Raw genomic sequence first — 71,268 nt, 5'->3', positions numbered from 1 at the left:
AGTACATTTCCAGAGCATGCCAGCTAACCCTGTATTGGCTGCAGTCTATTCAGACAGGAAACACAGAACAGTGGTCAGAAAAGGAGTTTGAAATTACCCAGGTTCCTAGCAGAAGATGGCTTGAAGACAGATTGTGCAAAAGGAAGGGTTGTTCTTGCCCCATTTTCTCCACAGTTTGGGGGGGCAGGGCTCCTATAGGTAAAGATCACAGTAGCTGTGCTGCTGTCAGGGTTCATTCCCCACACCTGGATTAGGAACACATCTCCACCTAGGCACAGCAAGAGGTGCAACAGCCATGCCCTCCCAAGCCTTTTGGAGTTTCCTGCCAAGTAGGATAGGCCCAGCCATGTCCCAAAGGAATATATGTATGGGATCCCAGAGATATTAATTTATTAATTCAGCTTTATAAGTCTCTTAACTCTGTCCCTAGTAAAAAAAAATAGCATTCTTCATACTCTTCACAATGTGTCTTTTGGGACCAAACATAGTCATAATTTCTATCATCATGCACCTTCTCCTCGTTTGCTCTAGGAAATTCAGCTACTTCTCTAGGGCTAAGTGCAGGAGGATTTTTTTTTTTCTGGTTTCTGAACTTAAACAGGGACAGAGAAATAAGTACAGGAAGTTTCCCTTGATGCTTACTAATTTTTTTCCTAGCCCTTGATTGCTGTGTGCATAACCAGGAGCTGGAGCATGTATATTTTGAGATGATGGTGGGAGATTAAATGCCCCTAGCTAGAACAGCTGTGTTATTGCACGTGGTTTGGTTTTCACAGTTTCAATAATGTGGATAATGATGTGAAGATTATGTGTTTCCACTTTCAGTTCTACAAGGAAAACTTTCTAGGAACTTTGTCAATCCTCTCTTTAACGTGCATGTGTGCTTGAAGCCTTCAACACTTTTTTCATGTCCTCTTACACACAGCCAAAGTCTCTTTAAAACTTCCCACTTTAGAGCAGTGACATACTCTCTGAATAGATGTTGTGCAAATGTTTTTCCTGTCCAGCCCAACCCCAAGAAATAAACCCAAACACCAAGAAATTATCTTTAAATTATAAAATGTGGGTGTCAGTACATGAGAGGAGGTGGGGGAGAGCAGCCCTTGCTGCCAAAGGCCAGGGTGAGGGGCAAGGCTGGAGACAGGCAGCTCCTCTTGTGGTGCCTTGTGCCAAGTGGCCTGCTGGTGCTTCAGCCTCTTTCCAAGAGGAATCAGACCTGGCTGGCAAGTCTGTGCTCCAAGATTAGCCAGGATTTAAAGATGTAGAGAGGAGGAGCCACTCCAGACTGCAGGTGAGGAGGTGCTCCTGGTGGGGAGCACCTTCAGGGCTGGAGACCTGACTGTCCCCATAATGTGTCCTGCAGCAGAGCCCAGGGTGCCAGCTCCACCTCTGCTCTGGCTCCCAGTTCCTCACAGACAGCATTACAGTACCCATGGTGAGCCTGAGGCAGAGACTGCACCCAGAGCAGCACTGACCCCACACACGGGTGTGCAACATACAGGAAAAGTGATGGAGAGGCAGCATGTGATTTTAGGCTTTGGTAAAAGTGTCATAAAATACAAAATGGAACTGTTTAAACTAAAGACAGGGTAAGGGGGAAAAAAAGCTGAGAACAGTCTTACTTGCTGTTTTGTAAATCTGTTTGTTGTGTGCTCTTATTACAGCTCATAATATTTTTTTTTAATTTTTGCTTTTTGCAACTTTAAAGTTTATGTTCAAATAACATAAAATAAATTATGAATTATATATATAATAAATAACATATATAATAAATACAATAACATATAATACAAATATGTCTGTGCACTATCAAACTTGATAGCCCTGTCACCTTATGGAACTGTTTATGGATACAGGGACAAGCTTTAGGAGTGATACCAAGACTTGAGTAGAAAGGAGCTCAGAAGAAAAAATCATTTTACCCAAATAAAATTATGTTACATCAGTAGCTCTGAAAACATTTGAATGTTACATCATTTTGCATTTTATGCCACTGCTAATGCATAAAGCAGGATACTGAGAATCTGGGTGAAAATGGGGATGAAGCTTGCTGTCTGAGAGCAATGATTGTAAATACAGTGCCTTTTCCTTGCAGAGGGAGCATGGGTTAATATGTTAACATTATGTGAGCATAATATGTTAGGGTTATCCCAGCAGACATCTTGCTGGAATTACAGATGCCAGGCATTTTTCAGGGACTTGTCAAAAGCACAGCTCACAGCCAGTTGCTAATTTAAAGATGTATATACCTTGTGACAAGTCTTTTTTTTCCTAAAATGAATAAGAGCCTAACCTAAGGAAGGGTGCAGGACCTTTATAACTAATATTTTGTGGACCCTAATTGGTCTAATGGGTGTTCAGTGCACTGCAAATGCCTGGTATGGATGGTTGCTGCTCCTACCAGTACATGGCATCAATGATCATTTGCAAGCCAGCAACAGCTTCATCTTCCATTCCATCCCATTCCATTCCATTCCATTCCATTCCATTCCATTCCATTCCATTCCATTCCATTCATGTTCAGGCACTTCAGTGACTTTAAAAACCAGCACTCTGTCACATTAACACCTAAGAGCAGTCTCCTGGCAGGGTCCAGGTTTTAGATAGAGATCCTCTCCAGAAGCCTGGTCTCTTACCTGAGATGTCTGGCCATGCTTGCAGGCATGATCTCTGCATGCCCATTTTGGGGTGATTGCAGTGGATCTCTCCTGCAGTAGTGGGAGAGGCTGTGCACATTGCTGTGCCCAGCACATTCTCCCTGCTCAAGGGGACAAGAGCATGTCCTCTGCTGGTTTTGGTGAGGGGAAAGCTGAGCTGGGGTCATCTATGGAGGATTGTGCAAAAAAGAGGAGAGAGCAGTAGATGCAGGCAACCATGCCATGCTTTCCTGCTGAGGAAAAGCACCAGGACTGCTGCCTTTTTTGTATTTAAGTTGCAGACATTGTCTTCTTTTTTTTTTTTTTTTTTTTTTTTTTCTCCCCAAGGCGAGTGCATTTGGCCAAGTAGCACAGTAGGGGGTATTAAAAAATCCTGCCTGACCACGGTGCTTCCCTTCCCTATAGCTATTTATTGTACCATGGAGCACAACAGCTGCACTGGGCAGCCACGTGACACCCAGGTCTGGCCTGTGCCAGCATCTCAGCCCCTCCAACCCTCTTATTTATACTGCGACTTTCATGGCAGCCATCTCACCCCACCTCACTGTTATAATTAGACCTTGAAAACCAGTTCAGATAAACATAACTCCAACGTTAAAAATCTCCAAACTGATTGACATAAGCAAGTAAAGTAGTGTGGGGCTGGGGAGTTTGCTCAGATGTGCCCTTGTCACCGTGATTTTGGCAGAGTAGGCGGGCTCTGGTTTGAATGAAAGGCAGCTTTCAGGTAGTGGTCTTTGGTTCTGTTACCTTAGAGCAGAGCAGGGTGCACTCATGTTTAACTGCTGTAAAGTTGATACAGCTCAGGCCTTGTCAGCACTGTGGGTGTGCTCCAAGTCCAGCCACTGATCTAATTTCACTGCAGATAGGCGAAACTAATCAAAGGACAGTTGTATCCTGCAGTACAGGTGCCTGAAATGCAAGATGTAATTGAACAAAGAGAGAATTTGTTGATGACCCAAGAACAAACCAGTGAGGATTTTCCTGGGTTAAGATGAAGAATTAAGGAAATTGGGATTTGTGACACAAACCTGATACTGTAAAGAAAGTGGAGGAGGCTCTTAGAAATATGGGCCTTTTATTGTTATTATGGCCTGATTTTGTTTCAGGGGGTTAAGAATCTCCTCTTTGAACTCAGAAATTAAATTTGCATGTTTATTCAGTGTGTGAGTCAGCTTTCTTTCTCAGTTCTGACAGACTGTAAGTTTTAGTACCTGGAACCAGAATTTGGGACCTCTTGTAGGCCACCTTTATTTCTCCAGTTTTTACATTTAGGGCATGTCATGGGTTGGAGGGGAACTGGGCTATGAGTGAGCTCCCAGGAAATCCTAAGTTTGAAACATGAAATTCATAAGGTGCTAGTTCTCTACATCATTATTTTTATGAACATTAAAATTTAATTAACTTCTGTTTTTCTTTGAAAGGATTTGATAGTCCAGGAGTCTGTTTGCCAGAGCTGGAATAAACCAAAACTTCGTGGTCTGTAATCTATTAGGAAGTGTATGCACAAGGGTCAAAGCCCCCAACTTACATCCAGGAAATTTCAATTATTTAAACTACATTTCTTGTCTATAATAACCCAGATCTTTGCAGCCTTAAAAAAAAACATAGTGCTGGCCAAAGTATATATGCTATACCCGCAGAAAGTATTTTACTAACTGGTGTAAAAATTAAATATTGCACAAATACAAAAAGCACAAGATCTTCATGTATAAATCAGGTTTCCCTGTCATATTTTTGCAGGGATCAAAGGATCCCCCCTGGGAGTCATCCTCACAGTCCTGAGGACCATGTAAAATTCACACTCTAAACATCCACCAAAGCAAGGAGGCTTCACTGCAGAGCTGCAGCCCTTCACCACGTGTTTGCTGCTCTTTTACCTGGAACACACAGAACTGTGCCACCCGAGGGTTTCACAGCATGTGCCAGTGTCAGACAGAGTTCTGTGAGCTTTTGTGCTCCTGGCATGGCTCCAAACTGGGCACAGAATAGCACCAAGTATTGGAGGTACTTAGCCAGAAGCCAGGTGGGCTGCGTGGCTCAGAGAGGCCAAGCAACCTGTACCACAGCCAGGAGCAGAGCACAGGTGCTTTCACAAGCAAATCCCTTTCTGTATCACCAATGAAAGCTTGGAAGTCATTGTCTTCTGGGATGGAAATGGCCTGGCAGAGAAAAGCAATGATGAGATTGAAACTATTTTTAAGCTGCTGAAATGAAGTCGAGTTGTTTGGGAAATGCTGCTGAAATGCAAGGTTGGTTTAGTACAGGTTTAATTGCAGTCCTGAGCCTGACCAAAATAAATTGAAACTCTGTAAATGAAAAGTTCATTTACAAAAACACCCAGTATAAAAAATGCAGGTTCAACATAGCGATCTCAGAATATAACAAAATGTTTATCTGCTTGAGTAAGGGAACATTGACTTCTGAATGTTCACTGAATTGAGTTAGTGAATTTTGACTTCTGTATTAGTTCAAGTCGTGTCAGAGTGTTTCTGGCAAAGCTGCAGACAATGACTTTATAGCAATTGATCTGGATGTAACAAAGCTCCAAGAAGCTGAACAGCAGTTATTCTGTGGCATGTTTTGCAAATGATAAAAATCCATTTAAATAACAGGTGCATGTTCATAATCATATTCATCAAAGGGGAGCTGCACACCCAGCATACCTTGGAGATGTCTCACCAGTGCACAAATAGGGATCTTAATCAGCATCTCCAGAAAAAAAAAAGCAAACTGTGGAGTCAGGTGTGAGGGTGAAGGTGGGGGCAGTCTGGTTGATGCCAAGAAGCAAAATGTCACTTTGATTCTTCATCTGCTATCATGGTTACAAGAAATAACCTAGGCAGCAGCAGCTCCCATTAGCACTTTGAAAAACGAGCTTTTGCTTGTTTGGGATTCAAGGTGAAAACTGCTTTTTGGATTTTGAAGTGGCAGGTTCTGCTCACATTTCTGGGCTGCTTCACATTGTAGGAAGGTTCAGCTGGCTGCTCTCTGCCACCAGCATGTAGTTAGGTACTCTATGCTTCCTTTAGGATCTAAATACAGGGTGTGTAAACGATCCTCCTTGCAACTTAAACAGCTTGACACCAGAAAACCCCTTATTTTTCTGTCCTCCTATTTTGCTTTAACATTTTAAATGTATAGAAATACAATACATTGAAGCAGAGGTGTTTCAGGGATGTCCAAGTGTAAACACACAATCACACTGGTGAGCAGCAGCAGGGGAAAGGGGAAATCTTATCCAGGAGGAGCTGGCACATAACTGGTGCTGTGGGTCTGTCAGGCCCTTCAGACTGACACAGGAGCAGATGGTTATCTACAGGAGCACACAGTGCAAGGAAATAAAGGCTGCAGCAGATCTTCCATGATAAAGCCCCGTGGCTTCAGGGAGCCCTCATACTGTCAGGTTGATAAACAGATCTTTCTTATTACAGATTTTTATCTTGCAAAAAAAGCAGCATCCACAACAAAGTCACCGTGGAAATTGCCTCTGAAGCCTGCTGCAAAACTGGGGAAAAGATGTCCAGGACTGACATATTTTGGAAGGATATCCTGTGCTAGCTAAATATTATTGAGCATGAATTTCAATCAAGCCAAGGCAAAGCCAGCTGGTGCAGTGGCACCTTGCTCAGAGAATGGGCTAAGAAGGCATCTGTCAGAGAGCTCTTCCCAAAGCCCTCCCAGTGATTGTACTCAGAGAAGCAAGCCTCACATAAAGCTGGGCTTGCTTTAGGCTACCTTGGTGATCTACTAAAGAGCTTGGAGTGCCAAATTACCAGGGAGAGAGAGTCCTTAGCCAGGCTTTTAAGTGACTCAAGCCAGGACAGATGGAAAAATGCTGTTCACAAGAGGCAATGTCCTTGTGCCCTTCTGAATGCAAAGAGGTGAGTAGTAATTTTAGCGTTTTCCAGCAACATCAAAGTAGAATATTTCTTTTGCAAGGGCAGAAATAGCTCAAATTAGTCAAATGGTAATAATTCCATAAGCCATAGGCAAGTTTTGCACTGTCAGTGCAGTCCATGCACTCCCCCATTTCCACTGCTGCAGGGGGAGAGGGGCTTCCAAATCTGCTCTCACTCACCCAATCTGATCTTACTCTCAAGAACAGCTCATTTCAGCCCTTCCATCTGTACAAGAGGCTCTGAAGGTGTGACAAAAAGTAGTTGCTAATCATTTAATCTGTGCACCAGGGTGCTGCTGACAAGTCCAGCTCCCTGTAGAGGAGCTGAGTCCAAAAAGAAACTCTTCTTGTGGGAATTGCTGCTGTGGCAGTCACAGTCCTTCAGAAGAAAATACAGTATCCTGAGTGGAAAAAATAGAGAAAGTGCCCTTCCTTCTCTAGCAAGGAGGTGTACTCAAGTATTGCTAAACTAGATGGGCTCCCATATGCCAGCTATGTGCTTGCAAACACCTGTGGCAAATCCCTTGGTTGTGTGAGGGATTCTTCCCCACCTATGTTTTATTTCAAAGGTTTCCTTTGAAAATAGAGATTTGTGATTTATTTATAGAGAAGAAAGAAATCAACATGCAAAGCTCATATTTCAAATTCTCACTGATTTTACAGCAGAAAGTCAGCTGTTCAGACACTTGAAAATACTTGTCTTTAATATGTGTTGGGAGGGAGCTAAACATGTGACAGAGAGATGCACATCCACAAGTTCTTCTTGAACAACCATTTCCTTTTCCCCTGCATTTCAACCCATTTCTAGCTGTTGTCTTAAAAGCCCTGTGACTGGATTTTTGAGTGAGAACATGAACCTCTTTCCTTTGAGCAGGCCTTCTGCGGGAAGGTGCTTTGTACCTTCCCTTTGCATGGATTTCCCCATCTGTAAGGCAGGGCTGACAACTCTGACCTCATCTTCTGAGTGCTGCAGGCTGACAGGCATGAGCCAAATCATCTCCTAAGAAGAAATAGTAACGTGTTTACTTCATGTAGTAACACAAAGCGCTGTGATTGCAGACTCAAATGAAGAACCTTAGGGGCTCAAGTAGAGTGAGAAAGGGCTGTTGAAGAGGAGGGGGGAAAAGAAAGATCAGTTCTTTCAATCTTCCCAATTTCTAATCCATGGCAACCTGGTGCTGGAGACAGCTGAGGGAGCTGCATGTCACCAACACATCTCTCAGCTGCCTTGGCCACTCACCCTCTTTGCCCACCCTTTGGGCTTCCCTGGCTATTGCTGGCTCTGTATTTATACCACACTCCCCAGATACTGCAGGGCTGGCTGGGGTGTAAATACTGCCAGACAGCGATCTGTCACTCCTATCACTGTCCTGACAGGCCCCAGGATGGCACTAATATGGGTTAGCAATGGGTTTCTGTGCTGGGAGAATTCTGAGATGCTTTCTGACACCATGAATTCTCCCACTGCTGAGCTCCCACCTTGGGATTCAGTGCTTGCATGTACACTGAGGGAAACTGGGACAACCCTGGGACAAACCTCTTTTGTTGCTGCCAGCATTGTTTTGAGCTGTGCCATGATAGAGATGGGCTATAAGGCTTGCTGCTCCTATAGCAGTGAAGGAGTGAAGTACAAATCATGATGGACTTGCTACCACACTGTTTATTTTGGGCAGAACTGGCTCCTCTCCAAGTGGCACAGAGCACAGCTTTAAGACAGTCGTAATTCAACCACCTCTGCTTTTGCAAACAGGCACCTGAGCAGGGAAACCAGTCACAGGCATCCCTGGAGAGTGGTCACAGGCTTCTGGAAGTGTCATTCATCAAAATCAAAGACTTTGAGCGTTTCTGTGGCACTAGGAAAAGAATAATACCATGAGAGGATGTAAAGGAGTGCAGAAGTTATGAGGGCAGAAAACAGTCCTTTTTCCTACCATTTTGACTTCATAACCAACAAGTTCACAGTATTCTAAATGCTTTTACCACTTGCACTAAAGCAGCAGTGAAGGAGAAAATTGTAACCAAAAGAAAATGCAGGCAATCTCATACCTTTTATAAAACTAAGCATCAAAACAGTCTTTTGTTCCTAGTTACTTTAGAGTAGGTAAAATATATCTAATTCTGAACTGTTGGGTAAGAAAATGATGTGCATTTGATATATACTTCGAGATACCACTAGGGGGGAAAAAATCCTTTGATATACCACATGGGGAAAGAGCGTTAAATCCCTGAAGCTTTCTGTGTTGAGGGATGGAAATGATGGGCAAGTGTTTCCATCATGCCAGCAGAGGAAAGATGGATGAGAGTAGCCCCAGGCACTGAAGCAGCATAATAACACACCTGGGGGGCTTGGGTGCTGAAAGCAGTTTGTGAACTCTTGGGAAACATGAGAGCAAAGGAAAGCTCAGAGGTTTTCTTGCAGCACAGGACATGCACCACCAAATTTGCAGGCAAATGTTCAGGGAGCCAGAGAAGATGTAAAAGGGTAATGACAAGGTAGATAGGAACTATCTACAGGGTAGGTAGAAGTAATGAAGAAGGAAAAATGGAGGAAAGAAACAACCTGGAGTGGAGAGGTGAGAGGCAGGTAATAAAAGAGAAAGCCCAGAGCTTCACTGTTGGTTGTAGTTGTAGTCCTAGCAATTACTTTTTGCAGACTGTATTTAAATAGCTTACAGTACCTATGGGCCATGGTATAAGCACCTGCTCCCCCTCAAAGCTAATATCACTGAGGAGAAATAAAAAAGGGAATTTGTAAACATGTGTCAGTCTCGGGGATCCTAATGCAACCTATATGTCAAGGATATCTGATGGATATTCTCCTGGGTTTAAGTGGGGAATTGTATTACTGCTTCAAGAATGGTGGTAGGGAATATATATTTTCATTAGAATGAGAATTAAAATCTTAATCTTTGGTTTAATTAAAATGATATAATTCTTTAACCTTAACACTAAGTGTCTCTGGATCATACACAATCTGTGATAGAGAAACTGAGGTTCCATTGCAATCTGTAGCTCCCAAAAGATGAAGTATAACAAAGAAGTATAACAAAGAAGTCCCTACGATGCATTAATGTGTGTGTGTACCCAGGAGGAGGGAAACACCAGCAGGCAGGAGCTGGAGAAAGTTGTCTGAGGGAGAAGCAGGTGTACCAGCCTACCTGTACAGTGCTGCCTGGGTGCTGGCCAGGTGGTAAGCTGGTGGGTATTTGGCACAGGAGAATTTGCTGGATTTATAGTTTTGTGTCCAAGATGGACTGTGCTTTGGAAAACACAGGAACTATACATTGTTGGCACTGTTGGGAAGCAGGACAGGGATGGCATTTGCTGGACACAATGCCACCATTCTCCATACCAGCCTGCAGAAGAGCCTATTTGAGAGAACAGTCAGAGGGAAGGGAACTCTTGCTTTTCTCAGTGCCAAAGAACTAATGGTTTATCTCTATTGTTTTATGGGCTGGACTGAAAGAACAAGGGATTCCAGAAACGTGAGACTCGATCAGAAGGAGGCTCAGGAGGCCACTGAGAGCTGTGAAGTGACAGAGACACAGGTAGAAGACAAGAGGTGTATGATGACAGGGGGCAAGATGGGGAGATCCTGCTCAGCGCTCCTCATCCTGAGCATCCCCCAAGCTGGAGAATTTCCTCCCAGTGTGGAGGATGTGTGCTGATGATGCACAGCAGCACCTCATCCTTGCCCTGCAAGGACAGAGAAAGGCTCAATGTCTGGAGGAGCAGGCTCTCTCTGCAGGTCTTTTCATGCCAGGAGCTGCCAGGTCTGTGTGCCCATCCTCCCCGGTGCCACGTCTGCTGGCTCCCCAGGGATGTGGCCCCTGTGGGACTCAGAGAACAGCACAGTGCCCTCCTCAGAGCTTGGGCTGACAAGGGCAGTGCAGCAATGTCATCCTCCAGGGCCTGCCTGCCCTGTGGGGGTATTTCCATTTGGGTGAACTGATGTGCAGAAGGGTAATGTTGTTAAATTTTGGCATATAAACAAGCATATAAAACATTAGGGGAAAATTAAAGTCAGAACAGCCTGTGGAGGTCATCCAGTCCAACTTCCATCCACAAGTCTGTTGCCCACTCTCTGTGCCCCTATCAAGGGCAGTTGTATGAGTTTTTAAAAATAGTTTTTGTCTGTGCAGTAATTACATCATAATTATCTCATTATGTAGCCATAAAAGTGAGGATGTTGATAAGAATTCAGAGGAAAAAGAAGACAAAATGACATCAGAGCTCTTAACTCTTAATTCCCCCAGAATTAACATCAGAGTTAAACCACGACTATGAATCTGGAATGTTACCCATGGATATGTGTGGGTTTGCATCTGGTCTTTTGGTTAAGTATTCAAATATGCATTCAAAATTATTTATGTAGTCAGAACACATATGGCCTTACTGAATTAAGTAGTGCTTGTTCACATTGGGTTTGCTGACCTAATTTTCAAAAAAGTGAAGAGGTTGTAGAAAAAGGCTAATTATTTTGGTGACAATAGTGAAAGCATAATTTCTAGCACCATAAATGGTATGGTTATTTTCAGAAAGAACTGAGGGTCAAACAGCCTTTTAGGACTGGAAGTGTGAGACAATGGATAACCATTGTACTGGTACTGTCAGTACTGTCAGTACTATACGACACAAGAAGAAAAAGAAAATTTTAAGGAAGTCTTTCAGAAAGTTCCTTTTTTTGACATAACCCTCCTCATTCGTATACAAGTAGATTCACACATTATTTTTTAAGATACGTGTCTGCTTTGTAGCACTAGCTTTGCTGATGATATAGGAGTTGCTTGGGGGTTTTTATGATTTAAAGAAGTGTGGGATAATTTTATGATTAAAAAGACAGAAGTGTGGGATAGAAGGAGTAGAGGGCTGCAACCCTGCTCCTCATAGACTCTCTTCCCGGCCCAACACCTCCATCCCAGGGAGCATTTTACTTCCTGAGAAAGAAGGTTGCTTGAGATGTAAATTAAAGTTTATATACCTTGCTATGTGGCAAGGAAAACCATAACATTGGAATTGGTTCGTTGGCCATTTAAAAAAGCACCATAGTGAACCCTGTGATGCTGTCAGCAGGTAGCTCTTATTGATGTGTGACATAACTGGTTGTGATTTCTTCCTGGACGGATATCTGCTCCTAAAAATAAATGTGACACAGTTTGTGTTTTTAGCAAGATGGCACAAATACTTTTCAAATTACTCTGTTGACTAGAAAACAATTGCACTTCACCCTCTGATGAGGGCTGGCACCTGCTGCCTCCTGAAGTTTATTTGCAGCATGAATCATCAGCGGGGCCTTGAAGTGCCATCAGTCCATTTTAGGCTCTGAAGACCCGGAACACATGAAGACCTGGCCTTTTATGGACTCCACCTGGAAGCCCTTCTTCTGCTGAAGCATCTGAATCTTTCTTTTGCTCCTCGTCCTGAATCCCTCCTGTGGGAAGGGCCTGTAACCTGCATCTCCAAATGATGGAGTTCATGCTGCTGTGGCTGCAGTTTCTGGTCATTCCAGGGCAGAGGCAGCTCCCTTTGGCTCCACCAATCCAAGTGCTGAGGACCTCAGTTTCCAGATTGTGATCTCACTGTGCAGAAGCCAGGCACCAGGCAATCTTTGCCACCCTGTGGCCTGTAAAGGAAATGAATGAAATGCGATTGTATCCATAAACCAAAGGAGCAGTGAAAAGGATATTTCTGTACAAAGACATACAGGCTTTTCTCATCAAAAATGGGGTCAAAGCTGGTCTGTTCTATTACTTTCAGAGAGAACTTTTATGTGTTATATTCTTCCCCAAACTGCTAGTGGCTTTATAGCCATAATCTCTTCAATTATTTCTGCATGCATTTTGCCATATTCAGAAATAATTTACAACCTAGAGATACAAGGATCATAAATGTCTCTACCTCAGAGCTGCAGAAACTCGATACTTTTCAATGCCCTTGAATGCTAACAGTGCTGGGTGTTATTATAGTAGCATTTACTCAGCCACGCTGCCCTGCTGAATGCTCAGGGGCATGCTAAGAAATAGATTGGTCCCTTAGAAAAGGGAGTGGAAGGCAAGTCAGGATGTGGCATGGTTTCCCAGGCCACAGGAAGGAAAGCAGCATGAGCTCCATGCCTCTGTGAGCCTCTGAGGCTGTTGCAGTGGCAGTAAATTCAGGGTTTCCAGTGAGTGCAGAGCACACGTGCAAGGCAGCAGCGTGTCGGGGTGCCAAAGTTAACTTCAGGTGAGCTGGCTCTGGAGTCAGCAGCAGTGCAGGCTCCACACCAAGCCCTGTGCAGGAGGGAGCTGCCCTGGCTGAATGCACGTGGGCACAGTGGGATACAGTCCTTGTCCCTGCGGTCTGTGCTGCTGCCCAGCAAGGTCAGGAATGTGTAAGGATGGGGACACACTCATCCTGAGCCACCCTGCACGGAGTGGGCACGTTCTGGGTGTCCTTGGGTACCTCCTGCCATGCACACTGCTCCTGTGTGCCAGAGCCTCTCAAATAGCTCCTGAGAGCTGCACAGCCAGCCCCACACTCCTGCACTAAGACAAGACAGCTGCAACTGATCTCTCTTCCCCTTTGCCACCTACTTCAGCTAGGCACGGCTGGCAAGAGCTTCACTTTCCTTAAAATTCCCAAAGGTCTCCTGCCCTGAATGAACATGACCCATGCAGAGCTTGATTAGACCGTCTACCACCCACAGCATTTCAGTATGATTGACTCAGACCCTGAGGGCTTTGAACCTGCTCTTCCTGACCTGGATTAGAGCTGCTAAAATATGGGCACAACAGATGTCTCCTCTGTCCCACAGGTGCCAGTCTGCCCCTTAGGTGCCCCTACATGCACCTCCCTTGTTGCTGCAAGGTCCCTGCAGACACTGGCCCCATCCAGGAGAATTCCAGGTGTTAGCTTGTTCAAAATGTGGTTGCATCATGCAGTATTGCAATAATTTGCCTGTAAGAGGCGAACATCTAAACGGAACATAAGCCATAAATTACAGCTGGGAGGCAAGAAGATGTTGGAAAAATCCACAGCAACCTGAATTTTTCTGGGACTTTACATGAGACTGTCAGATCAGCTTGAAAAAATTCAAATAAATCAAGTTCCCATCTGCACCCTGCAAAAGCAAAAGCAGCTCAGCTTTGCCTCATTCTAGGCAAAAGCAGTCAAGCATTTTGGACAGAGGTCACTTCTAATCCCTCAGTGAGAAGCTGTGCCTTCTCTTTGTGCCATTTGGAATATTTTAAGGCAACAAGGACTGTAATGTAGGCCCAGCACAGTGGAAGGATAGTGACCAGCTGGTGAAGGCTACTGAAGTCTCACTGGGACCTTCTGGACAGAAATTGCCTCTCCTCTGTGCCACAGCACAAGCAGACCACACAAAGGACCCAAGCACAGCCTTGTTCTGGGCTGCCTTTGGGTGCAGGAGGTGAATTTTAAATTTTATCAGGATGCTGGTGAAGTTGACTGCTTCTGGCTCAGGGCCCTGTGAATGTCTAATGAAGGTCAGAGTATTCTCCCTGATGGTTATCCATGCTGCTGCTCAGATGTAACAAGAGATGTGTGAAAGCACAGGCTCTGTTCTGCTCAACAGGCTAAAGTGAGAGCAGAGAAGGGATTGTGGCAGATATTTCCTCCCATCTGGCAGCTCTGAGAGTGCTCTCTGTATGGAGAGCTCACTTTCCATATGGAAAGGTCAAACGAACTTCACACTTACTAAATTTTATTAGCCAATTTTTGACATCCTTCCTGATGGCTCTACCACATGGTTAGCTTGAGCTCTTCATCCTTCATTAACAGTGATAATGATGATCATTTTTACGCTTAGCTCCCAGTCCCTATAAAAAATCCTTGACCATGGGGATGCCTGAGGGCTGCTCAGCCTGCACTGCCTATGCTTTTGTGCAGACATGGTGCATTTACTTACCCTGCAGATTAAATCGCTCTGAAGTAACTCACTGCTTAGACAGCTCACCCTGCAAATTTGGCAAGAGTCTTTAGCACTTAACAAATGTGGGTAAAATAAACCCAAAGAAAAAGAAGTTTTCCAAGAGAAAACCAATAATTATACACTTGTAGTGACTTAGCTGAAACTTGCCTTGGAAGCATACTGCAATCAGTCTGTCACCAAAATGTGCTGTATTTTGAAAGGGAACCTTTGTACTTACTGTATGATTTTAGTAAAAAACCCAAAGCTGCACTGCAACTTTGCCATGATGAGGTAGAATTGGTGTTGTGTTCTGGTATGTAGGTTGGTTTTCAGCATCAGCTCTCATTAAAAACTGTAATTTAATACTAGAATTTGACCATGACCAATTGATGCTCCAGATCAGTACATCTATCTACACTGTTTTAAAAAAATCTGATTAATTTTCAGTTTTAAATGTTTGGGATTGGCAAAAAAATTAACTTCTAATCAAGAGCCAAGAATTTAACATGTACCTTGTCTGAGGTGTTGCTATGATTATTGATAGCATCAAAAACTTTGGTTGCTTTTTCCACACTTCCATATTGTTTTATGGAATAAAACTTTGGCCTGCCTTTCCACACTTTCCCCTTCAACATTATTTTAAACTAATATTGATCAAAATGGAAGTAACCCCTAACAGTCAGACTACCACAGTAATTAGCCTAACAACTGGTGGATCCTCTAGAAAACAACAACAATTCAGGGCTTTTATTGTGAATTTATGAATTAAGGTTTTTTATACTGCCCTGACTTTGCTAGTAACCTTTGAAGTACAGAGCTGTGCTGAAAACATCTGTTGATCTTTATACAGTGCCTCTATAAATAGCATTCCCGCCTCAACACTTGGGTGTCAAAACCACATTAATGTGACTAAAAAAAATTGTCCATGGACAATACCAGGTTCTTAAGGCAAAAAATTTCATATGTCTCACTTCTTATTATTATTCCTGTCTTCTATTGAGATATATTTTGGTCCTGTCCAGCACAAAGGAGATAATGAGGATTCTTGCTGTGGTACACTGCATTAAAAATTAGACTGAGTAGAGCTGCTAAAATGCTGCCTGGTCAATACAAATCCAACACGGTACAATGCCATGCTCTTTTTGTTTAGAAACTTAGGTCAGGTGATGTCCAGCTGGGTGGGAATCTCCATCTGGTGCCTGGTGAAAGCGCTGGGGCAGCCAGTGCTGCAGGTTATTCAGCAGGTGGAGTGAGTATGCAGTTGTGCTTTCATGCTGGTGTAAATCTGTGCTGTAAAACCAACAGAACAGCTGTTCCTTTGGTCAAAATGGGAGAAAGTTCACATTCAGCGGCACCTGCTCAATGGAAAGTACCAGATACGAGCCCAGGATAGAGTTTTATATCTCTAGTTTGCAAATACAAAAAATGGGATAAACTTTTTTGTTAAAAGTACATTGCATTTCACTTCTGTAAATGATACTCATTTGCAGGGAAATGCTCTGCACAAAAAGAACAGCAAGGTTACAGAATTCCAGAAAACTTTGGACTCGATGATCCCTGTGGGTTCCTTCCAACTCAGAATCTTCCATGAATTAGAGCATTATAAGGAATACTAATAGCTCTGTTGACTTTTCTGATTGCTAATGGAAGAGTGGATGGTGTCCTCCCAAAACAAAGCCACAGTTTTTGGCTTCAGTCACAGGTTTTATCATCTTCTGACAAGCGCAATAGGAAAAGCTATTTTTTTAACTTTTAGTGGTTTCCTTTTTGAGATATTCTTTTAACACAGGTGCATTTTTAATGTGCCCTTGCTAAGTATTTTTTTTACTACTTCTAGTACATAACTTTATAAACATGACATCTGAAAATAAGATATGGGCAGAATGTGATAAAAGACAAGCACGTCTTCACCTCTTGCAGCAGCATACTGTGACAGGACTGAATATTCAGCTCCCCAGCCATCTCCTGAGTAACCAAGCTTAGGAACCAAACTGCTTTGTTAAAAACAGCAATGTCATTACTTTCTTCCACACTGGTACCCAGAGAGCTCTCTGTGAAAGCCCAGTGTGGCTCATTTTCAGCGGGCATTAATGCACATGGGGGCAGAAAGGTTTTGTACGAGTGCCTGTGCCTTGTCTGTCTCTTGTGCCAGCTGCAAAAGCGTGTGCTGCAGGGTGGCAAAGCTGCCTAACAGATGAAGGCAGCTGCCAGGAGAGCTGCTGCTGATCTCCCAGCTACTTCTCCTGTAACCTTGGATGACCATCATTTCTGGGTAAAGGGAGAGAACATGAACCTGTGGATTAGGATCTGATAAATCGTGCCTTTGTCCCAAACCTACGTGATCAGTTCTATCACGCCCGGTAGGCAGTGGCCTCAACCACGTAACCTGAGAGCCTGGCCACGTACAGTAGAGATCAGCCTGGGTCTGCTGGGCTCAGTCTATGGCCTGTACTCTCTCCATGGCTGCACAGCTCTTCTCAGGTTGCCATCACATCCCTGTAACTGCTTTTGGCTCTGTCTGATGGCTAAAACAACTGTACGGCCGCAACAGGATACGCGTTAAGTAAGGCTTTGTTGTCAAGTGATGCTGGATTTTTGCCCAACCACTTTAAGTGCCCATCCTCTTCAACATATCCACGGGAGGAGGCATGGAGGTTTCAGCAGAGAGCAGTGATTTGTCCAAAAAGATCAGCATGTGCTTCCTTTCATCAGTCAGGGATAAAAAATCATTCCGCTGTGTTCTCTGCTTGCTTTATATATTCAGTTCATGTGACTTACTGCATGGAAAGTTAAGTGGCTTGAGCTGCTGGTGCACCAGAATAAGACCTTAATGGACTCCTCTTTTTCCAGCATGGAGAGGAACATGCCCTAGTTGAATGCATTTCAACCAGGGCTCAGGAGTTCATTCAAGCTAAAAATATCCCTGCAGCGCTGTCAAGGTATCAGGCACGAAGCTTATATATAACTACATTTTTTCCACACAGACCCACTCATGTGGGTTTACACCATTCAATAAAACAGCATAAAGCACAAAGTAGATTTTATTTGCTTTCCCTTTAACTACATAGGCTCAGCCAGATCACTGATCCCAGTTTGGACAGAGCAATCCATCTGGCAGATCTTTTTATTGAGACCCCATAGCACACATGATTATGTATACAATACATGCCTTTATGCACCAAAGTGACTCATCTGAAGTAAAAAGCTGATTGCTGTCTGCTAATGACAGACCAGCTGAGACTTTAGGTGGGTTGAACTCTCCCTTTGCTGGTTGTTTTTAAAGTTTTGGTGAAAAGTTATACTCTAGAAGCCTTTTCTCCTTTCTGAGCTTAGTCTTGGCAGGGTCAGGACATAGGAATGTAAATATGTAAAGGGATAAAACTAAAACTCAGTAAAGTTGTACTTTTTCTGTCTTCTAAAGTATGGAGTAGCAGGTGTGAAATAGCTTTTGGAGAAAAAAATAAATCTAGAGTCTCTCTTCTTTTAGAATAATTTTTAATCTCTTCCTCGCCACAAATGCTAAAACAAACAAAATCTCTCTGACAAGGAGCACATTCTCAGGTTTGGCCCTTGAAGGGTCTTCACTGTTGCAAAAAGGACTGTGTTGGGATGATGAGGGGAAAATGCCCACATAAAGACATGCAGAGATGAGATGCCCCAACCTAACTGGTCTGCTTTTGCAGGTGAACAAGTGGCGAGCACCCCAGCTAGCCAATTTAAAGTTGTCTCAGGAATCCCTGTGCTGGTGCTGCCCTGCAGCCAGCAGCTAATACAGTTGTCACTTGTGTCACTGGCTAGCAACCTTTTGTGCCATCTAGGCTTGTACTGCTAGTAAAAGAAAACAATTACCAGAGTGTGACCAAATACAAATTCCAGCTGGTCACTTCACTAACTGAACAATTCAGACCTATCTGGTAATTTGGGTTTAAGCTCAGCAAATGGTTCATAAGAGGAAAAAGAGTTGTTAAGTGTTCAAATTTTCTGAAACAGAGAGGGTTTTTTGCTTTCTTTTCCCAAACTTGATGCACAGAGAGGTTTGGAAACCATTCAGAGACAGGAAGGGGAAGGCTTTCTTTTTTATTTTCCTCATCCTTGAGAGGTATCCAAAGCAGGATACGATCCATGCTCAGTTCCATGACCCCCCAGCCATGATGTGCTGGTGCAGGGGGAGGGATAAGAAGCCACTTGGCAACTGCAAGAGCCTCTGAGCAAAAGAGGCTTCTTTGGAGAAGGAATGCTGCCCCATGGGGGTTGGTTTGGCCCTGGGTTCTGGAGCTGGGGAAGAGGAGTGACCCGCAGCATCCAGCTGGGCTCTATGGGGAGCCCATCGCCCCAGAGGGTTTGCACACCAGCCCTCATTGCTGAGCAGCTACAGACTTGAGTCACAAAGTGGACAAATACTTCAGTATTTTGCCAGAATGAACTCCACAGCAGCCAGTATTTGGCCAAAATCCACCCTGCCTCATTAGCAGGATGATCAATTTATTAATGGAGAGCCTCCACAAGGGCGGCACTTGAGGAGCAGGTTGGTGCGTGCTGCAGAGAGGAGGATTCCCAGGAGGGTGTCGGGGGAGATGTGCTCAGTGGCTGCCCAGCCTGGGGATGTAAGTCCCAGGGATTTCAGAGGGCTCATCGCTTCCTGGGAAGCACTCATCACCTCCCAGGAGCAGGCCTGCACACCCTGTGCAGAGCACCCTACTAAACCCCACAGCCCTGGGTGCCAAGGCACCACCTGTGTTCTCAACATGCTGTGGCCAAGGGAAGTAGCAGACCTGGAGAGAGACCCTCAGCCTCCTTGCAGAATAGAGAATACACCATTTTTGTGTTCAAAGTATTACTATTTTTCCTATTTTTTAAAATATTCCTATTTTTCACTGTTGATTAAAGGAGTTGTGGGAAACACCGAAGTGGATAAGCAAATCACTAGTGTAGCTGTAGATAAATATTGTATGTTTTGTGTAACTATAGATAATATGCTATAGCATATCTACAGCTATGTTTTGATTGAGAAATATTGTATGTGTTGAGGCAAAACTTGAAACTGCAGTTTAATGAAAATTGCATTAAGCTTCAGCATGACAAGAACTGCTCAGTTGATGAAGGATGTGTTCAGGTGCTCACAGTGTTCTAGAGGGTGAATTAACTCATTGCACAAGGTAAAAAAAAAAAAAGCCAACAAATCTAACTTGGTGTTGAACTGCTTTTTGGAGAAACAGTATTAAGATGGGAGAGATTTTTATATTGCAAATTAAAAAGTACTTTTGCTCTGGTTAGATACACAAAGGCTTACTCTCTTACTCTTAGAGTGCACGTGCACCTCTGTTAAATGTATATATTTGACTACAAGCTCTTCTGGACAGGTTGTCCTCCTGTTCTATGGAGAAATGCAGTTTCTCTAAGTTAAAACTTCCTGTAGAAACTCCTACTATTTCTATTTCTGAGGCTAGCTATTAAGAGTTGATGTTTTATGGGTTTTTTTTGCAAAGCATAGGCATTAAAATTTGTGTAACTTTCAATAACATATTCTGCAGAAAAATATGTAAAACCTTTGGAGGGTAAAATTACAGAATAATGCCTCACATAAATAACCTTTTCTTACCTCGCTTGTCAGCTGAATGTGGAGAGCTACTTACACATTTTTCATCCCTGTGAGATCTGGAAGGATCAAGGGCAAAACAAAAAAAATAAATTAAAAAAAAGTAGTCCAATTTAAATAAATCCCTAGCTCTAGTATTACTCAGCTTCTGCCAAGCTATCATTTTCCAGTCTCATAAAACTGTCATGTCATTAGCATTTTGGGATGGTCTCCTTATAAACCTGACCTTTACAATGGATTTTACACGTGGATTTAAAAATCTTATTCTTACTTTGCTCTGCAGTTGCCTCATGTACTGACTAAAAGGTTTTGTCAGATGGAAACTGGCTGGATTCCTAAGTCCCCATGAGGCAGCCAGCTCCTCACCTGCAGTTCTTTAATTTGTAAGCCAAGGGAGCCGTGGAGAAGCACACACAAAAGCGTGGATGTGACCTTAATTCTGGGCAGGTGCGCCGCACGCGGATCATAATGGTGTTTATTGAGCTGCCCTATATTTAGCCCCTCCATCCCGAGGGAGCTCTGCCCAGGGGGCTGCTTGATCCCCCTTGTCAGTGCCAGGGGTGGGAGGCACTTTAGCTGCCTTCTGCTGTGAGCCCAGTGAGAAATGCCAGGGCACGGCGGCCGCACGCACCCAGCCAGTGACCAAACATAGCCCCGCGGCAGGAGCTGTGTGAAACCAGCAGGGATCGCTTTCCACAGGGCCTCCCGACATTACTTATTGAACACTGGGAGCAAATTAATCCCAATCCCACGCTGGCTGCTCTCCAAAGCATGGCAATTTCATGGTACAGTCTCAGAGCAGGTTTGCCATTGACTGCTGGAGCGCACATTCCTCTGTAGGAGCTCTTCTTTGTCAACAAATTGTTGCCAGAGTTCAGAACCCCTCTGCAAAGCAGTTGGTTGCATCAAGCAATGGTATTATCCCATATAAAATCCAGACTGACTGCTTGCATTTTTAAATCTAAAGTTAGTGGGGAAAAAAACTGATACAATTTGTGGTTTTATGTGATGGCCCCTGGCCAGTTAAAAGATGGACTTTTTAAAATATTAAAAAAATAAAACCAGATTTAACAAAATCTAGTGATAAAAATAAGATATTAACAAACCATGAGAAAATTAAGAAAAATACTTGAGTACAAATAAGTTGTATTTTAAAATATAACACAAAACATCATAAAAATATAATCCACATTGCTTCAAGAGATAATGCCTTGTTTTTTCATGTCCAAATACCCTGAACTTTGCAGGGAGGTTTTAGCCTGAACTTCTCAGCTGAAATCTATCTCTATAATCAGTTTTGTGTAGTTTTAATGAATGGTCATAAATCATGTCTCTTTCCTCTCACCAGCTTGGCTGATAACAACTCAAGGAAAGGTCATGGTTTCGGGTTTTTTGGCAATCATCTCCAGAGTTGCAATAATCAGATACATCTGTGGTTCTTGGGTTACCCAATAATACTGTACAAAGAATAGGGTCACTGAGGAAAGTTCATTCCCAAAGCAGGTCCATGATTGGAGATTTGAGCAGACCCAGCCACCTGGGAGGGTTGCTCCTGTGGAAAGGGACTTTAAGGGACCTGGGGGAAGGGGCAGTAAAGTTGAAATCAGTCAATGTAACTTCGGTTCCTGGAGAAATGTGGGCTTAAACTTGCACTCTGTAGGCAAAGAGAGAGAAACATAAAGAACAGATAAATAACGTGAGTTTGATAGGATTTGTTCTTGGTGAGTCCTTCTAAAATGGGTCAATGGGCTTTGCAGAGAGAGCAGAAATGGTGTTTGCCTTTCCCAGGGTGTGATTCTCTTCTGTTAGCCAGGTAGGAAAGCACTGTGATGGTGAAATTATGAGGTGAGAAAAGCCTGTTTGGATTGTGCTTGAAGGTCAATTACAGGTACTGCATCATTTATGTTAGTAGTGAATTTATGGGAGTCAACACCATTGTGTTTGTTCAGTATTTTCATTGGTACCTGGCAGAAGAATAGAAAGCATGGAGCCTAAGCTGAAGGACACAGTCATGCCAACATGAAAACAATGGATGTTACTCAGGGATGGATGAGCAGGACACAAAATTATTCTTCTCACTGTGGGAGAGGGTCCACCTGGTGTCTTGTAGGCACCACTTCTGTCTGCCCTACAGATGGGCTAAAGGACATCTGAAGAGCAGATGGGAGATGCAGCTGCTGTGTCCCATGGGTAAAGATAACGTATACCTAGGCCTAGGGAAAGCTGGAGATTGAAGGAAGCACACTGTTCACCCTTAGTTATGAAAAACCCTCTAGCACAGAGCGGGAATCATCTTCTTCCTCCATCTGTGGCAGAAATAATGGATTGACAGCAAGGAGAAGCCAGATAGACCTGAGGACCATCTTTCTGATGGTGTATGGACAATCAGGTACCAGGGAATTGGCCTGGGGAAGCCACGAAGCCTCTGCAAGCAGAAGTTTGTCAGTGCAGGCTGGGCAGGCACCTGCCAGGATGTTTGTGAAAGCAATAAAGTGTTTATAATTAGTCTTATTCAACAGATTCCCACAGTTTGCATGTGCTATTGCTGTCTACATGTAATAGCCACCAGAACATTCTCTTGTGTCACTGACATTGTAGACGCAGTTTAATCTGTCATGCACAAAATTCAGCAAGTATTTGATTTATTTTGTCTGAGGAGCAGACACCCCATATAAATACACGAACACATATTTAGACTGCACTTGCAGCACTACTGAAAAGCAGGGCTGAAATCTAAACTCCTTCTGGGATTATGTTCCTGCCTGTTTGTTTTGGCATGAGATTTTGGGGTCTGGAAGGGAAGGATGGGTAGCGAAGGGGAGGATCTGGTTTAAAAACATCTATATCTTCTGCAGCCCTTGTAAGGCACCCGGCAGGAGCTGAGAACAGCAAGGGCCGGGGGAGCTGCGGGCAGGGCTGGGGCTGCCGCTCCAGGGGCTCAGGGACACGGGAATGCACAGGGCAGCGGCCAGAACCTGATCCTGTCCCATCCTAGGAGGAAAAGCAGCCTCCCAGTCAGAGAGCCACGCCAGGGTCTTTGCATCATTCAAGCTCAAGCACTCAGGGTTAGGGTCTTGTGAAATCCACCCAGCTCTGGAGTTTCTTTAGACAGGGCTGACACTCACTGAGATAGAGAGCTCTGCCAGGAGGGAGTGCACATTTGGTTTCCATTTGCAGGTTGAGTGTTAAGAGCCCCTCAATCTCTTCTACAGGCTCGGATGGAAAAGGAAATAAAGAAAGATCCCCTTGACTAGCATAGTCTCTGTGAGAGAAAGGATTGAGCCATCCAGGTGTTGGTTTTCACTTAGTTTTTGCTTAGTACTTTTTCAGTCAGACCCTTGCTAAATGCTGTAAGAAACACCATTTTAGTGCAAGCTACAAAAATCTCATTTTATTTCCACTTGGTTTTGCTAGAAATCTTCCATACCAACACACATGTGTGGTTATTGTATTTCCTCTCAGTATATCTGGTAGCACTTGGAGATGTATAATGCGTGCTGGGCTGCACTGTTTATTGCTAAGCCACAAATCCACCTCTTCCTTTCCAAAGTGGAGTTTGCTCCCTCCTTCTTGGGTACTAGTCCTCAGAGAAAATCAGGGTGCTGCTTTCAGTTTTCCCTTCTCTTTAACATACACACACATCTAAATTCCAGTATTGTATTTTTTTGCTTTGATTTCAAAGATTACCACAGAGCTCACCCTGACAATGTGCAATGTTACCAGAAAACTACTGAGAGAAAAACTTAATCCAGCAGTATTCAAATACTACTCAAGAAAATAATCAGCCAAAAATTAAAGCTTCTCCTTATGACTCTATCATTCTTCACTTCTCTGAACCTATAGTAAGTGTTTTTTGCTGTGAGCACAGAATTCAACAGAATCCTTGTGCAGTTTCCTTATTTTTTTGTGAAAGACATCACTTCCCATGCAAGAAGCATAACCTTTCCTGCAGGCCATCTTAGTTACTGGAACAGTGTTTGTCTTCTCCATGAAAATAATATTTTGATTTTTCTTCTGTATGAGTCTGATTCTTATAACTCCTTTGTGATGACTTAACACTGCAATAACTAAAATATGTAGAGCGGTACTAAAGTTTCCTAAGGTTAAATTAACAGATTAATATTTTACCTTTCCCTAGTCAGAGAAAGCTCAACTAAATGCTCCCCCACCAATTGTTCACTTCCTTGTCTGTCTCATTTAAAGGGGAAAAAACCCTATGCCTTTCTCTGTATGGTCTCCTGTGTAACTGTATAGTTACAGTCTTCCTAATTCTTCATCTCTTGATTTCACTTTTAAGTGCCTCTTCTCAAATCCCTTTTAAATCCCACTTCCCTGCTACTTCCATGAGTAATGTATTTTAAGGTGCAGAGCGAATTCAGCCTCTCTACATTTTCCCCATCCCCTTTACCTGTCTGACCTAAGCTCTAGGAGCAAAGGACAGAATGTGGTTAAAGAGTGCATGTTGTTATTTTTACCAGAAAGAGTTTAAAAGTGGAGTACCTACTGTGTTACAAAAGGCATTAAACACACAGGATCTCTGTGATTCTGAGGACAGGTCCAGTAACACTTCATGACAGATCTGGATGCAGAAATCTTAGACTTTGGTACCTTTAGTGAGTGAGAGAGATTTAAAGGTGGAAACCACAGGAGAGTAATTGACGCTGATGCATGCCTCAGCTGAGTATTGCTAGAATCATCAGGATGACATGTTATTTACTGATATCCCACCTTATTAACCAAATCACATTGATCTGATTATTAATCAGTGGAGATGTCATGCCAACACAGAGCAAGAAATTGCTATTTGCAGGAAGATGTGATGGAGCTGCACTTTTCCTGTGTACTTTTGACTGTAATCAAACAGATCTAACACTTTGCTTGCTGTAGAGCTTTTCTGGCAACTGTAGTAAATACAGAAAAAACAAAAACCCAAAATCATCCGCCCCTTTGCAAAGCTGCTGAAGCTTTCTGATCCCTTGTGAGGCAGTGCCACAGGAGAGCAGTGCTGGGGAGCCAGCTCTGGGTCCAAGCTGTGCACCCAAGCTTTGGATGCAATGCATGGAGGCTATTAGACACCTCCAAAGCAGGCTTTACAAAAGCTGACACTGTGGTAGCTAAGAGGAAAGGCTGGGAAGAAGGCATTAAGCCTAAACCCCATGGAATTTTACGCTTTGCTTGAGGCCAGACTCGCAGGAAAGCGTCTCTGAGGAGCTGGCACGGCATCAGAGCAGAAATCTGACACAAAAAAGAGAGGAGGAAATCCTTCTCATTTTCCCCCACTCTTCTAACACCATACATTGATTAGAGCACTTAAGCTGTGTGTCAGAGACTCAATTTTTACAAATGGCATTAGGATTTCTGTGGCTCTGTACCCTGCAGCAGTGTCTTAGTGTCATGGGAAATACCCTGCTCTGACAGCCTAAGGCATGCAGGCCTCCAGGAACAGCCCTGACTGAAAGTGGAGAGGAACAGGTGTGGATTTTATGTATGTATTTTTGTCACCAGGGGCATAAATTCCCTGTGCTGGAGACATCAGTATGTTAATGTATGCAAACATACATGTATGAGTGCTCCATTGTGGTTTCTGCCTCAGTTGGGAGAGTCATTGCCCGGGTTTGTAAGATTGAGTAGATTTAGTTCAAGATACCACCAAAGGAAAAGGGCAGAAAAAAACATCTCAGGACCATAGCTAGAAACTGGACTGTGAAAATAGATAAATAAAGAGTCAAGTTTCGATGCTCATTTTGGTGGGGATCTTGGCAGGAATACATGAACAACTGTTACTCAAAAAAACAACACCACTCTCAAATGTGCAGGTTTGGGGAGCAAAGATCTGATTCATTGTGTACTCTTAATGCAGGAAAACCAAACATTAGAGGGGAGAGTGAAGTGTGAGAGACTGACACCTGAGACCCTGTTTAGGGAGATCGGAGTGTGGGACACTGAGAACCTGGGGTAGAGACCTTGCTTGAGAGGAGGCATCTGGCAGAAGGCAGAGCAGAAGGCCAGGCTGCTACAGCTGCCAGCAGTCACCCAAGTACAATGAATGATCAGGGTTTAAAGTGCATTCCTTGGCATCCCAGGCATTTGGAAAGGACTGTATTGGAGGATCTACTCTTAGCCCATCACCAATTAAAACTAAGATGTCTCTTAATAATGTGCTAAAATATTGTCTTTCTTTAGTTATGTTGTGATTTTATTGTGCTGCTTGAGATTTCATTGTGCTGCTTGAGGGGCAAGCCTGTAATATATGTGGCTGGGACACAAGACCCAGTGAAGTTGTTAGGGGATGAAGATGCCGCTTAACCACAGCTCTGTGGAGAACTGCAGTCACTGTGTGCACCAGGGGAGTGAAGCTACATAAGCCTGGGCTAAGATCGAGGCTGAGGAAGCCTAGTGCCCACAAAAGCTGCTGCCTAGCTTCTCACTAACAGCACACTGGGGGCAGGACAGACTCAGTAAGGATGAGAAGCAGTTATCCCTGCTGCCTGGGAGAGCCTCACTGCACGTGACCTGACTCGCTCCAAACCCTCCAGGTTTGGAGGATGTGTCTTTCTGTTAAAATATCACAGGGTGCTTCAGTAATATTCTCCATCCTGTCAATCTACAGCCTAAGAAATGACTATGTATCTATGTACAGTACTAAAAGCTGGAGCCACCTCACTTGTTTTCCTCCAGGCAGCAGAGACCCTTATGTGGAACAGGCTATGAACCTGCCCTTGCTGCAGGGAGCCTCACAGGACTCCACTTGGGCTCAGTAAAGAAGGCAGGTCATTTTTCCTGGAGGCAGCAGGAAGAGTGGGAGGATGGCAGCAGGGCCTCCTGGCTACAAGGTGGGATGAGGAGCTGGGAGCACTGGGAAACCCTTGTTTTGACATGGACAGTGCTGGGAAGACTTCTAGGGCAGTGTCACCTTTGCATCTTGGCTCCTCTATTCCTGTGGCATCCCTGGCAGAGCTGCACACCATGCCACCCCATGCAGCTGGAAGGTCCTGGATCCTGCTAATCACTTTAGGGATTTCCACAGCTCTCCTGCACCTCAGTTCAGTGTTACCAGCCCAATGCCAGCTTGCTCACCTTAGTGTTCAAGTACTTTAAATTTGGGATACTGTTTTTTAAGCTGTGAATTTGAGTTATTGTTTGTATTGTAAACCTGTGGGCTGCTCCTCAACATTTCCGGCTTTCCTTTGTTTCTCCTCCTCAGTGTTTAACAGCTTGCCTTTTCAAAACTCCCATGGTGCTGGACTGATTTTTGGTTTGTCATCTTGGGGACCGCTCAGTGAAGCTCTCAGCTGCCAAAGGTCAGGCATGCCATAGAAATGCCTATTAATAGGCCTTAGGTGCTGGTTGTGTCTAAACCAGCATTTCTTGGAAAGAGAAATATTTCTTGGAGGCCGGTGGCTCTCTGGACTGCTGTAAAGGTGCAGGGCCAGACTGCCATCCATAGAGTGTCCCTGTGCAACGACGCCTCCTGCGACTGGGGACGCAGGGTGCAGGGGGATAGCTTAGGGAAGAAAACAGCTGTTTAGCCACTGCTACGTGTAGAACGAGGAGGGTGCGCTTGCCGCTGACACGCTGCGTGCTCAGCCAGTGAGAGCCCTGGGAGGTGTCTCCTGCAGCCGGTGCCGCCGGCTCCCCGGGGAGCTGGGCAGCATCTCTGTAGGCATGGGCAGCTCTCCCCTTCCAAGAGGGGTCCGGGCGCCTTTATTACGGGGAAACACAGATGTTTAAAATAGGATTTCAGACGGCCTAAGTGACGCCGGCTCTATGTATAGTCCGCGTCTCGGAAAGCCCGCAGGACCGGGGCCCGTGCCGGGATGTGCAGGGCCAGCTCCCCCGCGGTGTCCGGAGCGGCTGCCCTGTGCCGCGGCGGGAGCTGAGCCCGGCCCGACCCCTCCGCCCCCCGGCGGCGATGCCCGCCCGGGCCGGGAGCCGGCGCGCCGGGCGGAGGAGGGCACGGGAGAGGAGGGGACGGGAGAGGAGCGGAGGGGAGGGCAGGGCAAGGAGGGGAGGGCACGGAGGGGAGGGGAGGGCAGGGCGTGGGCGCCGCCGCCCCCCCGTCCCGCCGGCACGTGCCTGCCCGCCCCCGCTGGCCACTGCCGCGCCCCGACGGCCCCGGCATGGACGCGCCCGGCCAGCGGCCCGCCAGCCCCCGAGCCGGCCCGGAGGGCGCGGCGGCGGCGGAGCGGGACCCGACCCCAAACCCGAGCCCGAACCCCGGCCCGGAGGCGCCCGTCCAGGAGGAGAGGGAGGCGGCGTACGTGGAGATCCGCGGCTCGCCGCAGGGGCCGGAGGAGAGCCGCCAGAAGCCCGAACTGGCCCCGGCCGGCGGCGCGGAGGGAGCGTCCGGTCCCGCACCGGACAGCGGAGCCGGCGGGACCCGGGATGGCGACTCGGCGAGCGGCGGACCCCCGGCGGAGGAAGCGCGGCCAGCATCCTCGGACCGCGGGCGGGATCGCCCTCCTTCCCCGGCGGCGGCGGCGGAATGCGGGGCTGACACCGGCCCCGGCTCCGTGGAAGCGGCGGGGAGCGGCGGGACGCCGGAGGCGGGGGGCTGCCCCGAGTCCTCCTCCTCCTCCTGCCCTTCGCCCGTGACCAAGGCGGACGACTCTCCCGCAACGGGCGACCCGGTGTCGACGGAGGGCAAAACCTCCTCGTCGTCCTTCGGCTACGAAAGCGAAGTGGAGGATGAGGTCGCGGGGCGCAAGGCGACTCCCCCCGGCGCCCCCCCGGGCTCCCCTCCCGGCGGCGGCCGCGACGAGGCGCACTATATCAGCACGCAGGAGATCCAGCTCAGCGAGGTGGACCACGACATGGACTTCGACGCGGGGCTGGCCGCCCGCTGGGACTTCGAGGATAACAACGTGATCTACTCCTTCGTTGACTACGCCTCCTTTGGGAGCGACGAGACCCCGGGGGACACGCTGACGGAGGAGGAGGAGAATAGCTGCTACCTTAGCACGACCACCAGCGACCCCAACAACCAGACGGACAGCATCGACAACACCAGCAGCACCGAGATCGTCAGCCTTACCTCCGAACACGACACCCCCGGCGCGGACAAGCGCGCCAGCTCGGGGGAAAGCCGGTCCAAGCAGCCCGGCCGCCCCGGCGGGAGCCCGGCCGCCCAGCTTCTCCTATCAATCAAAGCCGCTTCCCGGGCTATAAATGAGTCTAGCAACGTGCACGGAAAGCAAAACACTGTTTACGCTGCCAAGCATGAAGGCGACATGAGTCTCCGTGTCGCCGCGGCTCCCGACCGCAGTGCGAGTTTAAAACAGGATGCGCTCCGCGACCACGCGAAAAAGTTCATCGCGGTGCCCGCGCGGCTGCAGACGCGCTGCGGGGCCGCCAGGGCAGGGGAGCACTCGAGCGGCGCCTCCAGCGCCGTCAGCGAGCTGGACGATGCCGACAAAGAGGTGCGAAACCTTACGGCCAGGGCTTTCCGCAGCCTGGCGTACCCCTATTTCGACACCCTGCGCCCCGGCTCCCGCGCCTCCTCCGCCTCCCTGTCCGACAATGCCCTGGGCATCAACCGCTGGTCCACCTACCTGGACCTCAAGTGCGGCACTCTGGGGCCGAGAGCCGAGCCCAGCCTGCTGCGCTCCGGCCGCTCGCAGACCAAAGCCCTCGAGTTCGTGGTCAGCAAGCTCGACGGGGAGATCGCCCACGTCGAAACGCCGCGGCGGCTGCGGGCGGGCTCCCGGGTGGTGACCCTGCTGGACTTCGGCGATGCCGCCGAGGCCGGGGAGCCGCCGGCGGCGGAGGGCGGCGGGAAGGGCTCCAGCAAGAAGTCCAGGTTCGCCTCCAGCCTCCTCAAAAACGTAATCTCCAAGAAGATGCAGCTGGAGCACGAGTTCAAGATGGAGCGGGGCGAGATCACCGACACCTCCTACACCGGGCCGGGCGCGGGCCGGGAGCCCGAACCCCCCGGCGGCGGCGCCGGCCGGGAGCGGCACCGGGAGGGTGGCGTGCAGCGGCAGAACTCGCGGCACTCGGAGGGCGGCTCGGACGGCGCCGCGGCGCCGGCGGAGGATGCGGGCGAGGGCGGCGGGGGCCGCTCCCCGGCCTCCAAGGCGTCGCCGGCCCGCGAGGGGAACCGCAGCCTGGACCGGGCGCTGTCCGAGGAGCTGTGCGAGGTGAAGCGCAGCGCCTCGGAGGCCATCAAGGCCACCTTCCTCCGCAGCCAGAACAGCGCCTTCAGGTCCTGGAAGGAGCGGGAGGCGGAAAGGAAGGAGGAGAGGGCGCCCGTCGGCAAGCTGAAACTTTCTCCCAAGAACGACTGGCGAGCCGACCTGGGTGAGATCTCTGCCGGCAAGTCCACCAAGATGTCCCGCCTGTTCGTGCCCGCCATTCAGCACACCCCTCGCGAGAAGGATCCCGGCAAGAGGGCGACCAAGTGCTCCGCCGCCGTCGCCGTGTCCTCGGCCGCCGCCTCGCCCCCCGCCGCCAAGCCCAAAGCGCCCGAGATCAAGATCAGCCTGGGCAGCGTGCAGCAGCCCCGGGACGCCGCTTTCAGCATCGCGCAGCTGCTGACGCCGCAGATCGCAGGCCGGCCGCCGGAGGAGGGCAGGGGGCAGCCGCTCAAGCCTCTCAAGGCCGGCGACGGCACCGACAAAGTGCCGCAGTTCCTAGTGCGCGACGTGAGGGACAGCAAGTACAGAGCGCAGGGGATCCTCCACCAGGTGCGGGACGTGCGGAAGCTCATCAAAAGCTCCTACAGCGCTGACTCGGGAGATAACAGCAGCGACAAGGGCAGCGGCGCCTCCGAGCAAGGCGGCGCGGAGCAGAAGCCCCGGCAGCAGCTGGTCATCGCCGGTGTGCCCCGGGCGCTCTCCCCCGTGGTCATCACCTGCCAGGCGGTCGGCCACACCGGCGCCAAGCCCACCGAGGCGGGGGCAAAGGCGGCGGGCAAGGCGCCCGCCTGCCCCCCGGAGGGCACCGTGCTGGTGCACCGCACCTCGGGCAGGCTTCCAGTGGCCACCATCGCCCCCAACAAGAGCGATGCTCGCCAGCCCGCTGTGCTCAAGATCGTTTCCAAATCCTCCGCGCCCTGGCGGCACCAGCCGCCGCCGCCTCCCGAGAGGGGCCGGGTACCGGAGGAGGACCCGCGGGAGGAGAGCAAGGCGGCGCCGGTGCAGAACGCGCTGGAGAAGCTGACGGCGGCGGTGCGGAGCATGGAGGAGCTCTACAGCTTCAACAAGCGCGAGTGGAAGCGCAAGAGCGACCCTCTGCCCATCACCGACAGCCACGTCCTCTCCCTTATCGCCAGCCAGGAGCGGGGTGCCGGCTCCCGACCCGCCGCCGCTGCGCCCCCGCCGCCGCCGGCGGACAAGGCGGAGGAGCCGTCGGGGGGCAAGGGCCCGAGCAGCGAGCGGCTGCCCCGCCGCCCCTCCAACAGCGCCGCCGACAAGGTCTCGGCCAAGGCGGCCGCCTTCGAGAGCCTGGCCCGGCAGCGGCAGCGCGGCCCGCCGCCGCCCCGCACCGAGCCGCCCGCCGCCCCCCGCGCCCTCCTCACGCTCCGCGGGGCGGGCGGAGCCGCGGCCCCCGCGCCCGCCAAGCTCCCCCCAGAGGGCGGCCCGCGGGCCCCGGCACCGCCGCGCTCCCCTCGGCTGCCCGCGGGCGGCGGCGGCGGCGATGCGGAGCGCGGCCCCGACTGCGGGAACTATCTGTCCCTGCCGCTGAAGGCCGCCGAGCCCGGCTCCCCCCCGGCCGCGGCGGCCACGGAGGGCGGCGGCGGCGTCCGGCCCAGCCCGGTGTCGGCGTCAGCGGCGGCGGCAGCGCTGTGCGGCCTGCAGCCCTTCGGCGCCGCCAAGACCCCCGGCAGCCCCAGACCGCCGCCCGGACCCCCGCCCGCCGAGGAGCCCCCCGCCGCCGCCCCGCCGCCCGCCGAGGGTGCGCCCGCCGCCCTGTACCGCCCGCCGCTGCCCTTCGCCGCCCTGCCCGGCGCCGCGCCGCCGCCGCTGCTCTGCTTCTCGCCCTCCGTGCCCGCCGCCGCCACCGCGGCCGAGCCCTTCCCGCAGACGCAGCGCAAGGTGCTGCTGGACGTGAGCACCGGGCAGTACTACCTGGTGGACACGCCCGTGCAGCAGCCCCTCAAGCGGCGCCTCTTCGACCCCGAGACCGGGCAGTACGTGGAGGTGCCGGTGCCCCAGCAGCCGGCCGTGGCTCCCGTCCCGCTGCCTCTCTCGCCCCTCGCCCTCAATGCCGGTGCCTACGGCGCCACGTACATGCTGTACCCCGGGCTGCTGCCCGCCGCCGCCGTGCTGCCCGCCGGAGCCCTGCAGCGCCCGCTGTCGCACTCGGGCAGCGACGGCAGCGCCCCCGCAGAGCCCGGCAGCCCCGCCGCGCCGGAGGCGGCGTTCCCCGACAGCCCCTACTACGTGGCCAGCAGCAAGGGCCCGCCGCCGCCGCGACACGGGCCGGCCGAGGCGAAGCCCGTCATCAGCATCACAGCGCCGGCCACCGGGCCGCGCATCGTCGCGCCGCCCTCCTTCGACGGCACCACCATGCGCTTCGTGGTGGAGCACCGGTGAAGAGCGCGGTGAGTGGGTGGGTGCTGCCTGCCGGGCACGGCAGTCACCGCGGGTGGGCAGGGAGAGCGGGTTAATGGCCAAGTGACAGCAGTGCCACAGCTTCTGCTCAGGGGAGAGGGTTCACCGAGGGGGCCCTCACTAGGGTGTAAAATATAGAAAGGTCAGGCAAACCCGTTGGTGCAGTTCGGTAAAACTTGGAGCTTCTTTTTTTGGCAGTTTCAGAGAAGCACACCATAGCCACTCATCACACAGCCTGTATTTGTGCAGCCCTATGGCCGGGGCAACTCCCATTGCTCCCGGGGATTGCAGTGTGGTTTGGCATCTCTGGATCCATCATCTGGACCCACCTTGCAAGCCATGAAAGATCCCCTTCACCTTGGCATCACATTCACCTCTTATCTCACCTCTCACCTCTTCCTCCCACGGGGAGGTGGGCACCTCTCTTTCCCTTGTACCTGTTTCTCCCCAAGCTCAAGAGGAGTGGAAAAGGGGTCTAATGGAAGCAAACCCTTATTTTGGGTCCTTCTTGTTAGTGGGATGAGGGAGCAGGATGCATGGAGCAGGCCCAGGTGAGCTCTCCTGGAGCCATGGGGCTGCTGGCTGGGGCAGAGGTGCCCACAGGTGCAAAGCTGGGGCAGAGGTGCCCACGGTTTTACACAGCAGCTCTGAGCTTGTAGTGCCAGAGTCCTGACAGTGCCCAGCTACCTGGGGCTGTAACCCAGGGCCAGCCTCCAGATTCAGGGATGTGCCTGCAGGGACACTGAGTACGTGTCCTGGAGAGCAGGACTGTGCATACAGCATGCACTGAAACCAGTGGTGCAGTATGTCCTGTGCAAAACAACCAAGGAATGATGGCATTTCATTTTAAAAGACCTGAAATGTTACAGAAGTACCTTCAGGACTGGTGTCACTGCTCCTTCTGCCTCGTGCATTAGAATGCATGGCTCATCTTTATCACGTGCAGTATTAGGCAGAACTGCCAAATCTTCCATGGCTTACCAAGAACTCACAGAGTTAGTTTTTTGGTGTATATGAAAAGGCAAAGAGAAAGAGTGGAAGAGTGGCAACAGCCAGAAATTTGGTTTTGTCACCAGTTTGGGCTGAGCTTTGCCCAGTTGCATGCTTGAGGGTAAATTTTGTCTTCCAGCACTTGGGTTATTTATTTTGCTTTAAAATATTTTTTTATTTTTTTTTTAGCTTGCATCATCTACTACATAGTAGATTATTTGTTGAATGAAACCTTATTGATGTGATTTATACACTTGCTTCTCTGCTTGTAATTATTTTATGTTGAAAGTTCCATTCTTTTATCCTGGCTGTGGAGGAAGTTGTTTTCATTGGCCCTTACGGATCACTCAGGACAGGCAATATGCCAGTTTAACTTGAGCTCTGCTGTGCTGCTTGAGTTCATCTTGCCAGTAAAATCTAGAACCTAGATGAAATGGCAAAAAGTAGTTATTTTCCCTTTAGTCTGGAGGCTGGATTGAGATGGCTAGCAGAAGGAATTTGTTAGATTTCAGATTAGAGATGTGATGTTTTTGAAAAGATAGGGTGCATAGTACATGTATTTGTAACAGTAACTAAACAAAACCCTCCAGCTTTTCTTGTGTCTTTTTCACTCTTTAAAAGTGAAAAACATCATATTTCCTGGTGTGCCCTGCCCCTCAGTTCCCAAAGGGTTATCCTGTTATGTTTTTAGCTTGCCTTCAGTGCCTGGTGAGGCAGGTGATGCTCTCACCAAATTGCTCTTCCTCCCTGGTGAAGTTAAAACAGCAGCCCTGCTTTGTTGTGCTGTGTCAGAGCTCTACACGGCAGAACTGTGTGAAAGCTGCCCCAAAACGCTGGTGGTGCATGCTCAGGATGTGCTTAACTTGTCATTAGACTTTGGTTATTTCTTACCATCTTATGTCTCTGTGGAAAATTAGGTATATGCCACCGAGGAATCACATCTGTAGCCTTCTTCTTCCTGTTATTTTCATTCACCTACATAACTTTCATGTCCCTGTGGATAATTTTCCTCTTCTTCTCTCTTTTGATGTCTACTTTTGTTTTCCATTATTTTCCTTAATCTTTTGTCATTCCATTCCTAATCAAAAGTCTTTGTTTGCTCAGTGTAGTGTTTTTCCCCTAACACGATGGTGTTTTTCCCCAGGAACATCAGTATAATTTCATGTGAATGTAATGGTGAGCTGTTGTTAAATTTTTTAATTCCAGTTAGTTGCTTTCACACCAGACCAGGGTTTTTTGATTGCAGCAATGCTGTGCAGATGCTAACATGGATTTGAAACCAGCCAGATTTCATCCTTTGAGTGCAAAAATTGAATAAAGTACTGTCTTTTCAGGTCCCTTTTTTTTACTAGGCAAAATGAGCTGAATGAATGCTCTTTTTCTCCACTCCTGAATTCCTTTCTGCACTGCACATGCTCTCTTCTTCCTTTCTTTGCTGTATTTCTTTCACATCTTCATTCACAAATGTATCACTGTGTTAAGGACTGCTCCATCTTGGTCTCTGTCACCTGTGGGAGGTCAGTGGGACCTGAAGTTTTGCTGAAGGTGTGATGCCTGTGGTGGATTGACACCAAATCCCCTGCACATCTGCTGCACTTCCCCTTGTATCTGGTGCTCTTTCCTGCATAATCATTGGGATAAAATAGATCCCAGCAGTTTGTGTTCTGACAAAATCCAAGCTGCCATTTCTGAACTATTCTTAAGTTTTTGATATGCAGAAAATAGTGGAAAATACGTGCATATTTCTGAGTGATATCTTATGGTTGCTTCTCTCCCTCCTCTTCTTCACTCACAGTAAATGGGGAGCTTTAACAACATCATCCTTTCCTGCTGCACTTCTTCCTTGATGCTAGTTTTCAGTTCAAATAAACTTGCATCCAGACCTTGACAGAACTGACCTGTAAGAGAATGAACTGCCTGACAGGAGCTCATTCCCAGTATGAGTGAATGAAAATGTGGTTTTAACTTTTGTATCTGTTCCCATATTTTACCCTCTGGAGTTGCTGCCACGTGTTAGGTAAATAAATGAGAAAAGAACAGGTAGCAAAGTAAAAAGTAACTGTAGTAAATTGTACTGCCAATATTAGAAGGGTATTTTTATTGTTCTGTTTAAACCATGAGCATAAACACCTTACAGGTACAGGAATGCGTATGCAAATATACTTATCAGTTGTGTTTTCTTCCTAACTGCTATCACATAATCTATGCTTTCCTTTAAAAATTAATTTTGTGTGGATAGTATGTAAAAATTATTTTAAAGGCTCATAAATTGGAATTTTTACCAACTTTGTTTTAGTTGTTCCCTGTTCAGCAGGATGTATGCTCCACATTACTTACAGTGTAGTATGCATAGGACTTACTTATAGTGATGCCTTTGCTGAGAATTTAGTAAAGAATTTATCCAGTTTTCATGGGAAATATTGGAATATTCCAAGAACCAAACAGGCTCTAACATTTGACCTAGTAAATCAGTCTACAAATGGAAATAAGTGTGACTTTGTGCTCAAAACTGTGGCTATTTAGGAAACTTTTCAATAGTGCTGAGCCTTGGTACCAATATAAGTTCCTGGTGGCCTTAATGACTCCTCCTGCCCAGGATGATTTCCTGAGCCAGTATGGAAGTGTTCTTAGAGCACTGGGGGTGGGTTGTTTCCCCTTTCCTGATGTGTTCCATGCTGGATGCTGTGCTGGTAAGGGAAGGTCTTTAACTGAGCAGATGGATCACTGAAATTCCACACAGGTCACATTGGCCTCTTTCCACCTGTGTCCCTGGGGTTCCCCAGGACCTGTCTGCTGGGAGCTGTGGGGTTGGAAGGCACAGCATGTTCCACACCTTGAGCAGCAAGGATGGGTTCTGCTCAAAACACCAGGGCTGCCCAAAACTGACTCAGTTTGAAAACCTAGGTACCCTTGGCCGATCCTTGGCAGGGGCTCAGGAAATGAGGAGCAAGAGTAGTGTGGGGACAAAGGAGGCATTTATGCGCCTCTCTGGAGGAGTAAAGATTGTTCAGCTCTCTAACAATCTATATTAATGATGCTTTTCTGGTTTTGTTGTTTGTTTTTCCACAGGGATAAGGAAGAAGAATTATGCTTCTTTAATTTGAAATACACTTGGTAACTCTTCAACATCAATCCTAAAAACTGCTTCTACAGTTTTCTCAATTTTTTTGCTTCATCATGCAAAACAAGCATGTAAGTTTCTTGTTTTCTCCTAAATGCCCCCCTCCTTTGGAGTATGCCTACTTTTAATTATGTGAGCAGCACTAAATTACTGCATTAGTTTGTGCAAAGTTCTTTTTGTGCTGAAGCCGATCTGCAGGCTTTAGGCATTGCTCTGTGCTGGTAGCTAATGGCAGTGATGCCACTGCAGCTGTTTATAAAATGCAGGGTGTAAATGCAGCAGTGTTTCAGTGTGGATCACCACACAGCTTCATTCAGATCCCTGGAATGTGTTGTGATGATCCAGTGCAGCCTTGCAGCTCTTCGAAAAGGAAATAAAGCCCTCAGTTCTCTCCAATTGCGTTAAATTAGGGTCTTCCATATAGATTTTAGTCACAATTTGCAATCAGATGGTTTTTTGTATTCTCTACTTCTCACTTGGAATTGCAAAGAAAGAGAGCTGTAGTGTTGGAATTGCAAAGGAAGAGAGCTGTAGTGTTAAATTTATCCTTAGTGTTTATTTTTTGCCACGGTTCAAAACAAGCTGTGTAAATGTCAGAAAACACATTTGATTGCTTTCATTTTTTTGTTTGCTCCTCTGTGCTGTGTTGGATATCACAAGTTGCCTTAATTAGGACAGTGTTTAAATACTGGGAAACCAGAAATTGAATGTAATATTTTAAAATCCTGGTTCTAGTGGAGAGAACAGCATTTATTTTCCTTTAAGACTGCAGTCTATTCTTCCTTAAATTGCAACATTGTTGAAAACATAATCCTAGTCACTGCCCAGTGAGAATAATTTTTAACTGTTACAGCCTCAGTACTATGCAGTTGTTTCTTTAGCTGTTTGACAGGTTTATCTGAGGGCTACAATTACAATTACAAAGAAAATATTTACCTTTTGAACAAAAAATATACAATAAGATTACTGACAGTGCAGTGATTTATATGTCCAACTCTGCTCAAACTGATTGTTTCTTGTTGCCAGCAACTAGTTTGTCTCAGCAAAAGAGAATTGTTATTATGAAACCAAATCTAAAATTCAATAGTCTCTTCCCTGCCCAAAATTTTGGCTAAGTGAAGCACTTTGGGAAGCAAATAAATGTAAGACCAAACCTAAATTATATAACATAAAGCTTTCTTGAAGTAACAGATTAGAATTTTAAAGTCTAAATGCAAATCCCAAAAGTCTTCATTTAAGCATTTGCCAGCAGGCAGGATTTTTCTCCCCCTGTTCTCAAGGCTTTCTGCAGCTAGGAAAGTTTCAGTGTTTCCCATTTTTAAAATAAGCCCTGGGTTTTCATTTTCCTGAGTAACTCATGACGTACAGAAAACTCAGGTAGAACTGTCTTCAACCATGTGTGGGAGATGGTATTTCAATGCAATTTATTTGTTTACAGGCACAAGTTGTAATTGCCCTCAGGATGAAATGCACTACAACTGTGCAGATAGCAAGTGATTTCTTATGTGCCTTCTCACTAATTTTCATCATTGTGCAAATCCAGTGAATATTCTGACCCTTTTTAAAGAGCACAGATTTTGTAAGGCTTATCCCTGTGCTCTTCAGCTGTACAGTCTGCATGACAAGCTTTAGCTTCCCTCTGGGGCTGGGGCTGACTGCCTCTTAAAGGAGATGAACGCTTCTCCCCCTCTCTCATGACTGCTAGGTCCGTAGGTGTTGTGATTCGAGTATCAGTGTTAGACAGAACAGTACTTGGGACTGCAGGACAGTGCAGGTACCAGAGTGGCTGGTTCCCTGTGACATACACATGTGCAGAATGTTCAGTATAATACTAGCATCCCTGTTCCACAATGGTCCTGTCCTACCTTTTCCTGTATCGGTGCTCGGAGAGGAGTTTCCCGTTGCAGTTTACAAGATATAGGTTTGCACACACAACCTCAGGTTTACAGTTTCACCCGGTGTACTTGAAAGGAAAAGAAAAAAGCATAGAAAACAACCGCCCAGGATTTCAACATGTGTTTGTTGGAGGTAAATTTTGCAGGGTTTTGTTTTTTTTTTTACTGTCTGTGGAGATGAAAGCAATGAAATGAGGGAATTCCAACAGCTATTTATTTTCTCAGGGGAGTTTACTTCAGTGGAATGTGTCAATCCTAATGTCAAACAGTGTTTACTTGATTTTGTCTATTACTAAAAAGACTTCTTGTTTGCATCAAGGGGTCAGTTTTGCAAGGTGCTTCGATAACCCAGCAAAGCCTTCACATGCATCTCCAACTTCAGATACTTAAGCAGATTCCTGGGGACTTCAGTGGAAGGATTTTTTCTTTCACCCATCTATGCAAAGCTTTGCTGAACTCATCCCAGAGTGCTGAATGCCTTGCAGACCTGAGCACCAGGTTCTTCCCTTTACAGAACCCGATCTCTGGGCTTGAGTCAAGCTGGACCCAGCAGATAATGCCACAAAAGGTCACCAGAAAAAAGCTCTGGTAATATGGTGCTCCTCCATGTATGCCCAGTGGTGAATTTCTCCAGTGGATGGGGTGATGTGTAACCACATATCTTGGATTAGAGTCAAGCCCTCCATGTCAGGGCTCACAAGCTGCTAGTATTATATGTTTCACGGTGCAGTCATAGTATGTTACAGCTGAAATTCACCCCATGTGCAAAGCAGGGCAAAATCCTGTGCACCACTCAAGTTCCCTCCCAGCCCTGCTGTTGGGGTTTTGAGGGCTGCACCAGCCAACTGTCCATGCATTTTAGGTCAGGATCTAATTAAAAGTTTGAGCGGGACTGGAGTGATGCACCAGAATGTTGTTCTGGTCCTTTGCAACAGGGTTGGTTTCACTCAGTATCAAATTTAACCCTTGGTGAATCAACTGGTGAATGATTTGAAATGTATTTATGGGTTGTGTGGGGTGTTTTTCCCCCTTGTCTGTATTCAGTGCTACCTTTATTCTTTAGTGTTGATGGCCAAAGTGTCATTCCTTATGCTTATATGTTGCCATTAACTTGTGGCTACCTGAGAACACATACTTCAAAAATGCTTGTGCTTTTTTTCACCTATTTCTTTTTTTTTTATTTCTTCTTTTTTTTTTTTTCCTCCCTGCCCCTTTCTTTTTCCTCTCATTTTTAAAGGGGTGAGTTAGTTATTGGTGTAAAGATATTTAAAAGTGCAAATGTGAAGTAAGCATAATGATTGTTAAGAGGATGTGGGTGGTATGTCTGATGAGAGAGAGGTGGGCTGTAAGGCAAAGGGGAAAACGCCATGAACTGTTGATGACTGTTGCCTGTGGAGGAAGAATTAAGAAACAGAAGATGTATAACTGGAGAGAAATGGACTCTTTGAGCTGCTCTCAATGGAGACTACACTGTGGCAAGTGTGTAGCTGAAACCTAAAGTGATCCCACTGCAGGGTGCCGTGGGCCTGGGATTGAAGGACGGTGTCAGGGCTCTGGGAATTGCACGGCGGGAAGTTCGGAACGTCACTGCCATGGGAGAACAGAGCGTCTGAAACTGCCAAGTACCAAAGTTTGTAACTGAATGAGTTGGCATTTGTATTATGTTGGGGTTTGTTGTTTTTGTTTTTGTTTTTTCTCTTGAATGTTATGATAAATAAAATGTATTTTTCAGTAAAAGACACACTGCAAGTAAGCCTGCAGTCCTGCCTGGTTGTATATTTGCAAAGTTACCTTGGGGGTTGTGCAGAACAAGTGAAAACAGAGGCACTACTTGGTTCAACATGTAAACAGCAACAGAAGAAGGGATTACACCAGAGAGCTGATCAAAACCCCCACACTCAGAGTCTCCCTGAGTTTGTCCCAGTATTGAAAGTCTCCTTCTGACCCGATCTCTCTTTATTCTTTCCTCTTACAACAAAGGGAAGTTGGCATTGCTTATATTTTTACCCAAGTATAATTTAAGAAAAAACTCCCCAGTTTCAGTGAACTAACTTTGACTGGTGAATGGGTTTGGGTATCCAAAGAACTGCATCTTTGTCTGTTGTAACGTGTTCAGAGAGAGCAATTGGTGGAGTAAATAACTTTTTTCTGCTCACTCTCCATGTTATCTTCATTGCCTAACATTTGCATACAAGCATACATAAGATGAGTTTATTAGTGGATAGCATTATTGCTTGAACTATAACTAGGAAAAATCTTTTGCTGCTTTAATGTTTTCCTTCTATCTTCATGGAGACTGAAAAGGTTTCTATTGTTAAGTCCAAGTGTTTAAAAAAGCATGAGTCAAACACCAGAAAATCCCAAAATAGACTTGAAAACTGAAGTATTGCTTTTGCAGTTTAAAAGAACACTTTCGCTTGAAGGAAAACTGAAGCAAGTTGGGCTACCAGGAGATCAAGGGTGACCAAAACAGACACAAAATAATAGTGGGTGTGTAGAGCAGAGAGAATGGCCTTGGATCATTTTATTAAAAGCAGAGAAGTCCAAAATTGCAAAGGGACCTGGGGTTGTCAACTGGAAAATTTGGGAACTCTGCTTTTCTTGAAGGAGAGCTCCTGAAGCCTGATTTCAGTGGAGATCTGTTACAAGATTTTCACTGCACTGCTGGTTTCTCACAATAGATGGAAAAATGAAGCTGAAACCTCCACAAAAGAGAGGTCAAAAGTAAATAAACTGAGAGACATGAACTTTAACCCTTCCTTAAGAAGCTCAGTAATGCAACCGGTGTTTGTCCAGACACAAACTGCCTCACACCACATGAATCTACTGAAATTAAAGTATGAGGATTTCTTATGATACTTTAAATGAACTGAAAGGTGGAATATGTCTGGGATTTTCAAGGATTGCTGGAGAAAATCTTATAAGTTTCTACATAGTCATTAAAATGTCACTCGGAATGACAGTAAAAGTGGTTGGAATGACAGTAGAAGTACTCTATTGTGAAAAAGAGTAGGAACAAAGTAAAATGAGAAGCAAATAATTCCCTGATGTCAGATCTAAACAAGTTACCCAAACATAGAACATAACACTAAAAAAACCTAAAAACCCAAACAAAAAAAATGGCACCTACATTAGAATTGCTGACCCATAGGCTTGTTGCTATTGAGAACGTGTAATCTGCCTGCCAAACCCAAACTGTATCTCTATATATATGAATATTTTTTTAAGAGTAGTTGAAAAACACTGTTCAAAAAACATGAAGGGGAAAGTTTCCAAGTCTCTATTGCAAGTGGGTTGCTTTTTGGACTTAGCTGGATTTTCATTGCACTATTCCTTCTGTGGCTTCCAATTAGAAAAGACTGAGCATTTGTTTCCTTCTCTGAACTCCAGGTATGAATTATTAATTGCTACCACTGCTGATTACTTAAAAGTATATGTAATACCACTATTAAATACGTATTTTACATCTTGATTAACCCCCACTAATTGGATAAATAGAGCATTTGCTTTGTTTATAACCCTAAATGTGTTTTCCCTTCAAATGCAGGCTGGAGCAATGTATTCATTTCACCATATTTTTAGAAGTTTATTACTTTTGTTGTTTCTGTAGCTATGGAGCCCCAGTAAGGAAGCCATGGCCTTCCATTACCCAGCTGCTGGACTAAACCTCTCCTGGAATCCCCATTATGTCCAGCTGTTGGGGTCAGATAGCTTCAGAAGCATCTGCTGCCATGCCAGGGGGTGTCCACAAAGACACTTATCCCTTCTGAAGGAGCAGTGGGGGTCTCAGGGGCTCTGTTTAAGTGTCAAAGCTGTGGGAGGTCCACAATGTCCCTTTACTGGCTGGGTCTTCAATTTGACACAATTGAGAAGGGGTAAGCTTTGCTGGTATGGTGTAAGGATTGCTGGTATCAGACAAAGATCTTACAGATATAAACTGCATTATCTAGAACCTTTTTAATCTGATTTTGGGTATCTGTAAATTGATAGGCAAGCCTAAGTCATCTGTTGATAACTCTTTGCAAGTAGAAGAGTGATGGCAGCTATTTCATTGTCCACCTTCTGTATTTAGGGTGTCAGGTCTCTGCAGGAGGAGACTGCCTCTTGCCAGGTGAGTAAGTAGCTCTGCTCTTCTTTTTGTTTTGTGTGACACAAAGAACAAGTATTAATAACAAATAAAAAGGTTTGTCTTCAGTTTGTTCCTGAAACAGCAGTGGAGGTATCAGAGTGTCTACAACAGGGAGCAGACTGTGAGTGGATGCTGAGGAGGAGTGGCTGGGTCTTAGCTCTCCTCTGGGCAGAGGGCTTGGGCAGGCACCTCCAGCCCATGGTGCATCCTCATCTAATCAGGAGGTCTCCTGATTAGAGAGGGAGCCCAGGACCTGAGTGCCAATTTAAATTATTGCTTCATATTGTGAAGGTGAGTAAAATGGTTCCTCTTACCCCAATCAACAGCATTCCTTCCCCAATGAGAGGCTTTCCCCACCCAGGAAGTAACAGACAATAAGACTGGAAACAATTTCTTCACACTATATTTTTACCTGTTTTATTTAGGCTTTGACTAGAAATGTGACAGCATTTTCAGGAAAGACAACAAGCAGACCATTTCATCCCACTAACAGTTTGATTTTTGCAGATTTCTGCACTCTTGGCTTTTGCAACACAAAAGAGTTTGGATTTTTTCCTTAATTTTGTAAGAAATTTTTTTCATGACAATTTATGAGTTTTTCTCGGCTGCTTTTGGGTTTGGGATTTTAAAAATAAACAATTGTTCTTGCCTTTTTATTTTACTTTTTTTTTTTTTTTTTTTTTTTTTTGTGAACAGCACTTGCCCACCTTGTCTTATAAAAATGAAATCAGATGGATCAGAGTGATCAGCTGAGCTGGGATGGGGTATATTCTTTTTTAATCTGCAATGCTGATGTAAAACTTTTTTTTTATTTTTTCACATATCCTATGAAGACACTGCTTGAAGTGTCTAAGTAATTTTAATCAGAGGACTTGTCTGAGTAGCGATTATTTTTTGCATTGAAATACAAGCCTAACTTACCTAGAAGAAAATGTTCTGGCTCAGCACAGGCTTTGCTAGACTGTGCATCCAAAATCTATTTCTTTCAAGATCCTTTCCTTCTTCGTAGTTCTGAATTGCCTTAGTGAATGCTCATTTTTGGAAATGCACCTGCCTTGATTACACACAGGGAGACAAATTTTGATGAGCTGCCAGTATTGGCTTAACTCTGCTCTTGCTTCTGGTAGCTACAGAAATTACACCATTGATTTCAATGAGAACAGAATTAAGGCAACTGTAAGTTCCTCCTGGAAACATAACTCCACACTGTTAATCAATTGTATTTAACTACAGCAGTTAATAAAAAAACTCCAAAAGATAAATAACAATAATCAAGTTCTGCCTGCTTAATAAAACCCACAAAATGCTTTAAAATCATGTAAAATAAAACCTGCTTTTTTGTAAACAGGCAATACTGAGTAAGCAGGAATTCATGGTCCTATCTGGATGTTAATTGTACTCGAATATTTGAACAGGGATCGGTCATAGGCCTAAAATACCTAAATACTTTAAAATATATTTATAAATAATCATTCTTTATACATCATAATTGTTCTTTCCACACATCAAAAACACAGACTTCTGTATTCCCCAAGAAAAAAAAATGAAGGATTACTTTTGCTTTTGGCACAAAAAAGTAAAAATGAAGAACAAGCACCACCCTTATGGAAGTGCATGAAAAGCTACCAAATTGGTCTTTATTTGCCTTAGGGCTTTTTTTTTACAAAAGTTTTAAATACAGGTTAATATGTAAACACTGTGCACACACTGAGAGTTTGATGCTGGCCCGTTGAAATCAATGGCAAATTTCCCATTAATGCAGCAGTGCAGGGTCAAGCTCCACGCTGGTAAGGTGTGTGCAGGCCGAAGTCATTGAGGGGTGCAGGAAAGCAGGAGCCCAGGCGCCGCTTTCAAAACCAGCCGCCAGCAGAGTCCGACTTGGTGCCGAACACCTTCTTGCACATGTTGGAGTTTTCCTGGTGCAGGGGGTATTCGTTCCCGGCCAGCGTGGCTGCCTTGCCCCTCCGGGCCGTGTAGCGCCTGCCGGAGGGCAGGCTCTCGTACTTGGTCATGTGCGTCCTGCAAAGACACAGCACCGGGCTCTGCCACCAGCAGGTCTGGGCACAGCTTGCACCCCGCTACCAAACCCTAGCACACAGGCCCTTCCACAGTCAGCAGACAGAAGCAGCAGATGTTTTACTAGCTGCAGAATAGCAGACACTGTTTTCTTAGGATTTCCTGAAGGTTCTCAAAGTCTTAAAACACTCTCAGGTTTTTAACCACTTTTGGATGAGAATAACCTGAATGGAAATCTGGCACAGGCTCTACAAATGTTACCTTCCTTAGGTCTTAGCAAATAGGGATTAGAAGAGAGCAATATACCAAATAAAGCAAATTTAATTACTATTCTTTGGCTACTGAAGAACATCTTTTTAACCTTATTCAACAGTTGTTTAGTTTTCAGGAAAACTGGTGCCTTAATAAAGTATGATAGAACACAATGGCTGCAGGAGTACCAGACCAGGTACTTTTGTTGACATGAGTAAATAGCAGATGATGAAGAGAGCTTTCCACTTCAGCTCATGTATGGCTTTGCACTTCCTTTCTCAATAGTATAATAGAGAACTACTGCTGGCAAAACCTGAGGTCGCCATCAGAACTGATTGCACACAAGGGCACTACTGTCCTGCCACTTCAGTTAATTCACTTGCAAAGTCAAATTAAAAAATTGGACTGAAGCGCACATTCAGAGCTGATCAGTTGTGATCTTCAGAAAAGTTATTTCTGAATCTCAGGGAGGAATGGGTTAGCAGAGAGGTCAGTGTGTGTAACAGCCTGCACTGCACCTCATCATGTTAGGCTGGAATTTGGCCTCAGTGGATAATCTCGTGTCTGTGAAAACCAAAAGTTCCAGCAGCTGGCTGGAAAGACACTTCAGAAAGTGTGTGCTCTTAGTTCTTACCTGAATGGAGAGTCCACTCTATCCATCTGCATACAGACCAAAAATGGGTACTGTGAAAACTGCACTGTGGAGATGAAGTCTAAAGCTGTTTCTGTTTCCAAAGTGGTTTCCATACCAGTTTTTACAAAGAAGGAATCCACCTCGGTGTTACCAGCTACAAACATGGCTACCCTACAAAAAAAATTAGGCATTACAATTGTTTCAAAACACATTAAAAAAGAGGAAATTGAATTACAAATAGTCCTACCACACAAACAAAAACTGCCCTCAAAGCAGCCTGTTCTCCACCTAAAGGTATATAAATTCACGCGAGACCAATGGGAACTGGTGTTATCCAGGTGGAAAGGAATAGAAAAGTACAGACATTCTCCCATGCACATAACTATTTCATTCTATTTATTTAGTTGCTTAATTCTAACTCATCTGCAAGGTCTTTTATATTTAAATTTGTGCCATTGGTGCTACCTTGGCTCAGAAGCCTAAGGTGCCTACAGCTACAGCGTGTGCTGGGGGTATCTCACCGGTTCTTGACGTTGGTTTTGGATTCCCGGTACCACAGGCTGAACTCCATCCCTCCGGAGATGTCGATGGCCAGCCCACCCATGAACTCTGCACTGGCTGTGGGCCCAGACTGCAGCTGGATTTCCTGGAGCCATGGCAAAGCACAGGTTACTGACTGCACACCTCTGAGGTTTCCTTATTCCCTTTGGTCCTGCACTCACACCACTTGCCATTTTGCAGGAACAAAAAGGAATAGAGGGATGTTCTGAAAGGATGGAAAAACCATCCTGATGCACCTCCCTCCCCCGGAAATGGGATGAAGCTACAGCAAGGCACCTTGCATCCTTCCCCTCTCCATGTGTGCCAGCTGGCATCATTTCTGCACAGAGTGTCACTGCAGGGAATATCATGTCTCCAAGAGCTACTGCACAAGCCTCATGGAGGCTGTGACAGCAGTCCAGCTAAATCAGATTGAACTCCTTGCTGGAAGCCCAGCATAGGTGCAGTGCAGAGTGACCAGCACCCCTGTACTGGCAGTGGGATGCTGCCACTTGTGCAGTGGCTGCAAACCCACCATATGACAGGAATTACCTCTTCAGTGGCCGGGTGGCCAAACCCATCAACTAATGCACCTTAATTGGCATTAAATGCATTTTCTATCAAATATCAAATGTGCTCATGGCTTCATGAAACCTGTAAGGCTGGACTGGAAACACATCCATGAAGTCAATTTCGGAAGTGGTAATATAGCTCAGGGTCATGGCAGTTCATTCCTTTTAAGGTTTGACACACAGCCAAGATTTCAGGGTTTACCCAGCTTGGCAATCTATCTATATATATTTGTCCTGCTTCTCTAAGAACTAGTGGATTAATTCATCATTTTAAAAGAAATATTAATTTGGGAAAAGCTTCTTTTGATCATGTGCCTCATATATAGGACACCTTCTTCAGTCTCACAGATGGTTTTCTCTCTCCTCTCAGGTTTCTGTGCCTGTGGTATTCTCAGCATCTGTAATGTTTCGGGCCTTTATAGGATATGTGGGAATATGAATTTCCTGTCCCTTTTTGATGTCCAGGCACCCTAGAAGTCTCTATTCTCTTCTTAGCTATTCAGTAGTCCAGTGGCTCCAACTAATGCTGTCCCAAGATTTAAGAAAGAAGCAAGCAGAGAGTCAGTCTAGCTTCCTAATCCCTATAGCAAGGAGCAACATCAGGGAAGGGTTTTGTTCAGAACATTAAAGTTATCTGGCTGTAATCGAAGACTCGGATAATTATGGTAGCTGTACATGCTTACTTCACCTTTTAGGGTAAGTTAATTATCCTTGAAATTATTTCCTTGACAGAACCAGCTTGGCAGAGCCATCTTGGCAGTCAGTTGCTGCTAAAGTGGGCTTGAGATTTAAAGAATGCAGTGGGCTGGCTGTGGCTTATAAATCCAGCGTGACCCCAGCAAGTGTGGTCATATGATGCTCTGATTTCTTATTTTCACCCAAGTTAAAATCATGGATTGAAATTGAAACCTTTCTGAAATCAAAGGGAGTTTTTATATTGACTGCAATGAGACATAAAATACTTCCCTTGTTGGTCTGTTTAGGTGTAGACATAAAGCTTGTTTTACTTTATTTTACTTTGCTCTTAATTGGGACTGGATTGGTGGGTAGCTGCTAATGAGTGAGGAGGTAACAGTATACATGCTGGCAGAGACAGTACACACAACCAGAGGAGCAGATATTTTTAGATGTATTGTCACATTACATCCAAGAATATTAAAGTAGGCTGGGTTTACAAAGGCTGCACGGTTCAAGACTTTAATGCTACCTAGAATTAAGCTGTATTTGTCACTGAAACCAGCAGAGAAGTTAAAGAGCACTTGTCTTGTGTTTTACTAGCTCATCTATTTCCTTATTTATAGCTCAGCCCCGTCCCTCGTCTCATGTGCAAATCCAATCCAGGCTGATGGGAGGTGTAAATCACAGGGACCCAGCCTCCTAAGGAGAAGTATTTTCCTTTGCTTTCCTATTTTAAGCTTTGTGTCCCATTTGTAGTGGAAAATGTGACCCAAAAGATCAGAATCAGTCATTTTTTACTGTTTAAAATGCTGAAATGTGCCATGTATCAATAAGAAAGTGTCTTTAAAGTATATTTATGTATTGCACTGTAATGCAATCTTACTGTAATGCAACATAGAGATGGCTGCAACAAGCACTTCTCTGGGAACTGGCTACCTTCCACTGGGGTCTGGCTTTCAAATGGCTTCTCTGACCTATCAATACAGTATTTCATTTCTCTGGGCTTCTGGCAGGTGTGTTGCCTAGGAGAACTATTAACACTGCTGAACTTTAATGCAGGTGACCTAGGAGTCTCAAAAATAGTTTTATGAGAGCTGTTTATTTTCTAGCAGGAATATAACTTCTGGGTTATTCTTAGCCCTCAAACAACACTGTGGCCACAGGGAAGTGCCAAAACCATGTTGATGTGCTGTTGAGTTGGAGTGTAGCTATAAGACCATTCTTAGAAAGATGGGCTGTGCTTAAAAGGGAGCTCAGCCTGAAGCTGTGTTCAACAGTGCTTTAAACCATTCCTGCTTTTGTGGGGTATGGAGGTAAGACACTGCTGCCAAGGCATCCAAAAAGGCAGTGACTGACTGAAAACCCTGCACCCTGATATTGTTAAAAATGGCCCACAGTCCCAGCCTGGCTGCCCCAGACTTTTGAGAGGCTCTCCAAAGGCAAGGAGTGGAGAATTTGCTGGCGAGCAGAGCTCTAGGGGTGCCCAGCCAGCTGATTCAGCCAGAGTATGTCTGGAGCTTCGTGCATGCACAGCAGTTGGAAATATTTAGTTCTCTAAATGCTCCTTGTGCTCAGGACTAGACATGATTATCTTTCTCACCTCTGCGGTCTGTTTGTTAAATAGGTCACAGCAAAGTTTTTGCCCATAATCTGCGTGTGAACTGTAAAGCACTGCTGGAATGAGCTTTAGTTAGCCAATTTGGGCACTACTTGGGAAGCCCTCTGGACTTAAAATACCATTAGAAGGAGCTGAGCTGGGTTCTGGATGGGAAAACCTGTCATGTGCAGAGGGTGTTTCTGCGTAATTTTGAGCAGAGTGGATCGTCTTATCATCTACTTCTGGCATTTTCTTTGGCCAAGAATTAAATGGGAAAAGCCAAAAGTAAAGTTTGAGACTGCAGATGTTTTGTGAGCTGAGTACAGCTGTTAAATCCACAGGTCCTAAGGAGATTCCAGCTTGAGAAGAGCAAAGATGCTGACCCTGCACTTTGAGAGAGATGTCTAGATTCTTAGTCCTCCAATAACACATTATGTAGCCAGTTATATTTCTATGTAAATCTATTTAAGCACAAAATTAGCAAATCATTTGGGATGACAGTTGCATAAAAACTGTGTAATCCTCATTTTAATTGCTTGTTTTACCTAGAAATAAACAGTTGAAATTTGGACCTCTTAGCATTGTTCTTTGAAGCATAGTTCTCTGATTCATTCACCTGACAATTATTGCCTAACTGGACACAAGGTCCCTGGACAACTTGTGAAGAGGAAAACTTAGGTGGTCATATGGGACAAGAGTGTATTACAAGAAACTGTGGGAGGGGAGGTCATAGCTGAGAGCAATATGAGTTTGCAACAGGAAACTCAGTTGCATTTGCTTTTGTTGTTTCTGGTTTATTTTCTAGAATATCTGTTCTCACCTTTGTTCTAGGTTGCTTTTCATGTTATTTCATTCTGGTTTTAAATACCCATGACTTTTCTATTGCTCTCCTAGAAAAGGTAACCTGCGTAACACTGGTCAAGTTTCAGCATTAAGAATAAAGAAAATAAGGTGTCCTACAATAGCAGTGTGGGGGAGGAACCATCTGTGCTTAAGAGACAGAAAAAGAAGCAAACAGTGTGCTGTTAGTACCTGTAAGAAATCTGTGAGGAGGACAAGTCCTTTCACCACATTCATGGGATCTCCAGTTGCCGAGAGCATTTTAGACATTAAATCACCATACCCTTGGAAAAATGTCACTGGCCTCAGCTGGAAACCAAACAGAATGGCTGACATGCCAGCAAAGGAGTCCAGGTTTTCCTCGCCTTCATCAGGAGTTGCAGCTATTATGGACTCCAGACCCTGAGCTTCGAGAACCACCTACGAAGGAACAGTGATACAGAATCAATGAGAAAATCCTGCCTGACTCAGACTACTAACAACACCACATATTTTGTTGATGTCTAAATGCCTAATTCTAATTTATGTAGTTGTAGTGGAAAAGCTATGAGGGTGAGACTAAATGGAACTAGGAAGAGTACTTAGAAAAATGGAAAATAAAATAATCTCTTGCCATGTTTTTGCCCTTTAGGTGCTGAGCAGGATTTACCCACATGCGGATCATAATCCTAAGACTAGTTTTCTTTCAAACACATTTTCCTTAGTGCATATAACTATTTTTCAGGGACAGTTGGGAGGAAAGGCCAGAGGTGTTCCACTGCAATATTTTTGTCCTGTATAAATTTAGGAGAGTTATAATACTGAAGATTCTTGCCGATATCAAGAAAATTCTAAAATACAGACATTGAAATCTCTTTGATTTGTACATATGATCTACTCTTTGAACCTGAACTGGTACCTGATTTTACAAACTCACAAAGCTTTTATTGATTACATCAGAGAAACAGCATAGGCTTTACACAGACACAGACCACAATGTATGATGAAAAACAAAACACTTGTTTTGTTTATGGCAACTTATGCCACATTGTGGGGTTTTCCCCTGTTACTGGTTTTCCCCTGTTATTGGCTTGTTGTCTGCCCAGTGCAGCAAGCCTTATGGTCTTAAGCATTAGCTGAAGTGATTTAGAAGCTGTAAGAAAAGGACCACATACTGGCTAAGTTATTGTGCATTGTGTGGCTGTTACCTGGATGGCATGAAGGTCAGTGCTTCTGTCAAAAACACGGATGTTCATGTTACTTCTCCGTAAAATGCCAGAACCAGAGTAGAGAATGTCGAGGCTGTATGTGGATGACACATCAGGACCACCTTAATTGAAAAAGAAAGAAGGTACCTGTGACTACACTAGTGGATTAATGGAATGTTTGGGAATACAAAGAGGGTTCAAAGGCAGTTTCATGGTTACATACGTGTTATGTATCCAGTGTAGGCAGAGGAAGAGCCCATCTTGGAGAAGCGATCGTAGTTATGGGCACGCATGTCCTTCAGAACTTGCCGAACTGTTTTGCTGTGGGATTTCAAAACAAACAAACAAACAAACCCACTGAGATACAAAAATGTTACAGTACTTTTTCATAGAAAGATCAAATTTGAGAGGGTGAATTTCCCAGTTGGAAAGAGGGTCTTCCAAACCCTAACCTTTTCCCACTAAAAATCTGCCCTAACCCAGTCTCTCTTTCAATTTCAGGTACTCCCTGCAGTCATAGGAAGAAAGGCAAGCAAAGATCTTGCTTGAAAATTAATGTTTTTAAGAAGATATATATTGATTATTTTCATTCTCACACTCTGATGTTTAAAATTTTTCCACATCGCTGGTTTTGAAAATACAGAAGCAAGGGACCATTTGAGAGACAGAAGACATTTTTCACAGTAATGCAAGTCAGATGCCCAATTATTTTTTGTACCTGTGAAAATGTGAACAGCTATTAAAATAATGACATTGAAATTAAGGGATTTATTCTGAAATAACAATACAAGGGACATAAAAATAAGATATTCCTTTATACTCTCCTTAAGTTTTAGTTATTCATGAGAACCTGTGTGTTCTCTGTAAGGAAGGGCTGTATTTATTTACACTGAACTTAATGTACCTGGAAGGCATTTCAAAGCGCAGTATATCTTGGATCATGGACAGCATGTACTTGTTCATCTCCATAGGCAGTTCCCCAATGGAGAGCAGGATGTTTTTCACTTCCATGTAGGATGGGTTACTGTTTAAGAGGATGGCAGCTGCTGTGGTTCTCACTGTCTTTTCGTGGATTTTGCGAGTCTGGTGGTATATCCTGTTCATTGTTTCCTTCACCTGGTCAGGAAACACATTATTCACTCAGTGCTCATACAGATGACTGGGCAAAGTACAGGTTGGAATGTCGTTTATAATATCAGCTTAAGTTAGATTAGTTAGCTCCATAGCTAAGGCTAATACATAAGGATATATTTTCAGCATCATGTTTTTCATGGTCCTTTTGGAATGTTGAGACATGTATAGCTCAGTGACCACAAGGACAAGTGGGACATCTGTTATGTTCTCTCAGCCACAGACCAAATACAGCCTTACACACTGGTTTTAAAGCAGGGCTGTAAATAAGTAGCAGCACTAAGAACAAATGCAGCAGTGGTAAGACAGAGATTTTCTTGACTGTTAAGGAAACATGTACTTTAAAAACCAAGAATATTGTTATTTTAATTTTCTAGATAGTGCCTGTGGTGGCGTGTCCCTGAGAAGATTGTGACACATCTTTGTCACGGGGGAATTTGTGGAAAGCCATGTAGTCCCACTGAATGGCCTCCTATATGCTCATTGCAGAGCAGCACCCGGACAGCCTCAATCCTGATGGCCAGCAGGTATGAAATGGAATACAAGGTAATGCAGCAGAGGAAGGACCTCTTGTCCCACTGTTTTCTATGTCTTTTCCTATTCTTAGAGGCTGCAGGGTAAAATGCAGCTATTTTACCCTTCTCTTACTTTGTGTGCTCTCCCTGTGTGAAAGCACAAGGAAGAACAGAGCTGCACAGGTGCCCAAGTGCTCCCTCTGGCGAGCAGAGCCCGGTTCTCCCTGCAGACTGCCGGCTGCCTTTGGTGGCTGTGTGCGACCCTGGAGCCAAGGGCTGACTAGCATGTGTCCACCAGTCCATTCCTTGCCTTCAGCATGTTGACTGCACCACACAGCTTGGTGCCATCAGCAAACTTACTGAGATTGGACTCAACCTCACTGTCCATGTTGGTGATGACAAGAAATGAATTCTGTGAATTTACCCTTTATTTTTAATACAGTCTCCTGCACTTCTTTTCTTGGGCAGCAAATTTTCTTACCTCTTTGGTGAGAAAAGAAGGATCATATCTCTGCAAGGCAGTGGCAGCAAGGCTGCTGATGGGCCCTTCTCCTGACTCAGCATACTTCAGGAGCACTGGAATTGCTTCGGGAAGGAGTGCATTCTTCAGTGCCAGCAGGTACATCTGCACGTTGTCGTCTTTGCTGGCCTTCTCCAGCCTATTCAGAATCAACCTTTTCGCTTCCACAACAGCCTAAGAAAATCAACAGCACATTAAATGGTGATCATAAACCTCCCTTTTTCCCCTTGCAGGAGCAGAAGGGGCAGGGCAGGGTTCTGGCATGTTTTGTGGCACCGGGCTAGGAAAGATTTCATTTGTACGTTGATGGCTTCCTTCAAGCATAACCAAAGTGACTGCAGCCACAGTGACACCTGATCCAGAGTGTTAGCACTTGCCAGCTGCTCCTGATCTGATTCAGGGACTTCACAGGTCCTCCTTGTGGGGCCAACAAGTTCCCACAAAAAAAGGCAAGGGAAGTGTTCTTCAGTGCCTCAGAACATGATGTTATAAAAGTACTTGGCAATTAACAAGGGACATTAAAAGGGCCTGTTCAGGTAATTAAAAGGGCTCTGTAAGTTTTCAGTGCTGTGCTGCAGTGCTGAACAAAACAGATCCAGCTGCCTTCTCTGATCATTCTCATCCTCTAACACCAGCATCTACTCAGTTCATGCTCAGAGTAAAAGTCTTCCTCCTTCTATGGATGTTCAGGGCACAGTTGAATATTTGAATCAGTGAATTTTCTTTACAGAGGTGAAATAACCTAAGATGATTGCAAATAATAAACAGACCCTGAGTTGGCCAGTGTTTCTCTGAGGATATGCAAAGCTTTTGGACAAGACAGCACAAATACTGCTTCTGCTGACAGGTTCAGCCACAGAAATGGGAAGAGACAAGATTAAAGCCTAAATCTGATAAAGTAGAGGTCATTATAAAAAAAAAAAAATACAATCCTCTATCAAACATAGGAGTTCATGGACTTATTTTAAGTGGGAGAATCTGCTTCCCATGTCTGTCATGCTCCCCCAGTAATGTCACCAGGGATTGGTCCTGTGTGTTGCAGACCAGAATTTGGGCAGCAGTGACCATCAGATACTCACTGGCAGCTTGCAGCCATCCCTGTCACACAGCTTTCTAATGAGTGCTCCCATGACAATGACAAGAGTTTCTCTGATTTCTTGACTGGCGACATCTCCCTTGAACTTCTCCTGTCATGCAAAAGCAAAGCTGTTTAGTGTCTCAGAGTAAACACGACAAGCCACACTGCTGTGGGTTCAACAGGTTCCCTCATTTTCTGTGAACAATAATGCAATGCAAGGGCAGTGATTACCACGATGGCCTGGGCTCAGGCTAAGCACAGCACAGCTCTATCATTACATATATATTACATATAATAACTCAGTGTCATTTTCACCTTCAGTTACATTCAGTGTCTCAAGTAGATTCATTTGGAAAAAAAAGGGGGGATTTACAGTTCTGATTACAGAACTTTCATAATGCAACAATCAAACAATCCTCAAATTATTTTCTTAACATTCAGTATTATGTTTCTTTTTCCAGTAATGGATTTTGGTAATATTTTACAAAGTAATTAGACTTTCAGTCTGGGTATAGGAATATTTGTTGCTTGCAGGCTTTGTGTTAATAGCACACTTATTGGAAACCCTGGAAGGCATAAAGAAAGGAAAATTAGAAACAGCAACAGTTGTTTCTTCTTCTCTTCCCCTTTGACTGGGACAAGGCATAAGAATATTAGCTCTGTTGTGTTTTTGTTTTTTTTTGTCGTTGGACTTACAGTTAATGATTTCAGGAGAGTTTCACTGGGATGAGAAGCAAATCCACAGGCATACAGGAACCGCTCCTGCAGGATAAAAGTGCTTGCATCCTTAAAGTCAAGAAACTCCAGCATGGCCTCCAGTGATTCTGGGGTCTGAGCCGAGGTTACAGCATCCACTACCTGTGGACTACAAAGAAGTGCAAATTAAATGAACACATCCTTGCAATGAGCCAGTCAATACTGAAAAGACTTGGCTGCATATTGAGAGAAAGAAGCTTATGTACTGAAACAGCTCTTCATTGCAAGTAAGAGAATCTTTTACTCTTGTTGGAAAAAGTGTCCCTGAACTTTCACCTCAAAATGGCACACAGATTCATATCCATGGATAGTATTTTAATTTATGCAAATAAGAGACAAAAAAAGTTTAAACACCCAACCATCACAAGTGTATTAAAGTTTACAGGAAAAGGCTGTAGTTTTAAAGAAGTGTTTTAGTACTGCATGCACAATGAAACATAGAGAAAAGGCTTCTATGCTTCCCGAGTGACTCTCAGGTTTATCTCCATTGCTAACAACTGCTACAATTTATTTGAAAGATCCCAACCACATGATTCAGAAATGCTTTTCAGCTCTCAAGTTTCAGTGTGCATGCTGTTCACAACCAAACTCTAATACTCGGACAATTCCCAGGCATCAACATTGCCTGGGAGTACTTCTTTGTTGTATTTCCTATTGAAGGAAACCAATGGGAAGTCAAGAACAAGTTATAAGGTGTTTCAGAACAACTATTTGGTTTGAGAACCTTTGGCTAAACTACAAACCATGTTGGCCTTGCACTGTAGATACAACCCTGGTGGCTGAAGGGTGTGCTGAAAATTTATTATATTACAAGAACAAACATAACTTTAAAAAAAATCCTTTTCCTGTAGACAGTACTGAACACTGGGTTTGCATTGCTAGGACATCACCAGCAGAACTCAATCTCTTTGTATGCAATCTGCCCTTCTGCATTTTTCAGTAATTTAAACCTTTTAAAAGCTTGTTCATGGTAACTTACAGAAGCTCTTTATTTTCACTTTTAATAATTTTCAGTATCTCCTCCTTCGTAGCTTTCCTGATGTTCTGAATGAAGGACAAAAAGCTTTTTGCTGCATCAGGCTTGGAAAGTTTGTCAGGATGCATTTGTTCTCTGATGTTCTTCCAGTGCTCAGAAAGCTGCAAAACAATTCATATTATGTGAAATCTCTCAGATTATAGCTTCAGTTCTCAAAATCAGACTAAATAAATGCTGATATGATTTCAGCTACTTTGAGCAAATGCTGTTGCTCAAAGTAGCTGAAATCCAACAGACCTATGATCCTTTAGCTCAGTATTAGGTAATTTATGATATCCCAGCACAAATATCTTAGAAATCTTTCTATAGCTGTCTCTCTTCCAACTCTTTATTATTTTCCTGATGTTGTACATGACCTTCACTGCAATCTCTTTTGGAACAATAAAATTTATTTATACTGTAACTGGAATAAAGGGAAATCTCTTCTCTTGCAAATTTACTGTGCTTTCTGGTGAATATTGTGTTTGCCTTATGTTCCCATTTTTCCCTAAGTAGACTTAAAAAAAAAAAAGGGAGATGCACAATCCCCAATCCACTAATTAATCATTTTTTTTGAGAAGATGGTAATTTTGGGTTAGTACAGAACAGGATTAAATATCCAAGAAGTTATTCCCAGGTTTTTTTCATAAAATTTCATAAAAAGGGATTTGTAGCTATTGTACAAAATAAAAGGTGAGATGATGGTTGCTGTATTTATTCCCACATCACATTTTTTACCTGAAAAAGCCAACATGGTAGCAAAGCACCCATATCTGTCCTTCCAATTACACTCCCATAAGAAACTGGTGCCAGTATTTTGACCTTTCTTCTCTCCCTTGCCTTTGCCTCTGTTATCTCAAGTTATCGAGAACATTCCTTGGTGAAAACTCAGCTGTTCTTTGCAACAGCCTTTACTGCAGTTTTCCTGAGTGGGAAATAAAAGTAGCACCCATCTGACCTTCACTAAAATAGTTCCCCTCTGTGGATTTTGTGTTGGGCAATAGCACTTGAACCTGCTGGCAATTAGAAGTATCATTCATCAGTACAGAGTGCAACTTCTATTGACTGTAACAAACAATAATTAGGCAACAATGATTGAGACATAGGATATTTCCTGAGGATTAATAACCAGCTGGGAGGAGCTCATGTTCTGAGGCACAGATGGGTCTTTTAACCTCCACTGGTAATTAGTGCTTAGCACCAAGGTCAGTGTAGCTATTATTAACTGAAATTGGATAAATATATAGGTCACTTTTTATTCCCCCTGTTGAAGTTGCACCACAGTCCAGCAAAAAAAAAACCCTCTAACCTCATTACTCCTACATTTTCTCCTGTGCAGAGCCCAGCTGTGTGGGCTGCTCTTAGGCAGTTTGGCCCATACCCTAGAGACAAGCAAGGTGGGAGATGCAAGCTGGAGCTATCTCAAGAAAAAGAGAGTGGAGAACAGGCCTTCCTTGGTGGGTGCTCAGGAGCAGCTGCCATCTCCTGCAGTGACCATGGCATTAAAAACACCATTCACAGTTGACTTTTCTGAGGGCCCTCATTCTCCTGATGTGAATGTCAGGCAGTTTGGATTTAAAAACCCAAACATTCAGGCACAAGATGCACACACTTCCACATGACAATTCAGCGTGGACACAGACCTGTGTTTCTCTGACAGAGAGATCAGAACAGAGGTCTTGTGGGCACTCTAGGAAAACTCCAATGAAACCAAGAGGTTCTAAACTGAGCAGGAGTCGGTTTTGAATGTCTGTGTATGACAGCTGCTTACCAATGTACAAAGGGTGGCTGCACAAGACAGAACAAACCCATCTCACCTTCAGAAGGGGCAAGAATCCTTCCCCATAGTAACCATGAGCATAAAAGAGTGCAAGATACATGAGCTCTTCTGAAAAGAGCATGCTTTATGTTGTCTTAACATAGAAATCTAGACCTGATTTTAAGTGCAAACATTTGCCATAATCTCAGAGAAGCTAGTGCTGCCATCTGGGAAATGAGGGTAGTAATGATTATTTTATCAAATTCATAAAGATAGAGATAAGACCTGTTACAATTTAAAAAGGGCTTTGAGAATGTAAAACCCTAAGGCATAGCATGTCAGCAGGGCATTAATGTATACCATGAAATATAAGTAGCATATGCTATGTTGCTGCTTTGGATACAGTGTTCTGTTTATAGAGCCCATCTTTTCATAGCAGTTACTGAAAAATACAGTGAGAAAGCAGAACTTCATTCTCCCTGTGCCATTAGGTTTATAATGACATAGGTCAGTCCCCAGGCAGTGCTCTGGAATTATACCCTGTGTTTGTTATCTTGGTCTGAAAATTATAACTGTTATGACAAACTCAGTCCCAAGTGACAAATTGGTCAGCACAAATCCCGACAGGCAGAGTCAAGGAAAAACCACCTGTCCCTACTCTGTTTAAGATGCCTTGATATTCCCTGTTAGAACTGCCCCAGCACACAGGCAGCATCATTTCTATATTCTCCAAATATTTTTTTTGGTCTTCCCTGTGGCTCAACAAGCATTAGATAAGAAAAATTATTACAGTGTAATGCTACTTCCAAATAATAATAAAAAGCAAAAGTTCCAATACAGGAACATATTTGTGCTCATAAGGAGTATCTCGGGAGGACTAAAATTCTGTGTGCTGAATAGAAACTATATCTTGCTTATCAACACTGGAGAATAATGATCCTTAATGTTCCCATTCATTCCTCAATGGTAATAGCATTAATACTGTTTGCTAAAAGTCACTGTAGTAATCTATTTAGGTTATGATGAACATCATTAGCAAAACAAAAGATGATGCATTTACACTGTCATGCTCTTAGCCTTCAGATGTCTTAAATATAAAAAAACAAGGCAATGTTTTTCCCAGGGAAAAATGAGAACATTATTGGACTCCCCAAGAACACTAAAGTCCCATTTTATACTTGCAAAATATCTATAAAATCCTAACAAAAGACTTCCTCGGGGTCAGGTAGTAAGAAGACGTTAAATATACCACCAACAAATGCTTAGCCTGCCTGAGGAATGGCTAAAGAACTTGAATCCTGGGAACAGATCAGCTCCTCCATGATAAAACTGTTTACAAACACCAGTCAGCAATCTTAAAATTAATTTTCACCCAGAGGAAATAAGGTGCACCCAGCTAAAGGCTGGCAAGGTGAGATAAAACAACAGGGTGCTGTATTTTCTAGTGATCTGGAGAAATATTGCAGTCTTTAAAAGAGAGCAAAAAGGTTGGTACTTTTAGTGGTAGATCTTACGACACTCTTGTGGGGTGAGCACCATTGCAACACTTCTGTACTCCCTACTCCAGGGTGCATTTTATATTGCTATGCTGGACCTGTCCTAGTTCTGCTTGGACAGAAAATTTGCTTTCACACTTGTCCTGCTCAGCTAAGCAACCTGTTGTCCAATGAACCTGTGTTTACTTACTGAAGGGCACTTTTTGCATTCAGATTTCACTGGCTCTGCTTCCAGGGCAATGGCAACATAATTGGGGTCCAAGGTCTTGATCACACCAGCGACTTGCTTTGCAGCGATCAGTCCCGTCCCAGCTTGGACTGACTTCAGCTCCAGCCTCTGCCTGCACATCCACACAGTCAGGACACCATCAGAGCCCAACCACCAGCCCACAGATGCAGAAATCACACCAAGGGGAAACAAAAAACCCCTCCGCAGACTAAAAAATGTAGAATGCAGACTGACTAAATTCTTATTTTAAAATGTTCAGAACATGGCAAGTCTGTGGGGCTTTTAAGGTAACAGAAGCAATTGATACCTGTGTGAGAGACTTTCTAAAGCACAGATTTGTTATACTTGATAAACAGCCTTCAGTATTCACATACATTCTGAAATGTTGCATATATTTGTTCTTAAAAGATCTGGAAAGTGAAATTTTTGAATGTACTTTTTCTTTTAAATATCTATTATTACCGAGTTGCCTGAATTATTTATCTTGTATGAGTATGTCCACACTTTCAGTGTTTTGGAGTCTGGAGTCTAACACAGATCTAGGTTTCACTGTTGTTTCCTTTCTATGCAGTAGATTTTATTTTCTATGCTTCCAAACTCTCATATGCTAGAAATGGAAATCCATCAGAAGTATTTCTTGAGAAATGAGATGACAGAACACCTATAGCACTAATGGGTAGATTAAGAGGGTTTGGCCAATTCCTGCTGTTGCCTGTTAACTTCTTATAAAAGCCATTATTTATTATTTGTGGTGTGGTAGAACCCTTAATCAAAGTTGGACCTGGTACCTGGCACAGTTGGACCTGTATATGGATAAAAAAGAGACCTAAATCCTGGAGAGTTCACAGCCTTAGATCTTAATTCTATAAAACCTACACATGTAACCTAACTTGAAGCACTAGTCCTCCACCATCAATGACAGCCCAATTGCCCAACTTACTTTGAAACTATTTTGGCACCTGTTTTTCGTCGGTAATTCAGAGCAAAAACAAAATTTTCTTCTGCCTTAATGGATTTAATGAAACTGTCTTCCAGCACATAAACTGTAGCAGATGTGGCTTTTGTACTGATATCCAAGATCTGAAAATAATTAAAACAGAAAGCGGGTTATACAACAAACAACATAGGAAAAGAGCTCACTGTTCCAAATGAGGGCAAGACTTGGAATGAAGCAGAGCCATATGAGGAAGGTGCATATAGGCAGGCATCTCAAGCCTATGAACCAGGTTTTCAAGTATTCCCTCTGCAGTAAGTACCCACTCACTTCTACACCATGTGCTTCAAATTTAGTATGTACCAGGGTAAAGGACAGTAGGAGCAGGGGAGGAAGATGTGGAGCAGGCTGCAACTGAGAAAAGACCCAGTACTACATTTAGTTTAAGATATGCTTTAAATAAGACAAAAATCTTTTCCAGAGAAATATCTTGTAAATAAGATTGTCATGTTCACAAACAGATCAATGAACAGATTGTTATGTTCACAGATCAAACAAGGTGGCTGTCTTTGCTTCTTGTTTTGTAATCAAGATGATGTCTTTGTAGTGTGAAAATGGGCAACCCAGTCATAGCGTTAAGGCAGTTACTAAGAGAGTGTGTGGTGTGTTTGTACTTCTCTGAGCTCAGAAAGGTCAGTTTCTGATGTGGAGAATCCCAGTGCCTCCAGCAGGTGTCCAGCCTGTCCTCAGCAGTGACTACTTAGAAAGTCATTTACTAACTGGAGGACCTCTAGGGCTGTAGTAGGGCTTCATTTACCCCTATGGCACATCTCCTGTATTACACCTGTGCATGAGGGAAGCCTTTGACCTTCCAGGCAAGCCTAACCAGGCTCCATTCAGGAGTCAGCATCTTGCCTGGCATTTACAGCAGATGGGGAAAAACTTACTATTAACACTATGACTGTATCTGTATCAGCTGAGCCAAAGTGGTTTACACCACAGGAGAAACCCATTCCCTGTTCTCTCCATGGGAACTACATGTGACATTTGGGCTAGAAAAACTACAAAATTTACATATAGAATCTGCTTCCTCTAATGCTAGAAGGACTTCTGAGAAGATGAGTAGGGGCTGCTAAGAATATATTTTAAATAGGAAGAATATATTTTATTTTGTTAAAGAAATCATACCTTGTTGTGGCTGGTAAATCCTTTCTTTTCTATTTCACAGGAGTCCAGGTCTTTTATTTTAGTCACTTGATCTTGCCGCACATTGTAAGTAGTATCACATTTCCCAGAAATGTCCACCTTGGAAAAGAGAGTTAGGTTAGGACAATTTCTTGAATTTATCTTTGGGACACCCCCCAACACCTTCCAAAGATGAAGCATTTTCTCCACTGCTGGAATCCTGTACCTGAGATGCTGTACTGCTTGGGTTTATTTAACCGTTTTGAGGATGTCAGTGGTTCTAACTATCTGCTTTGGATTGGCAGGGGTACTGTTCATTAGATGGCTAGGAAGAAAAGTAACAATGGCTGTTTAAAAAAAATAATTAGGAAATACCAGGCAGCTTACACTATACTCACAAGTTTGAGTTAAATTTGAGCTTTGTTTAAGGGGACAGGTTTAGAAATATAACAATGGAAGGCAACTTAAATGGATGCAGCTAAATCAGTGCTGACTTTGTGTGGGTACTTGGATTTAGAATGGGATTCCACTAAATTGAATTTAGGAATCAGCCAACTTTAAAGAGCAGTATAATCACTTTTATAGTGACCTGGTTTAAGGTGGTTTATTACCAAATTGTGCTAGATTTATAAAGGCATTTTAAATCAAATGGATTGCACTACTTCTTTATGCTAATTGCAGCGATTTGATTGGTGCCACCAAATATGCAGAAGACTGTCCTTAAGTCCCTAACCTCAAATGTTATCAAAGGACTGATTTCTATCACAGTTCACTCTTTCTGAAGTCAGCAGGAACCACAGGTCTGCCTTCCAGAGGAGATCAGGCTCTGCCTGTTCCTCATGTGATGATAATCTTGCCTGATAGAGCACCATACCTCACGGGAAGAGCCAGAGTGCAGCTGCAGCTGGAAAAGGCTGGCCAGACCTCTCTTAATGTTCTGAGTAAAACCAGGTTCATTTTGATATGAGTAGAAGGTTTTGATCTGTAGGAATTGAAAAAAACAAAAACAAAAACAAAAACAAAAAAAACCAAAAAAAACCAAACATATAGTAAGCATTCAAAAGTGTGTAACAAATCTGGTTAAATTAGAAAGGAATAGTGAGGATCCACTCTAGAAAAACCTTTACTTTGGATCTGTTATTTGCTTATTTTGAGCAAACTGTGGAGGCTGCAGGGCCTGGCAATAACTGTACAAACACATTTTGGCCTTCAGCTGAACCTAAGTACAGTTTCAGTGCAGTGAGCATCTCTCCTCCTGGAATTAGAGAGAATTTAGATGGGAAATGGGAAACTTTTCATACTTCCACAGGCGACTCATTTTTCTGCATAATCCTCAGGTAATCACTCCCCACAGGGGCATAATATCTGTTGCACTTTAATCACAGGTTACAAAAACTCAGGATGAATCATAGATAAATCACAGATAGAATGACTTCAATGACGTGTCAAACATATCACAACCTTTGCACTTCATGGGTCAACTATTGTGCTTGAGCCTCTCCTCTGGTAACAAGACTTTGCACCTCCACTCTGCATTCAAGGTGCTTTAGAAATGCCCCTTTATCTGGAACTGTAAGTGCAACCAGTATGTTATCTTGGGGTAACCCTGAAAAGTGAAATTTACTGTGCCAGGGTTGAAATTGTCATACCACAAAGAAATCATAAAAGGAGCATATAGACCCTACCACCTGAGAAAAAGCTCAAGTTTTAATACTATATCTTAGCCTTAGCATATGAAAGTGTGCAATGTATGAGGAGCAGATGCATTCTGTGTTCTTCTGGTTACCTCTGTTCTGATGTAGGGATGTGTGCAGTTCACAGCCAGCGCTGTCCTGTTTCTTTTTATGTTGTGTAAAACTGATGACAAGGCTGAGTCTGAAAGTTACTGAGCAGGTCTGATAGCAGCTGCAATTCAGCAGGCTGAGCTGGCAGCCAGGGTATGTGCTCAGTGCCTATTTACAGCAGGAGGTAAAGATCCTGCTGGGATAGAGTGTCACAGCTCTCACTGCACTCTGCAGATGGGAAAAGGGAGTGTGACCTTCAACCTTCCTCCTTTCTCACAGCCCCTCCTGCCCCACCTGCTGAGCATTGCTCGGGCTACAGAGGGGAAAATGGGGCTCTTGGCCCAATGCCACAAGCAACAGGAGGGTGAAGGACCAGGGGCAGGAGACAGAAGCAGCCATGGCTTGAGCCCCACCACTCCCTGGCCACAAGAGTAGGCTGAGTACAAGGGTAGCTCTCATAAGCAGCTCTGCAGGGGAAAAGAGAGTGGGATGGATGTACTTGAATCCCCTTCTTAGAGAAAGTGTGTTAGAGAAAGGGGGACACTGAGAGCTACAAATGGACATGGGTGCTCCTGTGCTGGGACAGCACTTTGGTGTTCTCCCAGGGTATGATATAAAACCCAGGCACATGTTGAGACACATCGGCTCTCTGACCCTTCTCTTCTGATTTTTGGAGACTGTCTCCCAGTGGGGGAAAAACATATAAGGCTGTAGGTCTTTCAGCATCAAGCTCATTAACTTGGCAGGTGACACAGAAATAAATAAGAAAACCAAGGAGCTAGGAAAAGCAATCCTGGTAAAATACTTGATAAGGGTTTAAAAAGTGATTAACACTCTACTGAGTTCCTCACAGACTCTGTAGAACATCCCTCATGACAAATTGTATCTGCTTTTCTGCCTTCAGATCTTGGACAAAATCCTGCCCTGGCTGAAATCAATAGCACAAATCCCACACAGCAATTGTGCATATATCCAATGTGTACCTATCTTTGTGAATAATCTGCTCTTTACTTCCCCACTGCGTGGTGTTCTTCTAGGCTTGGGCTAGAAGGTAAATTACAGTCTGTTCTCAACTACTGTATTGCACACAGAATGATAGGACACAATGGCTTATTAAAAACACTGAGTGAATAGTGAACTGGTAAATTCTTCAAGTCTGTTACAAAAGATTTCTGTCATGTTTCCTTAGGGACTGAATTTTAAAAGACAGGCTCTTACCTTTCCACGGACTAGCTCAACCATTATGGGCCTCTGCAAAGCCTCCAGATACTCCTTCCCGATGATCTTCTCTGTGCTTTTTCCTTTGAAGATGTTTTTATCAGCTGGACGCTCATTCACATTTTCAACCTGAACATCTTTCATCTAGCAAAGCAAAAGCAGAGAAAATTAATGTAGAGAGCAGTGTAGAATTGGCCTGGAGTAGAGTAGATAGACTAAATCACATAATCAATGTTCTCTCTTTCTGCATTTCTGGTTCTGATTATTAATCTTCCATGATTACTATGTCAAAGTTTACAAAAGAAGCCAGTGCTCTCCACTGGGGAAATAAGTCCCAGAAAATGTCACCAGAAAGCTAAGTAACAAACCCAGTTTCTACTTAAAAAATATTTGCAGTTACAACTGAGGACAACCTATTGCCCCTCAGGTAAGGGCTTGCACACCAGTCACTTGAAGCTATAGGTGCTGTATGAAGCAATTTCTAAATACAGGAGACATTCTGAAGTGCTGGCTTATGATGTTAGATAGTTACTTGTGAAATCTTATTCTATAGGAATTAGATCATCAAAGCAGCTGGGTTTAGTTGATGAGACTCGAGAACAAAAGGTTTAGCTTGTGTTCTGAAAGTGAGTTCTCTGAGATTAGATCAGCAGCTAGATAAGTGCAGAAAAGATTGGGTATGTTTTAAGTTGTCTGAAGGCAATAATTACCGTAATTTTGACCAGCTGGTCATCATCATTGTCAGGATTTCTCCATAAGAGGTTGACATCCACACCAGAAGAAATCCGATATCCTGCACTTTTCTGCAGGGATGCTTTCACTTGATCAACATAGACTTCAGCTGAGTAAGCAAACTTATATAGCTTGTCATTATTTAGGCTGGGCCCTGTAGTGTGCCCTGTTTGGAAAGAAAAAACAAACAGCATTTTAGAATTGACTAACTCTCATAATCTACCATTTTCTCTAAGAAACCTTCAGAAAAATGAAAAATTTAATTACAAGCAAAAGATTTATGGGACTGATCCTACTACTCCTGATTACAGAGGCTGTCTCACTGAAGCAGCTGGGGTTTTTTGTGATTAAGTTGACACTGATCATACATATTTAACATAAGAAAGGTGACAAAATCCTTTTTCTAGCTCTTTAAGACTGTCAGATTCTTCTCTTCAGCTATGTTAGCATTACAAATTAATCCAAAATTATTTGCAACTCAAAATACTGTTAATAATCACACAATTTGTGTGCTTAGCAATGTGAAATGCACTGATGTGATTTGTTGGGGCCAACATAAATAATTATCTGCATCTCTTGCACATTTATTGGGAATCTTTCCATGGAGAGACTTGCCCAAGGTGACATGAATGTGATTAAAACATTAAGAATGTATTTTTTAGATAAAATAATTAAGCTCTTGTTCTTTCAACTAAATAATTGTTCCCATAGCTGTGTCTCTTCTGTTAATTTATATATTTTAAGGAATGTAAAAGGGAAGAGAAGGGAAAATAAGCTGGCTGTACACTAAGTGCTCTTAACATTCTCAAAGCAAACACACACAGAGTAACCTTAGGTGCTATCTGTAAGCAGCACAGCACCAGCCTCACACACCCAAATGCTGCACCACTGAATGCACTGGAGATTTCTTCATGGAGTTCAGGAGGTACAGAGCAGAAACATGCTCACAACAGAGGTAATCTAAGAAACACAAAGTGCTGTCCTCAGGGACATGCATCTCAATCTTATGACAAGTGCAGGGAAGGGCAGAGGAAAGAAGAAAAATCTCCCACAACAGCTCAGAAAAATTCTTAGGCATGCTGTAATGGAATCAGTGTCTTCAAAGCCCCCTGCAGAGATTCATCAGGCTATCCTGATTTATCTTATACCTCTCTGTTTTATCTGACTCACTTAAATAAGCTTCAAATCACTGCATTGTTGGAAAGGAAAATCAGTCTTATTTCACTTTAATATTTTAAAGCCCATTTAGGTGGGTGCACGGGTAGTTCCATCATGGCTGGATGGATACATTCTGCAGTTCAAAACCCCTGCTTCATTAAGACTTTGCATCACATTGTTTCCCTGTTCACTCAGATACCATAGCAGTGGATTAAGGTCAGCTTCAAAGAACCTTTCCCTGAGCAAAATGGACACTCCAGCAAGTTTAATCTGCAAGTTGTGTAAACTGGCAAAGTTACAGAACTAAACAGACTTTATGCCAGCTGGGGATGTGGTGCAGCAAGTCTGGTGATCCCAGTGGGCTCAGCCTGCTCACATGTGAGAGGCCAAAGCTGTAACTATTGATTTTTTCCCAGGGAGGTTGAAGGATTCATGTTGGCACAATGGGGCTGTCTGGTTTTGCATGTTTGTGTGTCTGTTTCCAAACAAAGTCACCAAGAGGCATGTAACCCTTCTTGGAGGTTTACTGTAAATTTCCTAGCCAATTTCCTTCCCCAGTTCCCTGCTTTGAAGCTACCTTACCCCTGAGAGTAGAGGTTGCTCAGTGCCTGCTCAGAGGTGGCTATGCCTTTCAGGGACAGATTCCCTGCAGTGCCTTGGAGCCAGTTCAAAATGTCCTTGGTTCAAAATGTCCTTGATTTGCAGCAGAAACTGCAGTGCAAAGGACTCAGTATTGGCTGAGATTTTAGGAATACCACCCACTACGTGCATTCTAAACACAGCCCCATCTACAGGAAAAAAGTAGGGGAATAGCACATCCAAGAGAAATTATTTGGGTGCTCAGAGACAAGTCTTATTAGTTAAGGCGCATGTTGTGGTTTTGCTCCCTCCCTATTCTCAGTTAAAAGCACCTTTCACCTACCCTCTTCCTTTCCCCACAGCTGAACACACACATGGTTTTATTCTTTTTTTGTAAGAGTTCCTTCCCTCCTCCTCCCTTTTAGCATTTGCTTATCCCCACATACAATAGAGCTGTTCCATCCTAAAGGAAACAGATGAGCAAATGATGCAGGACCTTCTTGCAAGTGTCATGAAAGAAATGAATAATTGCAAAGTATTCCTGGGAGCTAGAAGAACATGAGGTATTGAAAACTTTTACCAATTCACACATAGAAAACACTGCAGGAGCCAGGGCAGAAGACACCTTTAGTTGCCAGACTGGGCAAGGGTAGGCCAACAGTGGATGATGATAAGAGAAGCAGCAGGGATGAGGCAGTATTGAAAGCAGTCCCAAAGAGTTAGCACTTATCCCTGTGGAAATGGGGAACCCAAGAGAGACAAATGAAGAGTGTGGTCAGGCTGAGAGATGACAGATGACAGACAGAGGCACAGGGTCACTGAGCAGAACCAGTACTCAAAACAACAAAACTAAATTTTCATGCCAACTTCCACGAAGAAAACACCAGTACTATTCTGACAGGAATATTGCAACACCTTTCTGATAGAAACTTTTCTTAATAGAAAGTGACCCTTTTAGAAGCTCCTTCCTTTGTATTCAGCACAGCGCTGGGATCCTTGCTGCCTGTGCAGCCATTGACATTTCAGCTGATGGCAAGTGTCCCACTGCCTGAGAAGGGAGGAGAGATGGACACACAGACTGCCAGCAGCCCAGCCAAGCTCTCTGGGGGTCAGAAGTGCTGCTTGCAAGGTGGAGTGCATAACACATAGTTTGACTAGTAACGTTAAGTGTCTGTCATTAAGGGTAACATGCCAAGTCTATAATTAAATCATGATACTGTATAATACAGAAGGTTACACTGCATGAGCAGAGACAGCTGTCAAGTCCTGTGCCTTTTATTAATACATATGGCATGCACAGCATGTGTGTCTCTAACTACTTGCCAGCTCTAGCTTCATAAATCATTTTTGCCACTATCTCTGACACCAGATAGCTTTAAAAAGCAAACCCCATCCGCTTATTTGAAAACATTTTTCAAGTGGAACTGCAGTAGGAAAGTTTTACGTGTGCTGACCTACCTGAATCAAACAGAATAATGTTTCAATATTTCCAAAAGGCAGCGTGGCCTGATGAAAAGGTAAAACACTAATCCTAATCCCAGCTCTCACCCTGAGGCCCTAAGTGGCCTTTGGGCCAGTAATTTAGCTCTCAATCCCTCTGCACAAGAGAGAGGAAATCTGGCAGAGCTGAAGGGATGACTAATTCAAGGGAAAATGCTTGCTCAGTATCCTGGGGAATGTGACAAGCAAATACTACTTCACATCAAGAAGCTTTGTTTAATTGATATTAAGGGGAAGCTGGGAAGATCAGACACCAGAAATGTGGGACATTGGTACCTAGCCATAAACGGAATGTGGCAGTCTCATGAAATAAACTGACAGGTAAAGAGGCACTGCTTGCAAATTTCTCTCCTTTATAACTCCTGTCATGAGGGTGTATAGAGGCAGGGAAGAAGGAAGGTTGCTGCTCAGTGCTTACACAGTGTCCTGGATTCCCTGCAGAATGCAGGAGGTGGCACCCATGAGAGCATCTCTACAGCCCTTTTAAGAGCTTAGCCCAGGATGTTGCGCTCCCCCTGCTTCCCTTCATGATGAAGACATCCTCATTAAACTAAAAAACTCAGCTTAAGGTTACTGCTCCTCTAAATTTAATGGGAAGTTGTACATGGAGAGTCACTACTACAGACACCTTTCCTTTTCATACATTGGCACTGCTGAAGCAGTCTCCAAGATTTCATACCCTTGACTTTGTCAGGACACCTGAGTAAAGCTCTGCTCACAGGGTTTCTGCAGACATCCAGATTTTGAAGACTTACTACAGAGCAATGTTCTCATGAAATTAACAGGATGCTTCTTACTGACTTCAGTGGTAGCTGAGTCAACTGCTCAGAAGCTGAAACCTGGGCAGCCCTGAGCACTTCCTGGCTCTGCTCCACAGAACACTCCATGTGTTTAACTTCTGAGCGTGTGAAAAGTCCCTTTGAAGTCAGTGCCCCCACAGTATGTCCTGATTAAGCAAGTTCAAGATTTCTGATCTTCTGGTAACACCACTGCCCCTGTGCACTTGAAAACATCATCTCCTCCATCACCTCTGCTGAGAGGAATGCCACAAGCACTTAAACCTAGCTAGTAAATGCATCTTGTATTACTCAAGCATGTCTGAGTAAAGCTGATAATTTTCTGAAGCAAAACAGAGATCTGCATACACACACTGGTTTTGCCTCTGCTGAGGCAGAAGCTGAACCAAGCCCAGTACAGACCTACCTTTCACAGAGGCTGAGTAGGTGGAAATGATGCAAAGGAACAGCACGGTAAGAAGAATCATGCTGGACTCTGCCGAGCTCCTGACTGCAGCATGAAGTGTGAGAACCTCCAAGAAGTGAGCTGAGAGTGGAGCTTGCAGAGAGAGCCACAGGCTTGGCCACACTGTTTATCTAGATGTAGTAAAGGTCAGATTCCAAATTCCACACTCAGGTACTAAGTTCATTAAAGGACTTCCAGTTAATTATTAAGAACTAAGGTAACTGGCAGTTTCTACCCCATTTTATCGATCGCCCCGGCTTTCATTTTTGAATACTGAGCCCACACAGACCCATTTCTGAGCAGCAGAGCCCACCTCCAGTGCTGGAAGAACCAGATCCTGCCACCACTCCTCTCTCTGAATGAAAGGACCATCAGCTCTGTTTCTGCCAGGGGCCAGATCTTGACCACTGTTTCCACTGTCTTGCATCATCTGTCATCATCTCTGAGCAACCACAGAAGCAGAGTTTTTTTAAGGGTCTTCCAGGAAACAGAAGTACATGGGATTTATCAGTGCCATCCCAAAAACGGATCCTACTTCATTACAGACTCAGATGTGATGTCAGTGCCCGTTGCACTGTACCATACTAAATCAATGTTCTTTCTTTCAGCATCCCCAGCCCCCATCTTATATCATTGCAGTGGTAGAGGTTAGAGCCTGAAAGATGAGATAAAACAAGACATTTTGTCCCGTCTCCATGAAGGGTACCAGCTTGGCAAGGTCTGGGAGCAGGGCAAACCAAGCCCTTCCCCCTTTTCTTGTGCTTCCTTCACCACCTCCCTTGAAAAGGCCCTGCCTGACTAACCCACATGCCTCCCTTTTGCTCTGACCGTAAATCCCAGGCCCTCTCACACTAACCTCATGGCCACAGGGCTGGTTAAAGGATGTCCTTCAGCTGTCCCTCAGGTGTCAGTGGGGCAGCAGGCCAACCCTCCATGTTTCTTGGCATGCCCTGCGAGGCTGCATGCCTCTCCCCAGCACACAAAGCCTTCCCAGCTCTGGGAGGAAGCAGGATCTGCTCCTGCCAGCAAAGGAAACACATATGGGAGCCATCCACACAGTCTTCCACTTCACTTCCTCAGGTTGATTTCATGTGACTGCGATCTACACACAACCCAACCCAGCAAGTGCCACCCCAGGCTGCAATTAGATGCTCCCAGAGGGCCTCATTCTCTGTGAGGGATGGTAAAGTGAGAGCAGCCTTCACCTTGAGGGGTATAAGTGCCTCCTCTGGTTTTTTTTTTTTGTGGTAAAGAGAAGTTGAGCAAACCCTGTGGATGTCAATCATTGCCCAGCAGTGGGAAACAACAGGCCCATGCCACTGCTTCTCCCCCATGCTCATCTGCACCTTGTGAAGTTACCCCTGGG

The 71,268-nt window shown here is 44.7% G+C and overlaps 2 protein-coding genes across 2 annotated transcripts; one reads left to right on the top strand and one right to left on the bottom strand.

The window, feature by feature from the left end:
* The first annotated feature begins 28,186 nt into the window (after window positions 1-28,186).
* C4H4orf54 (chromosome 4 C4orf54 homolog) lies at window positions 28,187-40,290 on the top strand. Its single transcript, XM_058803727.1, has 4 exons — window positions 28,187-31,532; window positions 31,638-32,610; window positions 36,680-36,802; window positions 38,946-40,290. The coding sequence occupies exons 1-2, from the start codon at window positions 28,187-28,189 to the stop codon at window positions 32,600-32,602; spliced, it is 4,311 nt and encodes a 1,436-aa protein (XP_058659710.1). The 3' UTR covers window positions 32,603-32,610; window positions 36,680-36,802; window positions 38,946-40,290.
* A 3,104-nt stretch (window positions 40,291-43,394) lies between these two features.
* Window positions 43,395-69,974, bottom strand: MTTP (microsomal triglyceride transfer protein). The gene is made up of 18 exons (XM_058803781.1): window positions 69,864-69,974; window positions 65,402-65,589; window positions 64,692-64,835; window positions 62,564-62,671; window positions 61,693-61,809; window positions 60,511-60,650; window positions 59,532-59,682; window positions 56,051-56,208; window positions 55,012-55,180; window positions 54,317-54,424; window positions 53,199-53,411; window positions 51,976-52,187; window positions 51,295-51,392; window positions 51,072-51,193; window positions 50,077-50,304; window positions 46,179-46,303; window positions 45,658-45,828; window positions 43,395-44,774 (listed from the first exon to the last, which is right to left on the bottom strand). The coding sequence occupies exons 1-18, from the start codon at window positions 69,922-69,924 to the stop codon at window positions 44,606-44,608; spliced, it is 2,682 nt and encodes an 893-aa protein (XP_058659764.1). The 5' UTR covers window positions 69,925-69,974; the 3' UTR covers window positions 43,395-44,605.
* Between the last annotated feature and the right edge of the window lie 1,294 nt (window positions 69,975-71,268).

Source organism: Ammospiza caudacuta, chromosome 4 (assembly GCF_027887145.1).
Source record: "Ammospiza caudacuta isolate bAmmCau1 chromosome 4, bAmmCau1.pri, whole genome shotgun sequence".
Classification (NCBI taxonomy): Eukaryota; Metazoa; Chordata; class Aves; order Passeriformes; family Passerellidae; genus Ammospiza; species Ammospiza caudacuta.
The sequence above is the reverse complement of the archived record's forward strand: the minus strand, read 5'-3'. Positions and strand labels throughout refer to the sequence as shown.

Excerpts from the sequence above, each read along its gene's own strand:
- C4H4orf54 (XM_058803727.1), top strand. The coding sequence starts at position 28,187 with ATGGACGCGCCCGGCCAGCGGCCCGCCAGCCCCCGAGCCGGCCCGGAG. Across the intron at positions 31,533-31,637 it reads GGCCCGGCAGCGGCAGCGCG|AGGGCGGCCCGCGGGCCCCG; the intron begins GCCCGCCGCCGC and ends AGCTCCCCCCAG.
- MTTP (XM_058803781.1), bottom strand. The coding sequence starts at position 69,924 with ATGATTCTTCTTACCGTGCTGTTCCTTTGCATCATTTCCACCTACTCA. Across the intron at positions 61,810-62,563 it reads ACTCTGGCTCTTCCCGTGAG|GTGGACATTTCTGGGAAATG; the intron begins GTATGGTGCTCT and ends CTCTTTTCCAAG. Across the intron at positions 56,209-59,531 it reads AATGCAAAAAGTGCCCTTCA|CTTTCTGAGCACTGGAAGAA; the intron begins GTAAGTAAACAC and ends ATTGTTTTGCAG.